This window comes from Aquarana catesbeiana, linkage group LG10 (assembly GCF_042186555.1).
Source record: "Aquarana catesbeiana isolate 2022-GZ linkage group LG10, ASM4218655v1, whole genome shotgun sequence".
In the NCBI taxonomy this organism is placed as follows: Eukaryota; Metazoa; Chordata; class Amphibia; order Anura; family Ranidae; genus Aquarana; species Aquarana catesbeiana.
This window is the reverse complement of record NC_133333.1, coordinates 29,681,300-29,742,875: the sequence shown is the minus strand read 5'-3', so window position 1 is coordinate 29,742,875 and position 61,576 is coordinate 29,681,300. Positions and strand designations below refer to the sequence as shown.

General features: G+C 40.5%; 2 protein-coding genes and 3 pseudogenes across 2 annotated transcripts; all 5 read right to left on the bottom strand.

Annotated features, from left to right (window-relative positions):
- Positions 1 to 2,047: 2,047 nt before the first annotated feature.
- LOC141109822 (chemerin-like receptor 1) lies at positions 2,048 to 12,023 on the bottom strand (annotated as a pseudogene).
- Positions 12,024 to 15,863: 3,840 nt separating this feature from the next.
- LOC141109974 (chemerin-like receptor 1) lies at positions 15,864 to 16,798 on the bottom strand (annotated as a pseudogene).
- A 2,646-nt stretch (positions 16,799 to 19,444) lies between these two features.
- On the bottom strand, positions 19,445 to 20,703 carry LOC141110516 (chemerin-like receptor 1). Its single transcript, XM_073601897.1, has one exon. It carries the CDS (start codon positions 20,441 to 20,443, stop codon positions 19,445 to 19,447), a length of 999 nt encoding a protein of 332 aa, XP_073457998.1. The 5' UTR covers positions 20,444 to 20,703.
- A 31,513-nt stretch (positions 20,704 to 52,216) lies between these two features.
- LOC141109973 (chemerin-like receptor 1) lies at positions 52,217 to 53,346 on the bottom strand. The gene has a single exon (XM_073601222.1). It carries the CDS (start codon positions 53,344 to 53,346, stop codon positions 52,351 to 52,353), a length of 996 nt encoding a protein of 331 aa, XP_073457323.1. The 3' UTR covers positions 52,217 to 52,350.
- Positions 53,347 to 58,485: 5,139 nt separating this feature from the next.
- The window catches only part of LOC141109821 (chemerin-like receptor 1), a 10,366-nt pseudogene continuing 7,275 nt past the window's right edge, over positions 58,486 to 61,576 (bottom strand).

The following is a 61,576-nucleotide window of genomic DNA, read 5'->3' as shown; positions in this document are numbered from 1 at the left end:
GGTTAGTGTAGTTCTCAGTGTAGTGGTCAGTATAGTGGTCAGTGTAGTGTAGTGGACAGTATAGTGGTCAGTGTAGTATAGTGGTCAGTATTGTATAGTGTAGTGGACAGTGTAGTTCTCAGTGTAGTGGTCAGTATAGTGGTTAGTGTAGTGGACAGTATAGTGGTCAGTGTAGTTCTTAGTGTAGTGGTCAGTACAGTGTAGTGGTCAGTGTAGTATTGTGGTCAGTATAGTGTAGTGGGCAGTGTAGTATAAGGGTCAGTACAGTGTAGTATAGTGGACAGTGTAGTATAGTGGACAGTGTAGTATAGTGGACAGTGTAGTATAGTGGTCAGTGTAGTATAGTGGACAGTGTAGTATAGTGGTCAGTGTAGTATTGTGGTCAGTGTAGTGTAGTAGACAGTATAGTGGTCAATGTAGTGTAGTGGTTAGTATAGTGGTCAGTGTAGTTCTCAGTGTAGTGGACAGTATAGTGGTCAGTGTAGTATAGTGGTCAGTATTGTATAGTGTAGTGGACAGTGTAGTTCTCAGTGTAGTGGACAGTATAGTGGTCAGTGTAGTATAGTGGTCAGTATTGTATAGTGTAGTGGACAGTGTAGTTCTCAGTGTAGTGGACAGCATAGTGTAGTGGTCAGTGTAGTGTAGTGGTCAGTGTAGTGTAGTGGTCAGTGTAGTTCTTAGTGTAGTGGACAGTATAGTATAGTGGTCAGTGTAGTGTGTAATGGTCAGTATAGGAATCAGGTAGGTCAGTACTATTGTATTTGAAGGGACTTGGGGAGTGATAAAAGTCCGCAGGTTAGGGGGGGGGCGCAAATTACTTGCCTTGCCCCGGGTGCTGACAACCCATGCTACGCCACTGAGAGAGAGAGAGAGAGAGAGATTATTTTTTTAATTCTTCTTAGCTCTTGATTCATGTTTATTACTCTACTTTTGGGATAGCCCTCTTCTCTGTTCATAAACTGGATGCAGACTTAGCCCTATGTCAGATGGTACTACTTTTTTAAAAGTTATTATATGTATGTTATCTCCCCCTACCCTTACTCCATCTTCCTTCCCTCCCCTTACCTTTTTTCTAACCCTTACTATTCCATCCGTATTCATCCGACCCTCCCTCTGGCTTTTCTCTTATGTTTGATTTTCAGGACGCTAATATAATGCCTCCCTTTGCTAGATCCTATCTCCTATTGGTGACCGTTGGCATTATATGTACAGAGCATTGTCTCTTCTACTGTTACTTGTACAAACAATTCTTGCAATAAAGGTCAGTAATAAAAAAAAAAAAAACACATAATAGACAAACTATAGGCAATGCTAGTGAACTATGGAAAGTGATTGCATAGCTGGTAATATAACTGCTCAACATATAAGAATAATCAACGTTCTTAATGTATACCACCCTTATAGAAAGCATATACTTTCAATACATAGTATATTTTAAACAATATTTTTAAGATATAAGATATTTATTCATATTAAATATCGAATTGATGAAAATTGCACATCTGAAATGATTTCCTAATGGGAGAATGAATATTAGTTTGTTATCACATACAGAATATAAGAATACAAGTGTGTAGAGACAACATCATAAACATCCCACCTTATATAATTATGAATAAAAAATTGTTAGCATGGATGGCACACAGTCTACAGATTCCAACAGAAACGTCAAATATTTTTCCAATGGATGTTTTAAAATTTCCAGCTCACTTGCTGACCCACCATTCACAGTTCATTTTAGTGCAGCAGGAGAAGACATGTTTATTTGATCACTTCTTACTAGATTACCCACCTAATGGAATGCTATAGAAAACATTCCCCTTGCTCAACAAATTTCTGAAATATTTTTCATGAAATCGTTACGATCCCTTCTGTATTCTTCTTATGATATTATTCTCCTTACCTGAATTGTTTCTGGTAGAAGTTTTCTGTGTGTTTATCTCCAGCACAGCTCAGCAATGTGTATGCACTCCGTATAAATATGTGAAGGGAAAATAGATGATAAGGAAACCAACAAATAAAGGAAATGATGATGACATCAATAACTTTAAAAGGTTTGGTAGATGTTGCTTTGTGATTTCTTTAAATACGCAGAAAGGTCAACAGAAGGTGATGATAGTAAAAATATAACAAACAGAACAATAAATCTAAATATTAATTGTGCATCGTACATTGACCAATCTTCCAAACAAACTACAAATTTTTCACCTATATCATATAAATAAATACCATATTAATAAATAATTCTTATTATCATGTATCCCTCATGTATTAACCAACCTGTATAACACATCACACATGTATCAATTTTATATATACGTGCATATTTGTAATCAGGGGCATATCTACCACAAGGCATTTTCCTTGCACAACATTTTTCAGGGGGGTCAACAATGCCCCAGGCAGAAGGGACACTCCAAGGACTGCAGAGAAGTAGTGGCGTGGCTATGGGGGTGCGGACTGCATCCAGATGACACCCGTCAGGCACCGCAGACTGACCATTTGGTGACAGGGGAGCGAATCGGAAGTGGGAGGCGGCGGTGGCTGAAGCTTCTGATCTCGGATGTAGCTCAATTGGCAGAGCAGGTCAGATTCCCGGGCTGTGATTCTGCCTCGGCAGCCTCACTAAACACAGCTGGTAAAAAGGAGCCAGTGGGCTGCGGAAAGGCAAGAATCCGGTGCCATTTTTTATTGGGGGGGGTCTCCTGGTGTAGTATGGGGGAATAGGGGAGCCCCCCTCTCTCTCACCCCCTCTCTCTCTCTCAACCCCCTCCCCTCTCTCTCACCCCATACTTGAAGGGGGTGGGAATGAAGGGGTGGGACAAATTTGGATGGGGGGCACCCGATTTTATTCTTGCCCAGGGCAGCACAAAACCAAAATACACCACTGTTTGTAATGTTAGATACATTGAGTAGAAGACTGGGAATGGGAAGACTATGGATATGTAACGATCAGTACTTATGACGGTGAGTTGTAGGACACTGGCAGACAGATTGAGATATAATACAAAAACGCTAAGCTTGCACATGAAGGTTCCAAATGGCCAGTTATAGCCAAGGGCCATGTAAGTGACAATTAAGGGTAGGAAAAGGCAGAAAATAAAATAAGCAAAAGCTAAATTTAAGAACCAGAGTTGACTGTCGGTTCCACCTGTGTGGTCTTCTGCTGTTGTAGCCCATCTGCTTCAAGGTTTGATGTGTTGTGCATTCAGAGATGGTATTTTGCATACCTTGGTTTTAATGAGTGGTTATTTGCGTTACGGTTGCATTTCTATCATCTCAAACCAGTCTGCCCATTCTCCTCTGACCTCTGACATCAACAAGGCATTTTCCTCCACACAACTGCCGCTCACTGGATATTTTCTCTCTTTTGGACCATTCTCTGTAAACCCGAGAGATGGTTGTGTGTGAAAATCCCAGTAGATCAGCAGTTTTTGAAATACTTAGACCAGCCCGTCTGGCACCAACAGCCATGCCACTTTCAAAGTCACTTAATTACCCTTTCTTCCCTATTTTGATGTTAGATTTGTACTTCAGCTACTTACCTCCATGCCTAAATGCATTGAGTTTCACACGATATTATAAATATAACATACATAATATATAATAATATAACATACATAATATACATATATAATACATATATATATTATAACATTTTCCATGATAGAAAATACATGGTAGGGAAACCAGCAAAAAAAGAAGGAAACAAAGACAGAACCAATGTCTTTAAAAGGTCTGGTAGATGTTGCTGTGCAATTTCTTTAAATATGCAAAAAGATGACAGTGTAAAAAAAGATAATGACGGTAAAAGGTATGACAAACAGAACAATAAACCTTATGACTTGTAAACTGTGCATAGACCAATTTTTCAAACAAATCACAGTTTTTTCATGAAACTCATATACGTGTGTATTTGTAAAGTAAGATATACTGAGTACAAGAGATACAATTCAAATCGCAAGAACGACTTTCACAGCCAGTCTCACATTGCGATGGTTCCGACACCAAACATGAAAGACTACAGAGATGCAGCAATCAATGCTGATGACGGTGAGTTGTAGGACACTGGCAGACATATTGAGATAGAAAGAGGGAGACTACCGCGCTATATTACATCAAAAAGGTACCTTATGCAAAATATTGATACTAAATTGTGATAAAAAATATATTAAAAAATAATAATATTATAGTGAAAAATAGGATATAGCAAAAGCAGCCACTCAAAGTGAGATACACACACTATACAACAATAAATATAAATGAGCAGCGCTGTGAATAAACGTATAATTGTGAAAATATACCAGTGTAAATGGGATAGATAAATAAACCCAATTTAAATGGATAACATAGTTCATAAAATCAAAAACATTCGGTGTTGAAGTAAACAGTCCTAACACATTAATTGGAGTCTAGATGGATATAGTGAAGAGACATAGGTACAGGCCCCAGTCTGAGGCAGGAATGCAGATAAAAAAGTGGATCCTTCACCGCACCACTGTGATATAAAAAAATGAAATGCGCGCTTACCAAACGGCAAGCATAAGAGGGCTTGCGACCTTAACCCGGTCAGGGCCTTTCATAGGATGAAGACAACGGCATGCCACTTCATATACCTTGGAATAATAACCCGCTGTCCACCAAGTAACCAGGCAATCACTCTAGCATAGGGATGATATACTCCTAGCTGGGGGTTGTTCTCATTAGAGATACCCCGGAGAGAGAGAGGAGAACAACATAGCGTAATCCTGGTTTAAATTTTATTAAAAGGAATTAAAATCACACTTACAATGTGGTAGATACACATGAACATGAGAAGCCGGCCGGCTAGAGGCGAACACCCGTCCTACAGACAGTAGATGCAGCACGTCAGCACGCCCGACGCACGTTTCGTCACACTCTGAAGTCGTCTGGGGCACGGGCCACGCACTGACGTGTCGCACCTAAATAACAAAACAAAACAGCCAAGCCTCGTAGTGAGACAAGACCGGAAATCACCTTGCGCTCCACTAGGTAAGGGCGGATGGTAAAAGGAGCCATATTAGATAAGGGATTCTTTGTGAAATCGTATATTTATGTTTCCAGTACAGAAATCACCAAAAATTATGCAATACAGTGCGGAAGAAGGCTTGAATATCAGAACTCCCACACATATATTGCCAGTGTGGAAGAATATGGGATCTAAAAGGAATATATATTGGAAAAATAAGAGCGTACATCTAGATTGTAACACAGCCTTAAGACTTTATTTTAAAAAGGGGCTAGTTACTCCAAAAGGGGCCCAATTAGGACGTGCATAAGGGCACACCATTACACTCTCACTATAGCAGGAAATTCCCATGAAGAAATTTAGCATGCATAAAACACACCCAAATATATTTAAGGTGACTGGATAAAATGATCATAAATCAAATAAATATTACGGAAGAGGAAGGTGATTTAGCTACCCCATAGATAAAATACACATGTATATAAATCATAAATACAGTATACATCATATACATAAACAAATGAGATGAAAATTAAAATACAGATACCAAAGAATACACCAAATATCAAATTTTCCTCTCACAGTAAGTTACTCACATGGAGTCAGATAAAGAAAGTTATTGCCAAAAAAGACATAAAAATAAAATATGTCTAAACGTGTACTAATGAGGCATGTACCCAACTTAAAAACCTACAATGAATAGGTATTGGCTGGTTAGTAAATAGGTAAATAGAAAGTCCTCTCAAGTATCACAGAACATTAGGCAAATAATCAAATAATAAAATTAATAAAATCAAAAAATTAAGAATTATCTATAAAGGCATTAGTGTCGGTATCCACATTGAGCCCATGCGGAACGTAACATTTGATTTTATGTATCCAGAGCATTTCAAGTTTTGAGATGCTCCTAACCAAAGAGCTTCCTCTCCAAAGGGGCCGATACCTGTCAATCCCCAGGAAAAGAGTTTTGGAGGGGTCCTTATTATGGGTGGTCAAGTAATGCTTTGAAACAGAATGCTTTGGGAAACCGTTTGTGATGTTGGTAATATGTTCATTTAAATGAATGGAAAGGGGTCGTCTGGTCCTGCCCACATACTGTAACCCGCACGGGCACTGCAGCAGGTAGACGACCCCCTCCGTTGAACAAGTGATAAAGGGTTTGATGTCGTGCTCCTCCTGAGTACTATAGGAGGTAAATTTCTGGGTTCGCCTAGGTGTCACAGAGTTATACCTACAGACACGACATCTACCGCATTTATAGTACCCCTTCAAATTATCAAAAAGGCCCTGAATACCCCTAACAGGGGGGTCAAGAACATTAGGGGCTAATCTATTCTTGAGGGACGATGCTCCTCTAAAGATCACTTGTGGTTTTTCTGGGACAACTGATCTCAAAACGGGATCATTACCCAATATGTTCCAATGTTTGTTAAGTAGGCTTTTGATGTTACTATGCTGTATTGAATAGGTCGTAATAAAGGGGAGAGTGACAGGATTCTCTCTAGGGAGTGTCCTCTCACTTAATAGCTGATTTCTATCAATACCTTTAACAATATCCAAGGTTTGGGTTAGGGACTCCATAGTATACCCTTTTTCCACAAAACGATCCATCAAGACACCAGCCTGTTGCAAGAACTGCGAATCATCAGTACAATTACGTTTGAGACGCATAAATTGACTCTTAGGCACAGACCGGAGCCATGATCCATGGTGGCAGCTGTCCAAAGGAATATAGGAGTTGCGGTCCGTTTTTTTAAAATGTGGTTATTTGCGTTACGGTTGCATTTCTATCATCTCAAACCAGTCTGCCCATTCTCCTCTGACCTCTGACATCAACAAGGCATTTTCCTCCACACAACTGCCGCTCACTGGATATTTTCTCTTTTTTGGACCATTCTCTGTAAACCCGAGAGATGGTTGTGTGTGAAAATCCCAGTAGATCAGCAGTTTTTGAAATACTTAGACCAGCCCGTCTGGCACCAACAGCCATGCCACTTTCAAAGTCACCTAATTACCCTTTCTTCCCTATTTTGATGTTAGATTTGTACTTCAGCTACTTACCTCCATGCCTAAATGCATTGAGTTTCACACGATATTATAAATATAATATATGTATACATATACATATATATATTATAACATTTTCCATGATAGAAAATACATGGTAGGGAAACCAGCAAAAAAAGAAGGAAACAATGACAGAACCAATGTCTTTAAAAGGTCTGGTAGATGTTGCTGTGCAATTTCTTTAAATATGCAAAAAGATGACAGTGTAAAAAAAGATAATGACGGTAAAAGGTATGACAAACAGAACAATAAACCTTATGACTTGTAAACTGTGCATAGACCAATTTTTCAAACAAATCACAGTTTTTTCATGAAACTCATATACGTGTGTATTTGTAAAGTAAGATATACTGAGTACAAGAGATACAATTCAAATCGCAAGAACGACTTTCACAGCCAGTCTCCCGGTGCGATGGTTCCGACACCAAACATGAAAGACTACAGAGATGCAACAATCAATGCTGATGACGGTGAGTTGTAGGACACTGGCAGACATATTGAGATATAATACAAGGCCAAGCTAGCACATGAAGTTTCTAAATAGCCAGTGATTATCAAGGGCAATGTAAGTGACAGAAAAAAAGTTGCTAAAAGGCTGAGGGAAAAATTGGCAAAGGCTAAACTTGGGAAATTAAACTGAGTTGACCATCTTCTTTACCCTGAAGACAACAAACCAGATGGCCAGGTAATTTCCAGTTATTCCTAGCAAACATATCTCAGATGAATATAATAAATGGTGCTGTGCTGTTATTTAAACTTTAGTGTAACCTCTATGCCACAGGTAATAAGCTATATAAATGTTGGAAATGGTACTGAAACTGTGCACAAGATGGTAGTAGAAACCAAACGGTCAAATACAAAACCTTCGAACTGCAAATGTGATAAATGGCATCCAAGGCAAAAAACAAATATCTTATGTAACAAAAAAAATAATATAAATATAGGTGATGAATCAATCAGTGCTCATAAAAACATACATCAACATAACATTGAATAAAGTGATAAATAAAAAAAGTCTCTAAAATAATCCTAGGATTGCGGGTGTGAAGAGCGAAATGTGGTGCTCCAATCTTAACCGTGCAAAATATTAAATAAATAGCAGATGTCTCTTCATTCCATGCAGTGACACATGTGTGTGAAGTGGCCTCTCACCTTACTGCTGTAAGGTAACAGCATGAAAAAAAAAACTGCTTCCAATATCCTCTATAGGTCCTTGCATGGATAACTAGTGGCTTCTAGTTAATCTTGGTTTCCTTTGAGGGTCCTCCTCCCATTAACCCAAGAATCGGTATTGAGTGGTGGATGGTAGCTCCTCTCTGTTGAACTTTCACACTCGCCCTTTCATGCCCGCAAGCCAATGAACAACACTGAAATGTCAAGTGTGAAAGTTCAACAGAGAGGAGCTACCATCCACCATTCAGTAGTGATTCTTGGGTTAATAGGAGGAGGACCCTCAAAGGAAACCGATATTATCTAGAAGCCACTAGTTATCTATGCAAGGACCTATAGAGAATATTGGAAGCATTAGCTTTTTCCCCTGCTGCTACCTTACATCAGTAAGGTGAGAGGCCACTTCACACAGAGGTGTCACTGCATGGAATGAAGAGACACCTGCTATTTATTTCATAGTTTGCACGGTTAAGCTATAAACGCCACCGGCCTTTTTCAAATTGTCAGATCCAGCTTTCACTGTATTACAACAGCCCACATGTTATCACTGCCAGTGGTCCTACAGTGTATCCCTTTTGCTCTTCGGGCTGTTTACAGGCCTCTCATATGTAAGTGTGTTATGCCTTTTGTTCAATAAATTACACTATACACTGATCCTACACCCTTGCCTTGCCTTGCCCAATTTGTGTTACGAAGCAATTGAACAGGTGTATCTAATAAAGTGGCTGGTGAGTGTATTTCCTCTCACTGCCTGTTAGTAATGGAAAATCTTCCAACCTGACACAGCAAAATTTTTAAAACATTGAGGAAGATTTTACCTATTCTTTCTATCCAAAGCAATTAAAAAAAAGTTTTTGCTATTGATACACTTTAACTGCTTCAGCCCCGGAAGATTTTACCCCCTTCCTGACCAGAGCACTTTTTGCGATTCGGCACTGCATCGCTTTAACTGACAATTGCGGGGTTGTGCAACGTTATACCCAAACAAAATTGACGTCCTTTTTTTCCCACAAATAGAGCTTTCTTTTGGTGGTATTTGATCATCTCTGCGGTTTTTATTTTTTGTGCTATAAACAAAAAAAGAGTGACAATTTTGAAAAAAACACAATATTTTGTACTTTTTGCTATAATAAATATCCCCATTTTTTTAAAAAAAAAAGCAAATTTTTTCTCAGTTTAGGCCGATATGTATTCTTCTACATATTTTTGGTAAATAAAATCGCAATAAGCTTATATTGATTGGTTTGCGCAAAAGTTATAGCGTCTACAAAATAGGGGATAGATTTATATCCTATCGCATCGGCTCCTGGGGCTAGCAGCGGGCGCGCGCACGCGTCGCTAGTGGCCGCCCTAGGAACCGACGTAACATAACGGAGATTAGCCTGCCTGTGCCATTCTGCCTCAATACAACTGCGGCGGCTGGTCGGCAAGCGGTTAATTAGGGCCTTAGAGTACTCAACCACATTTATTTTATACTGTGGATCAAGCATATATATTTGCAAATGTTGCCAAAATCATCCCTAATACTATGTCTTGAAACAACTCTATCACATTTGGCATTAGCAGGTAAAACTGCATCTCTTTGGATCTGTCAGGTTTGTGGAAGTTCTCTCAAAAACACATTTAATGGTGTTCAGAATGTTTGCTTGAAGTCTCTGCCAATGAAGAGAAGAAGGTAACACAGCTGTTCGAAAATCCAACGAGGATGACATACATTAGCCTACCTATCACAAGCCAGATATTATAATGCCATGTGTAGCTTCCGTATAAATCCATGATGGAAAATACATGGTAGGGAAACCAGCAAATAAAGAAGGAAACAATGACAGAACCAATGCCTTTGAAAGGTTTGGTAGATGTTGCTATGCAATTTCTTTAAATATACGCAAATAGATGACAGTGTTACAAAAGATAATGATGGTAAAAGGTATGACAAACAAAACTATAAACCTTATAACTTGTAAACTGTGAATGGACCAATTTTTCAAACAAATCACAGTTTTTTCATGAAACACATATATGAGTCTATTTGTAAAGTAAGATACATTGAGTAGAAGAGATACAATCCAAATTGCTAGAATGACTTTCACAGCCAGTCTCACGGTGTGATGGTTCCGACACCAAACATGGAAGACTACAGAGATGCAGCGATCAATGCTGATGGCGGTGAGTTGTAGGACACTGACAGACTGATTGAGATATAATGCAAGAAGGCCAAGCTAGCACATGAAGGTTCTAAATAGCCAGTGATTATCAAGGGCAAAGTAAGTGACAGAAAAAAAGGCTGCAAAAGGCTGAAGGTAAAATTGGCAAAAGTTAAACTTGGGAAATCAAACTTTGACTGTCTTCTTCATCGTGAAGACAACAAACCAGATGACCAGACCATTTCCAGTTCCCAGCAAACATATCCCAGATGAAACCACCATGGATAAAGTATTGAATATTTTAAACAAAGTGATATAAAAATCTCCTCAGTTATGATATCAAAAGTTTCCACAGTGGTGTTGGTCTCCATACTTTCAGACATGTCAGGGGTCAGATATGAAGTTTTGATGCTCTGTGAAATCACAACTAAAAAATGTAAAAATATTTATAGTAATATGTAACAAAGGAGCACTGTGGCTTCTGAAGACCTCTAAGGAAACACCCCGACCAAGAAAATTGGTGGGCAATTTTTACTGGAATGGGCTTTCCTGCACAATTTTTTTACAGCACTGAAAAAGATTTTATGTCAGATGAAAAAGGAAGCACAGCATTAAATCAACAAAATAAGGCATATATACAGCTTTATTTAATTTTTTTTTTTTTTAAAGGAACATAATTCCAACAAAACCTCTAAATAAGATGTAAAATCCCCAACACAAGAGTGCCAACAACTAAAACTCAATTTATAGAAAACACAATATACCCAAAATAAAAATCTATCAATGGTTGAATGTCATATCAGTTTGTAAAAACACATAATAAGTAAATAATAGGCAATTATAATGAATTATGGCAAGTGATTGCATAGCCGATCATGTAACAGCTCCACTTATAATAATAACCAATAAGGACAGACATTAGATTGTTACTATAGATACAGTATATAAGATTTCAAGTATGTAGAAACATTCCACCATATATAACTGGTGGATGGCTTAAGTAAGTTATTGTTAGTATCTTGAATTTAATTTGCTGCCAATCCTTCCACTAGCTTTCGCTCACCCAATGAATTAAGTTCAAGATACTAACACTAATTTACAAAGCCATCCACAACCTTCTGCTCTCTAGCTCCCTTGTCACCTCCTCCTACGCTCGCCTCCAGGACTTCTCCAAAGCCTCTCCCATCCTCTGGAACTCTCTACCCCAATCTGTCTGACTATCTCCTACTCTGTCCACTTTCAGATGATCCCTGAAAATGCTTCTCTTCAGAGAAGGCTATCTTGACCCCCACCTAGCAAGTGCACATTATTTTCTCTTGACCCTCTTAGATTGTAAGCTCTAATGAGCTGTATAAAATTGTATTGTAATTGTACTATCTACCCTTATGTTGTAAAGCGCTGCGTAAACTGTTGATGCTAAATAAATCCTGTATAATATTAATAGTATAATTCTAATTCATCCAATGTACCGCAATGTACAGAGCATGATAGTTGTTTGTCTCCATAAAAAAATTTCTACAGCTGTAGATCTATAGTAACCTACAACCTTATGTTGTAGGTTAAGCTTGTGTTTGTGTTGGTTTAATCTGACCTTCAGGTGTTAAAGATCCATTTGGAGAGTCATGGTTAGGGTGTTTGGGAAACCATACCATCGTTGTTTGTAAAGGAAGACTGTAGTAACCATGACTCTCCAAATAATAGGATTTTTTAAAACAGCTTGCCTGCAAAATCCTTTTCTTGGGATTACATCACGGGACACAGAGCTCTATTCATTACATCATGGGTTAGATAGCCACCTTCAGGTGTTGGACACTGGCAACCCTAATTGTAAGGAGAGTTCCTCCCCTATATAACCCCTCCCATATGGAGAGTACCTCAGTTTTGTAGAAAAGCAATAAGTATCCCAATGCATATATATATTCATAAATCCCGAAGAGGGACGGGGGGGCTCTGCCCCAAGAAAAGGATTTTACAGGTAAGCTGTTTTAAAAAATACTATTTTCTTGTTCATACATCACAGGACACAGAGCTCTATTCATTACATCATGGGACGTCCCAGAGCAATGCCCAAATTTAGGGGAGGGAGACACAGATCAGAAAAAAAGACCGCCTTTGGATGTGAGGACCTACACTGCTGCCTGCAGTATACTGCGCCCATAAGCGGTGTCCTCATGCCCTCTTACACCCACCTGATAAAATCTAGTGAATGTATGGATCAAAGACCAAGTTGCAGCCTTGCAGATCTGAGCCATGGAGGCCTAGTGATGCACTGCCCATGAAGCACTTACTGCTCTAGTCGAGTGCGCCTTAACATGAAAAGGAGGAATCTTCTTTTCCAAACCATAGGCCTGAACAATAACTTGTCGAATCCACCTAGCTATAGTGGACTTCGATGATACCTGGCCCTTTCTGAGACCGTCTGGCAGTACAAACAGAAAGTCAGTCTTCCGCATCTGAGCAGTCGCATCCAGACACATTTTGACTGCTCTAACAACATCTAGAGAGTGTAACAACATTTCCTCCGCAGACTGCTGATCTGGAAAAAAGGATGATAGGACCACATCTTGGTTTAGGTTGAACCCTGTGTTTAAGCCAAAGGGACCTATGCCTGTGTACCAGCAGGAGTGTAAGGTGGGATGCTTGTTGGACAGAATCCATAATAGCATCTATTGCAAACCATAAGGCCCTCAGAAGAGCTGCATAGTCTTGAACTTGCTCAACAGGAAGAAAATTAACTACCTGCTTCACCTGCTCCTTCAAATATTGGCACATACCAACTGCTGCAACCACAGGTTGGACCACAGCGCCAGCCACGGCAAAAGAGGATTTAGGTAATGATTCCAGCTTTTTGTCAGTTGGATCTTTAAACACCTGAACATTGTCCACAGGACAAGTTAGGCTTTTTTTCACACAAGAAATAGCCGCATCTATTGCTGGCACACTCCATTTCTTGGTGAATTTTTCCTCCATAGGGTAGAGCAGGAAGAATTTCCTAGGAGGAGAAAATGATTAATCCGGGTGAGCCCAACCATCATACAATAGTTTTTTCAATTTGCATCGTGACCAAACACCTTAGACACTGGCAAAAAAACTGAGGTACTCTCCATATCGGAGGGGTTATATAGGGGAGGAACTCTCCTTACAATTAGGGTTGCCAGTGTCCAACACCTGAAGGTGGCTATCTAACCCATGATGTAATGAATAGAGCTATGTGTCCCGTGATGTATGAGCAAGAAAGATCTTTAACACCTGAAGGTCAGATTAAACCAACACAAACATACGCTATGCTATAAACTTAATTGCGATATTTGTTACCAAAAATATGTAGAAGAATATATATTGGCCTAAACTGATGAAGAAATTTGTTTTTTAAAAAAACTTTTGGGGATATTTATTATAGCAAAAAGTAAAAAATATTGTTTTCGTTTCAAAATTGTCGCTCTTTTTTTTGTTTCTAGAGCAAAATATATGATGTTATCTGACAATAGCAGCATGATTGAGATTAAGGATGAGCTTCAAGTTCGAGTCGAACTCATGTTCGACTCGAACATCGGCTGTTCGCCAGTTCACCGAACAGCGAACAATTTGGGGTGTTCGCGGCAAATTCCAAAGCCGTGGAACACCCTTTTTATAGTCTATGGGAGATATCAAAAGTGCTAATTTTAAAGGCTTATATGCATGGTATTGTCATAAAAAGTGTTTGGGGACCTGGGTCTTGCCCCAGGGGACATGTATCAATGCAAAAAGAACCCGCCCCCTCTGACAACACGGGGAAAGCCACAGAGAAGTCCTGTGAATTCCCTGTGCGTTAGAGGAGGGCGGAGTCACTGGGTGGCCCCGGCTTCCGTTATATAAGAAGTGTCAGAAGAAGCGAAGTGTCACACAGCTGAAGACACCCATTGAGGCGGATTGTGCAGACGGAGCGGAGAAGAAGCCTGGAGGAAGATGCGGGAGGAGAAGAGCGGAGGAAAAAGAAGATGGAGGAAGAAGAAGAACACCAAAAGAACACCAGAAGAAAGAAGATGGAAGAAGAAGCCGAAAGAAGAAGAATTTATTAAGGACTTGTCAAAAACCGTGTCTTGTTTTTTTTAACCTTTTTGATACTTTTTTTGTGAAATGGTAGGGGTACAATCCCACTACCAATTCACATGGGGGGGATCCGGGGGTCCCCTTGTTAAAGGGGGCTTCCAGATTCCGATAACCCCCCCTGCCCGCAGACCCCCACAACCACCGGCCAAGGGTTGTGGGGATGAGGTCCTTCTCCCCACCAACATGGGGACAAGGTGCTTTGGGGGGCTACCTCAAAGCACCCTCCCAATGTTGAGGGCATGTGGTCTGGTACGGTTCAGGAGGGGGAGGGCGCTCTCTCGTCCCTCCCCCTTTTCCTGTGGCCTGCCAGGTTGCGCGCTCGGATAAGGGTCTGGTATGGATTTTGAGGGGGACCCCCACGCCTTTTTTTTTATTTTGGCGCGGGATTCCCCTTAATATCCATACCAGACCTGAAGGGCCTGGTATGGAATTTAGGGGGACCCCCACGCATTTTTTTTTTATTTTGGTTCGGGGTTTCCCTGTGGGGAAATCCCATGCAGTTTTTATCAATGAACTTTTATGTGTATTGTCGGACCGACAATTCATTAATAGCCGCGAGTAGTTTTAAATGACTTTTTTTCCTTTAAAATGTCATTTTGTTGTCAGATTGTTCTAAACACGGGAAACATGCGCATCTTTACAGGCAAACTATAGACAACCCCCAGGTACGAAATTTAAAGGAATATTACACTTTTATTGTTTCACTTTAAGCATTATTAAAATCACTGCTTCCGAAAAAAAGGCAGTTTTTAAAAATTCTTTTTGCATTGATACATGTCCCCTGGGGCAGGACCCAGGTACCCAAACACTTTTTATGACAATAATTTGCATATAAGCCTTTAAAATGAGCACTTTTGATTATTCATGTTCGTGTCCCATAGACTTTAACGGTGTTTGCGTGTTCGAACAAATTTTTTGCCTGTTCGCAAGTTTTGCTGCGAACCGAACCGGGGGGGTGTTCGGCTCATCCCTAATTGAGATAAGAGATCATCGTGTATCAGCCGAGATGAACCCAAGTGGTTGCAATCCCTTATACATAGCTCCCAATTGTCCCTGATTTCAAGGAACTGTCCCTGATTTGGAGGGACTGTCCCTAATAGGAACACACAATCTGTCACTCCTGTCAGAACAGAACAGGGAAGTGTGTGTTTACATACACTCGTCCCTGTTCTGTGTCTCCTGGTCACGATCACTAGTGGCCGGCGGTCATCGCGATCGTCAGCCATGAGCATTGGCACCCCCGCTGTGCAACGGGCGTACGCGCTCCTGCTATCCCCTGCGAGATCACGTACAGTGCAGGGGAGCCAACCCGAGGCAGTAAAACCACGGCGGCTGGTCCGGAAGCGGTTAACATGTCTTTAAACAACTCCATCACATTTAGCATGATCAGGTAAAAATTGGCGTCTCTTTGGATCTGTAAGGTTGGTGTCCTCGGTGAAAGCTCTCTCAAAAGCAGATTTAATGGCAATCCAGAATTTTTCCTTGAAGCCTTGGCCAATGAAGACATAGAGAAGAGGGTTCACACAGCTGTTGGAAAAAGCCAACAATTTTGATAAAAGTTGGCCTATATAAATCACAATCCAGAAATTATGATTCTATGTGTCACTTCCGTATGAATGCAAAAGGGAGAATACATGGCGAGGAAACCAGCAAACAAAGAAGGAAATGATGACAGCAGCAATAACTTTGAAAGGTTTGGTAGATGTTGCCCTGCGATTTCTTTGAATGCCCAAAAAGATGACAGTGTAACAGAAGATAATGATGGTAAAAGGTATAACAAACAGAACAATAAATCTTATCATGACTTGTGCACGTTGCATCAACCATTCTTTATATCAACCACAATGTTTTCATCACTGTCATCTGCATGTGTATTTATCAAGTAAGATATATTGAGTAGAATAGATACAATCCAAACAGCAAGAGCAACTTTCATGGCCAGTCTCACGGTGCGATGGTTCTGACAACAAACATTGAAGACTACGGAGATGCAGCGATCAGTGCTGATGACGGTGAGTTGTAGGACACTGGCACACATACTGAGATATGCTGCGAAAAGGCCAAGCTTGCAGATGAAGGTTCCAAATGGCCAGTGACTGCCAAGGGCCACATAAATAACAAGTAAGGGTAGGAGAAGGCAGAAGGTGCAATCAGCAAAAGCTAAACTGGAGAACCAAATAGAGTTGACTGTCAAATCCCAGATAAAAGAGTTGACTGTCAAACAAATCCCAGATAAAACCACCATGTATGAAACATGGAGTATATTAAACATAGTGGTATAGAAGTCCTCATTTGTGTAAGTTTGATCTGTGGTGTTGGTCTCCATACTTCCAGACATGTCAGGGGTCAGATATGAAGTTTTGATCCTCTGTAAAATCAAAACATGTTAATGTAATTTCAGCGATATGGATACAAAGAAACACTGTGACTTCTAAAGAAGCACCCTGATCAAGCAAACTGGGGGGGGGGGGGAACTTCATTGGAATGGGTTTTCTAAACAATTTTTGATGTAGCACCAATGGAAAAGGAAGCATGACACTAAATCTACAAAATAATAAATACATATACAGTATAAAAGACATCTTTATTGATTTGATTTTTGAAGAAGGATTTTATTGGAAAATAATCTCAAAGTAACCCCTAAATACAGTCTAAGATCCCCAGTACAATAGTGCCAACAACTCAATTTGTAACAAATACAATATACCCAACATCCAAAAAGGATCAATGGTGCAATGTCAAATAGGTGTGCAAAAACAAGATAAATAAATAATAGGCAATGGTAATGAATTATAGCAAGTGACTGCACAGCTGATTGAGTAACAGCACAGCATACAATAATAATCAATGTTCATAATGTATACTACTCTTATGAAAAGCTTTTACTTTCAGTACTGCCCCTCTGGGTGATGGGTAAGCTCTCATGCAATTATATACCTAGATCCTTATGTTTGGACTTATCAACTATATACACTATATTTATATATTTGTTCTGTATTTTGATTTTTGTTGTTTTCCCATAGATGATAATAAAATATTTACAAAAATGCGAGGGTTGTATTCACATTTGTGAGATACTGTATATATATATATATATATATATATATATATACAGTATCTCACAAAAGTGAGGACACCCCTCACATTTTTGTAAATATTTTATTATATCTTTTCATGTGACAACACTGAAGAAATGACACTTGTCTACAATGTAAAGTAGTGAGTGTACAGCTTGTATAACAGTGTAAATTTGCTGTCCCCTCAAAATAACTCAACACACAGCCATTAATGTCTAAACCGCTGGCAACAAAAGTGAGTACACCCCTAAGTGAAAATATCCAAATTAACTGTTAATATTTTGTGTGGCCACCATTATTTTCCAGCACTGCCTTAACCCTCTTGGGCATGGAGTTCACCAGAGCTTCACAGATTGCCACTGGAGACCTCTTCCACTCTTTCATGAGGACATCACAGAGCTGGTGGATGTTAGAGACCTTGCGCTCCTCCACCTTCCGTTTGAGGAAGCCCCACAGATGCTCAATAGGGTTTAGGTCTTGGCCTTGCTTGGCCAGTCCATCACCTTTACCCTTAGCTTCTTTAGCAAGGCAGTGGTCATTTTCGAGGTGTGTATAGGGTCGTTATCATGTTAGAATACTGCCCTGCGGCCCAGTCTCCAAAGTGAGGGGATCATGCTCTGCTTCAGTATGTCACAGTACATGTTGGCATTCATGGTTCCCTCAATAAACTGTAGCTCCCCAGTGCCGGCAGCACTCATGCAGCCCCAGACCATGACACCCCCACCACCATGCTTGACTAGGCAAGACACACTTGTCTTTGTACTCCTCACTTGTTTGGACCCACACATGCTTCACACCATCTGAACCAAATAAGTATATCTTGGTCTCATCAGACCAAAGGACATGGTTCCAGTAATTTATGTCCTTAGTCTGCTTGTCTTCAGCAAGCTGTTTGCAGGCTTTCTTGTGCATCATCCTTAAAAGAGGCTTCCTTCTGGGACTACAGCCATGCAGACCAATTTGATGCAGTGTGAGGCATATGGTCTGAGCACTGACAGGCTGACCCCCCACCCCTTCAACCTCTGCAGCAATGCTGGCAGCACTCATATGTCTATTTCCCAAAGACAACCTCTGGATATGATGCTGAGCACGTTTCAGGGTCTTGGCAATCTTCTTGTAGCCTAGGCCATCTTTATGTAGAGCAACAATTTTTTTTCAGATCCTCAGAGAGTTCTTTGCCATGAGGTACCATGTTGAACTTCCAGCGACCAGCATGAGAGAGTGAGAGCTATAATACCAAATTTAACACACATGTTCCCTATTCACACCTGAGACCTTGTAACTCGTCTGAGTCACATGACACCGGGGAGGGAAAATGGCTAATTGGGCCCAATTTGGACATTTTGACTTAGGGGTGTACTCACTTTTGTTGGCAGCGATTTAGACATTAATGGCTGTGTGTTGAGTTATTTTGAGAGCACAGCAAATTTACACTGTTATACAAGCTGTTCACTCACTACTTTACATTGTAGCAAAGTGTCATTTCTTCAGTGTTTATATATATTTTTTAAATTTATTTATTTATATTCAGTCATCACTGATCAACCGTTAAGATCATCAAATATCTACTGCTGTCTTTTTCAACCCTTTCTATGCAGAGGAACCCTTGAAATAACTTTCCAGTCTCGGGGAACCCCTGCTAAAAATTACTATATCTACAATTCATGATACATAAGTGTGATGGTCAGTGGGAAGAATGATCCTTACACTTGTGGTCATCGGGATGAAACGCCCCCTTACTTATAGCTAAAAAGATGAATGGTGTCGGTGGAAACTTATCTGAGAGGCAGAAAGTGCTCATTGCTCAAGAAACCCCCAGCAACCTTTGGAGGAACCCTTACTATAACTAATATAAGTTTTCAAAATGTTGGTAAATCATCCCCTAATAGGTCATGAAACAACAATTTTTAGCTTATTGCATGATCAGGTAAAGATCGGCCTCTCTTTGGATCTGTAAGGTTGGTGTCCTCGGTGAAAGCTCTCTCAAAAGCAGATTTAATGGCAATCCAGAATTTTTCCTTTAAGTCTTTGCCAATGAAGACATAGAGAAGAGGGTTAACACAGCTGTTGGAAAAAGCCAACAATGTTGATAAAAGTTGGCCTATATAAATCACAAGCCTGAAATTATGATTCCACGTGTCACTTCCGTATGAACGCAAGAGGGAGAATACATGGCCAGGAAGCCAGCAAATAAAGAAGGAAATGATGACGGCAGCAATAACTTTGAACGGTTTGGTAGATGTTAATCTGCGATTTCTTTGAATGCGCAAAAAGATGACAGTGTAACAGAAGATAATGATGGTAAAAGGTATAACAAACAGAACAATAAATCTTATTATGACTTGTGCACGTTGCATTGAATATTCTTTATAACAAGTCACAACATTTTCATCACTGTCATCTGCGTGTGTATTTATCAAGTAAGGTATATTGAGTAGAATAGATACAATCCAAACAGCAAGAGCAACTTTCATGGCCAGTCTCACGGTGCGATGGTTCTGACACCAAACAGGGAAGACTACGGAGATGCAGCGATCAATGCTGATGACGGTGAGTTGTAGGACACTGGCACACATATTGAGATATGCTGCAAAAAGGCCAAGCTTGCAGATGAAGGTTCCAAATGGCCAGTGACTGCCAAGGGCCACATAACTAACAAGTAAGGGTAGGAGAAGGCAGAAGGTAAAATCAGCAAAAGCTAAACTGGAGAACCAAACAGAGTTTACCGTCTTCTTCATCTTGAAGGCAACGAACCAGATGACCAGACTATTTCCAGCTATTCCCAGCAAACTTATCACAGATAAAACTACCATGTATGAAACACGGAGTATATTAGGCATAGTGGTATAGAAGTCTTCATTTGTGTTAGTTTCCTCTGTGGTGTTGGTCTCCATACTTCCAGTCATGTCAGGGGTCAGATATGATGTTTTGATACTCTGTAAAACCAAAATCAAAACATGTAATTGTGATTTCAATGCTACGTAACAAAGAAACACTGTGACCAAGCAAACTGGGGGAGAAACTTCATTGGAATGGGTTTTTCTAACTATTTCTACTTTTTTGCTGTAGCACCAAAAAGGCTTTATGAAAAATGAAGCACAACACTAAATCTACAAAATATTAAATACGTATATAAAAGACATCTTTCTTGATATTTTTTAAGAAGGATTTTTTTTTTTTTAAGATACTTTATTAGGTTTTCCAACAAACAAGTCTAGAGGCTTAGAACAATGGCAGACAATATCCAGAGGAGTATAACCCAGAAAATATTAATAGCACACGACATAATGCTAAATAAAAAATAGGAGCAAACATTGAGCTCAGAAAACATCAAGCACTTAAACAATTGGGAGTATATCAGAGAAGTAGGTAGCCTATAAACATCAGAGGGATATGGTGGAACTTAAGTCATTATAACCATAAAACAAGTAAGTCCTGTGTTGTAAAAGTATCAAGCTGGGTAAGCAGGCAAGAAGTGGACCCATGGCATCAGACTGGCTGGAGCAGGGTATGGGGCAGAATCACCCCGCTACTCAGCAGTCTAGGGCCTGAATTGGAAATGTCAGAGGCTGGCAAAACCTTAGAACCTTATGGAAGTGAGGAGAGTGGTGGCCGGAAGATAAAACCAGATCTAATTTTTTTTTGCGTAAAAGACTTGACATTTGCATTTTCACATCCACAATGGTTGGAAGAGCAGTGGATGTCCATCTCTTCAGGATGGCCCTCCTGGCAGCCATGAAACAAGTAGAGAACCAAGCTTTGTTACTAGTGACGACTGGTGAATTTTTAGGATGAGGCGCCAGAAGCCGCCCTTCCTTTTTGACCCCTCCCACTTCTCATAAGCCACACCCCATATAGAATCTACCCACTCCATCTCCTGTATTCCACTTGTTTCCACCCATAGTGTCAGGAGTATCAGGATATACAGCTCAGCATTACAGATCAGGGTATACAGCTCAGCATTACAGAGCAGGGTATATAGCTCAGCCTCAGGGTATGCAGGTATACATCATCTGTCCTGTATACAGTTAGCTATATACACCCACCTTCCTTCCTGTATATAGAGACCTTCCTCCATCATCACTGACTGCAGATATACGTCTTCTGTCCTGTATACTGCTATATATACAGTAACAGGACAGATGATGTATATCTGCAGTCAGTGATGATGGAGGAAGGTCTCTATATACAGGAAGGAAGAAGGTGGATGTATATAGCTGTATACACTACAGGACAGATGTACTCACAATTTGTGACTATTATGTAGTGTAACGTATTCAGTACATGGCATGGCAGAAATCCCCAAAATAATGTATTGCTAAGTAGCCAGTGAGACATAATGTGACACCATTGAGTGACAAACTCACTGACACTGTCTGACACTGTGATGCTCCAGTCATTGTATAATACACCCATCATCGTCATCCCCATATTATACACCCATCATCACTATCCTTATTCCCATATTATACACCCATCATCACTATCCTTATCCCCATATTATACACCCGTCATCATCATCATCATACTCCTCATCATTGTATAATACACCCATCATCATTAGACCCATATTATACACCCGTCATCACTATCCTCATCTCCATATAATACACCCTTCATGATCATCCTCATCATTGTATAATACTTCTCTCATCCTCATCATTGTATAATACTTCTGTCATCGCTATCCTCATCCTTGTATAATACACCCGTCATCATCATCATTGTATAATACTTCTGTCATCGCTATCCTCATCATTGTATAATACACCCATCATCATCATCATTGTATAATACACCCGTCATCATCATCCTCATCATTGTATAATACACCCATCATCATCATCCTCAACATTGTATAATACACTCGTCATCATCATCCTCATCATCATCCTCAACATTGTATAATACACCCATGATACTCATCATTGTAAAATACACCCATCATCATCATCCTCATCATTGTATAATACACCCATCATCATCATCTTCATCATTGTATAATACACCCGTCATCATTATCCTCATCATTGTATAATACACCCGTCATCGTCATCCTCATCATTGTATAATACACCCGTCATCATCATCCTCATCATTGTATAATACACTCGTCATCATCATCCTCATCATTGTATAATACACCTGTCATCATTATCCTCATCATTGTATAATACACCCATCATCATCCTCATCATTGTATAGTACACCCGTCATCATCATCCTCATCATTGTATAATACACCCATCATCATCATCCTCATCATTGTATAATACACCCGTCATCATCATCCTCATCATTGTATAATACACCCATCATCATCATCCTCATCATTGTATAATACACCCATCATCATTATCCTCATCATTGTATAATACACCCATCATCATCATCCTCAACATTGTATAATACACCCGTCATCATCATCCTCATCATCATCCTCAACATTGTATAATACACCCGTCATCATCCTCATCATTGTATAATACACCCGTCATCATTATCCTCATCATTGTATAATACACCCGTCATCATCATCCTCATCATTGTATAATACACCCGTCATCATCATCCTCATCATTGTATAATACACCCGTCATCATCATCCTCATCATTGTATAATACACCCGTCATCATCATCCTCATCATTGTATAATACACCCATCATCATCATCCTCATCATTGTATTATACACCCGTCATCATCATCCTCATCATTGTATAATACACCCATCATCATCATCCTCATCATTGTATAATAAACCCATCATCATTATCCTCATCATTGTATAATAAACCCGTCATCATCCTCATCATTGTATAATACACCCGTCATCATCATCCTCATCATTGTATAATAAACCCATCATCATTATCCTCATCATTGTATAATAAACCCGTCATCATCCTCATCATTGTATAATACACCGTTATCATCATACTCATCATTGTATAATACACCCGTCATCATCATCCTCATCATTGTATAATACACCCGTCATCATCATCCTCATCATTGTATAATACACCCGTCATCATCATCCTCATCATTGTATAATACACCCATCATCATCATCCTCATCATTGTATAATACACCCGTCATCATTATCCTCATCATTGTATAATACACCCGTCATCGTCATCCTCATCATTGTATAATACACCCATCATCCTTATCATTGTATTATACACCCATCATCATCATCCTCATCATTGTATAATACACCCATCATCATCATCCTCATCATTGTATAATAAACCCATCATCATTATCCTCATCATTGTATAATAAACCCATCATCATTATCCTCATCATTGTATAATAAACTTGTCATCATCCTCATCATTGTATAATTCACCCGTGATCCTCATCATTGTATAATACACCCGTTATCATCATCCTTATCATTGTATATTACACCTGTCATCATACTCATCATTGTATAATACACCCATAATCATCATCCTCATCATTGTATAATAAACCCGTCATCATCCTCATCATTGTATAATACATGCGTCATCCTCATCATTGTATAATACACCCATCATCATCATCCTCATCATTGTATAATACACCCGTCATCCTCATCATTGTATAATACACCCATCATCATCATCCTCATCATTGTATAATACACCCATAATCATCATCCTCATCATTGTATAATACACCCATCATTATCATCCTCATCATTGTATAATACACCCATAATCATCATCCTCATCATTGTATAATGATGATGGGTGTATTTTACAATGATGAGGATGATGATGACGGGTGTATTTTACAATGATGAGGATGATGATGATGGGTGTATTATACAATGCTGAGGATGGTGGGTGTATTATACAATGATGAGAATGATGAGGATGATCATCCTCATCATTCTATAATACACCCGTCATCGCTATCCTCATTATTGACAACACTCATCATCATCATCATCCTTATCCTTGTGATTTTGGCCTGGGCCCAGTCACTCACTGAGTAAGTGGTTGAAGAGAATTAGAGGAGAGCACTGCAGAGAAGCGCAGGGAAGGTAACCAACTCTGACTGAGCGGAGGGAGATTGGTGTGTGTGCAGAGCGGAGGGCCGGCTCACAGGCCACAGCCACATACAGAGCAGACATACACCAGCTAGCTAGAAGCCTGGAGGAGAGAGACAGACTGACACACACTGAGCCTGAGGCCCGCGATGGGGTTTACATACATTAGTAGCCGCTAAGCCGCCGCTCAGCTCAGGAGTCAGTCAGTGACAGTCAGGGCTTCTCTTCAGCTGCAGACGGTCTCCGTCTCAGTCCTCCACTCACTCCACGCACAGTGATTTAGGAAACCGGAAGTGACGCAGTGCCGCAAAAAGCACCGCCTACCGTCCTCCAGTCCCGGCCATTAAAATAAAAGAATAAAAAGAGGCACTGTCAAATCACTAGAGAGTGGGGGAGTGTTTGCAGGCGCATCGCTTGCGCCCCGAACATGCCCTAAACACGGGCAAATCGAATGTTGATGGGGACAAGGGCCTCATCCCCACAACCCTGGCCGGTGGTTGTGGGGGTCTGCGGGCGGGGGGCTTATCGGAATATGGAAGCCCCCTTTAACAAGGGGACCCCCAGATCCCGGCCCTCCCCCCTGTGTGAAATGGTAAGGGGGTACAAAAGTACTCCTACCATTTCACAAAAAAACTGTCAAAAATGTTAAAAATGACAAGAGACAGTTTTTGACAATTCCTTTATTTAAATGCTTCTTCTTTCTTCTTTCTCCTTTCTTCTTTCTTCTATCTTCCTTCGGTTTCTGCTTCCATCTTCTTCTTCTTCTGGTTCTTCCTCCGGTGTTCTCGTCCGGCATCTTCCTCCGGGGCGTTGGCATATTCTTCCCTTCATCTCCTCGGGCCGCTCTGCATCCATGATGGCATAAAGGGAGGCTCCCGCTCTGTGACGCTTCTCTCTTCATCTTCTTCTCTTCATCTTCTTGTCTTCATCTTCTTGTCTTCATCTTCTTTTCGGGCCGCTCCGCATCCATGATGGCATGGAGGGAGGCTCCCGCTGTGTGACGCTTCTCCTCTTCTGACGGTTCTTAAATAACGGGGGTGGGGCCACTCGTTGACCCCACCCCCCCTCTGATGCATGGGGAAATGATGGGACTTCCCTGTGGCATTCCCCGGGACGTCACAGGGGAGTCCCGTCAAGTCACCGTGCGTCAGAGGGGGGCGGGGTCACTGGGTGGTCCCACCCCCCATTATTTAAGAACCGTCAGAAGAGGAGCCATGCCATGGATGCGGAGCTGCCCGAAAAGAAGATAAAGACAAGAAGATGAAGACAAGAAGATGAAGATGAAGAGAGAAGCGTCACAAATCATGGATGCGGAGCAGGCCCCTAGAAGAAGGGAAGAAGACGCCGACGCCACAGAGGAAGATGCCAGACTAGAACACCGGAGGAAGAACCAGAAGAACCATAAGAACCAGAAGAAGATGGAGGAAGAAACTGAAGGATGATAGAAGAAAGAAGATAGAAGAAAGAAGAAGCATTTAAATAAAGGAATTGTCAAAAACTGTCTCTTGTCATTTTTAAAATTTTTGACACTTTTTTAGTGAAATGGTAGGGGTACTTTTGTACCCCCTTACCATTTCACACAGGGGGGAGGGCCAAGACCTGGGGGTCCCCTTGTTAAAGGGGGCTTCCAGATTCCGATAAGCCCCCCGCCCGCAGACCCCCACAACCACCGGCCAGGGTTGTGGGGATGAGGCCCTTGTCTCATCAACATGGGGACAAGGTGCTTTGGGGGGCTACCCCAAAGCACCCTCCCAATGTTGAGGGCATGTGGCCTGGTACGGTTCAGGAGGGGGGGTGCTCTCTCGTCCCCCCTCTTTTCCTGCGGCCTGCCAGGTTGCGTGCTCGGATAAGGGTCTGGTATGGATTTTTGGGGGGACCCCAAGCCGTTTTTTTTTTTATTTTGGCGCGGGGTTCACCTTAAAATCCATACCAGACCTGAAGGGTCTGGTATAGATTTTGAGTGGGACCCCATGCCATTTTTAAAAAAAAATTTGGCCAGGGTTCCCCTTAATATCCATACCAGACCTGAAGGGCCTGGTATGGAATTTAGGGGGACCCCTCACGTCATTTTTTTTTTAAATTTTGGTTCGGGGTTCCTCTGTGGGGAATTCCCATTATCAATGAACTTTTATGTGTATTGTCGGACCGGCAATTCATTAATAGCCGCGAGTAGTTTTAAATGACTTTTTTTCCTTTGAAATGTCATTTTGCTGTCAGACTTTTCTAAACACGGGAAACATGCGCCCCTTTACAGGCATACTATAGACACCCCCCAGGTACGAAATTTAAAGAGATATTACACTTTTATTGTTTGACTTTAAGCATTATTTAAATCACTGCTCCCGAAAAAACGGCCGTTTTTAAAACTTTTTTTTTGCATTGATCCATGTCCCCTGGGGCAGGACGCAGGTCCCCAAACACTTTTTATGACAATAACTTGCATATAAGCCTTTAAAATGAGCACTTTTGATTATTTATGTTCGTGTCCCATAGACTTTAACGGTGTTCGCGTGTTCAAACAAATTTTTTACCTGTTCGCATGTTCTGGTGTGAACCGAACAGGGGGGTGTTCGGCTCATCCCTAGTGTGTACGTACATGTGCAGATTATCACCACAAGGTGTGTGAAAATTAGTGGCATACACATGGATCACTCAGTATGTATTGCAGCTGATTTTCCTTTTGTTTGATAATTGCCTGCAGTCAATCAAGACAATTAATGGGTGGAGACTGTGATCTTTAGAGCTACTATTTATTTAAAAGTTTCATGTCTGTAATGTGGTTATGACTAAGGCCTTATAGGCTGAAAGACGTCAACTGTTTTTATCTGCGTTTGTGCACTATAGCTTTTCAATAAAAGGAAGATTATTTTAGAGCAACAACCGGAGTGCAGATCATCTTTCCTGCACTAAAGTGAAACCTGCCTGGGAGGAGTAAATCATTGAGGGCATGATCAGTGCTAACCTGTTGACTATTATCTTGGAGATGTCAGACAGTAGGAGCCTGGCTCTGTAGGGTCTTTGCCTTTCTTGGGAATCAATTTGATATGGGCTTGACAGGAGAGGTATTTGCCCCCATCGAGGATTGACTGGTAAAGGGAAGCAAAGGTTGGGGCAATGGTATCAGTGGACAACTTGTAAAATTCCAGCATGTACCCGTTGGGGCCAGGGGCTTTCCCATTAGTCAAAGACTATAGCAAAAAGACTTTGACTATTGGTCAAAGACGCAATAGGGGATGCAACATCTGTGTTAGTTATGGGGGCGTTACACTGGTTTAAAACTATAGGATCTACCTGAGGAAGAGAGACCTGATCCAGGAAAGCCTACGCCACCTCTGTGTCAATAGGGTCTTTACCATACAGGTTAGCATAGAATCATTGTAGAATAGAATTGAGATCTTTAGTGGATGACGTGGGCCTGCCATGGGAGTCTTTCAAGGAGGAAATGTAGGAAGGGGTGCAGAATCCCCTGCCCAGACGGACCAACAATTTCCCTGCTTTACTGACAAATTTGTGGTATTGAAGGTCCAGGAACGACTGGTGTATCTGTTTCTGCGCGTCAGCCCACAAATCAACTTAGGTTTCGGCTTAATGCCAAGCTTTTCTTTGCTCTGGGAAGTTATGCCGTGCCAGGTGAATTTGGGCAGTACATTTTTTCTGTAGCTGGCAAAAAAGCCAATGATTCTGCCACATAGCACAGCCTTCCCAGTCTTCCAGAAAAGATTGGGATTCATGCTATGCCCTGAATTAGTAGCTACTGTATACATTCTGCCCCAGCTCCCATTTATGACCTTTGAGAGGTCTTGGTTATTTAATAGGTAAAATTTGGAAACAGCAGGTGTTGACAGAGCTCTGAGATCAGGGCATGGTTGGAAATAGAAATCTCATGGATATGAGAATCAGTGGTGTGTTTTAATAAAATGGAGTTACAGAAGAAATAATCAATCCCGGACAAGTTATGGTGTGTATGGTGTCTTTCCCGTCAGGATTGGCTAACCTCCAGAGGTCTACTAAACTAGTTCTAAACTAGTGTTGGGTGAGCGATTCGGGCTGAGCATAAGTTTGCTCTGAACATTGGCTGTTCGCCCGTTAGGTGAACACTCAAATTGGCATGGCGTTCGACCATTTGTTCAGGTCGCAGAATGCCCCACAATGCACTGCACACTACACAATGCATTCTAAGCCCCGATTGGCTTGAAGCAATGAAGGCTTTGCCCAATCAGGGCACAGAACAGAACAGGCACAGAACACTGTCAGAGCCATGATTGGAGAAAGTCATAATGACTTTGGCCAATCATGGCTCATTGTTCATAGACCCACCCCATGCAATAAAAGGTGTGGGGCCATTTGCATTATGATATTGGAGTGGAGATAGATAGAACAGAGCTCTGTTCATTGCTACTAGAAAGTTAGTGTGCTATTGTGATTCTATTGTAAGTGTAGAGTGTCAGTGTAGTGTAAATAAAGTGATAGTGCAGCGTCAGTGTAATACTACTATGCAGTTTTACTGCAGTATATCAAAGTATTACTGTAGTATATTGAAGTGTGTCAGTGAAGTGTGTCATGCCAGTTTTACTGCAGTATATTGAAGTGCGTCAGTGTAGTTTTACTGCAGTATACTGAAGTGACATTTCTGTCATTGGCAGTCCTCAAGTTAAAGTGCACCAAACATTACTTTCCTTTGATTAAAGTGCATCCAATTACACCTTTCTCTGTATCTATTACATTTTGGTAATAAGCCCCCATCATGTCTGGGAAGCCAACAAGGAGAGGCAGAAGTTCCCATGCCACTGTGAGGGAGCCAGCAGAGTGTGTGTCTACAGACAAAGGTGGATGTGGTCCGTCCTCAGGCAGGGCATCATTTTCTCTTTTTGTGATATTGCCCATGTCTACAACGTGAAGTTACTGGTCCGGCTTGTAAATCAAAGTCCTTCTCACATCCTGAGGAGGCTATAAACAACATGCAAGAATACCTACACATCTCCATGGAATCCCACCCCACTCTTGTGTCCCCTCGCCCTCCTGATCCCAGGGATCAGTGCAGCCGTAGGTATTTGATTGTATCTGATTTTCATTGGAATGGAAAGTTATTTTAGCATTGTGCAACTATTTCTTCAGGGAGGGATATATTAAGTGCATGCAATTTAGCAAAGTTAATTTTTAGATTTGACAGGTATTGGAAGAGCTCAAAATCTTTAAAAGATTCAGAAGCGTGATATGGGGTTCCCTTAAAAAAAACTAAATATCGTCTGCAAAAGCCGCTAGTTTGTAAGTATGTTTAGCAATAGTCAGGCCTTTAATGTCTGAGTTTTCTCGTAAATGACGTAAAAATTTTTATAGAGTAAGCACAAATAGGATCGGTGAAAGTGGGCAGCCCTGTCTCGTGGCGTTATGGTTGGAGAAGGCATTTGACAGGTGGCCGTTGACACGCACTCTGGCAGTCGGTGTTCTATACAGGGACATAATGAAGTTAAACATTACGGAGGCCAAGGGATCAAAGGACAGCTCCCATATAGTCCCATGCCAGCCTGTCAAATGCCTTCTCCGCATCCAAGGATAGGAAGAAGCCAGCATGCTTCGAGGAAGTGAGCCAATGATGTAAATTCAGGGCTTTGATAGTATTGTCTCTTGCCTCTCGGCCTAGGATTAAGCCCACTTGATCCTTTCCAATTAGTGATGGAGGGAGCAGCATCAAAGTCCCCTTCAATTATTTAGGCAATCATGACAACCCATTTTAAATGTTAACCCATATGTTATAAAACAGGGGAAGGAAAGTGGGGGTATAGGTAGGCCAAGTGACAGCAGATCCATTTGTGAAATGGTCACGGTACCACGTGCCACTTGGGCAGGGTGGGATGCGATTACCCTCCATTCAGACCCGCCCTGTGTTTCCAACTGTATGAATGCAATTCTAAATGAACACATGGAGAGCAGTAGATGGGGCTAGTACAGTCTTGGTGCTCATCTTTGAGTCGTTTTTATTGTAAAGTTCCCTTTAAGAGTTCTAAGGGGTTGAAGAACGTTTATTGCCAGTCTGCATAGGGGAAAGTGTGATGGTATTCATATGTAGACACACAAAAGAGAACTGGCGTATGTGGGGCATGAGAGTGTCTCAGTCCCGATATGTATATATACAAAGAAGAAGGATGCCCAAGGGACTTTGTGAGACACAAACCAAAAGGTATAAAATATACACTATTTTTTTTGAACATTTAAACACTTTTGATACATACAATTAAAAATAATTCTGGTAGACATAGGGACATATGCATGGGTTTCCATAATTACATAAGTCAAGGTATAACTGACAGTCCAAGGTGTAAATGTATATATGATAAATTTCTCTATGCCTTTCAGGAGACAATGCTCGCTTTCCCTCTCCTTTTCCCTCCCCTTTCCCTCCCCCTTTTCCCTCCCCTTTCCCTCCCCCTTTTCCCTTCCCTTCCCTTTTTGCCCTGATTCTTTACAACCTTGTCTCTAATTTCAGAAGTTTATATATGTATCTCCTGAGGAAGCAAGCATTATCTCCTAAATTGTGTAGAGAAATGTATCATATATACATTTACACCTTGGAATGTCAGTTATACCTTGATTTATGTAATTATGGAAACCCATGCATATGTGTATGTACCTACAGTATCTTAGAAAACTGAGTACACCCCTCACATTTTTGTAAATATTTTAATGTCTAAACCTCTGTCAACAAAAGGTATACCCCCAAGTGAAAATGTCCAAATTGGGCCCAATTAGCTATTTTTCCTCCCCATGTCATGTAACAGTCTGGTTATGGTATACAATATATGCAGATGCAAAGACCCCAGAATATCTAACACCACATGGATATACCACATATTCTTGATTAAAGTAGTAAAACATTTTTTCTCATTTTGGATAGAGTAAGGGAGGGTTATAACCCCTGTCAGATTTTATTTCGCCATCGGTGTCCCATTGCAGAGATTTCCCTTCATTTCCTTTCCCATACCCAAACAGGAAGTGAGAGGAAATTTCTGTAAATTAAGGGAGTTCCTTGGGGACCCCTCAGATCATCAGAATCAGGGGCACCATTTGAAGATTTTTATTACTTTTCTGGGGACAACCCAAAATTCGGGATTTTTTTTAACATTCACTTTCAATGTTAATGGTAAACAGGACAAATAGAGAGGATGCATCTCCTTAACAAGGACACAGGCAGCAATAAAATCTGTCAGGTGTTCCAATCCATCTTCAAAAAAGTTTTGCCTTTAGTCATACTTTAAAGATTTGTCATTTTAAATGATGATGTTTTTAATATTGAAAATTTCAAAATATATGGCATTAAATATATGTTTGATTATTTAGAATAATAACACATTGACACCTAAAAAATCCCTCATACATATTTGTTTTTGGCTTAGTTAATTATTATTAATGTAATCTTTACTTAGTATTATTTCTAGACATTAGAGCAGTGGCTATAAACAAAAACCCAAATCCTACAATCATAGAACTTAACCATTTAAGAATATGTATGCTTCATTTATATGGATCTGTTACTTACTAGTCTTGCTAATGTTTGTCTGATCCTCTTTTCTCTTTGCTTCTGAAGAATCCTGTGTCTGCAGGGACATATATATATATATACGGCAATGCATAAAGTAGCCAATATAATTTCAGACAGAGTGATGACATTCAGTCTTGCTTAATAGCAAAACAGTACCCAGGAACAGATAACATCATCTATCAAAATGCCTAGGAAAAAAGGTACATATGCATTAAAGGGCCAGTCTATCAAATACTGATATTTAGTACTGAGTGAACACCAAAAAGTAGAATATTTACTGACTACATGTAACTCTCTGGGGTTTTGACAGCAAGAACTTTGCATCTGACTTTAAACTTCCACCCACCTGCGTAAACATTATACGGGGGTCTTGTTCTCTGTAGTAAATCTTTCTTTTGAAAAATAAGGGGAGAGATTTCTGCGCTAAATCGCTCAATCTAAAGCTGCTAACACTAAAACAAAGTCCAAGTAAATAAAATATACAAAAGTGTAGCGCTAAAAGGGACACCAAATAAGCGTATGAAAACAAATGGTGATAAAGAGGGCTGTAAACATAAATAGGTGAACAAAACAATAATGTGTGATAACTGTGTAGCAATAACTCACGGTGGAGCCGCTGGTTTAAGCGGGCCTGTCCTCTTTGCTCTACACCCTTCCTAAATTGTTCACTCCCCTTGACACAACTGTAGTGCAGTGTTAAAACAATATGAGCATTAACTTTAACCCACAATATACACTTACAATTAGGGTTACCTCTACCTGGGTGCTGGTAGCTCCACCTGTAGGAGAAATTACAACACTGCACACAAACTTCAATAATGACCAAAAATAACTTCTTTCTTTGAGTAAGTAATATATTTATGTAAAGAGTTATTTCAAAGATTATACTATCACGCCAACGTAGTGTGATAGTATAAGAAATGATTATGACAATCAATAACAATTACAGAAATGTATATGTATATACTGGTATGGATCTATACCTGGGAGCTCCCTCTGCTCTAGACTTAAAAGTCACTATACTAAAATGCAGGGCCCTGCAATGAAAAAGGCAGTCCAGACGTCTTCAGTCTTCGCTAGCTTTTTTAATTGTAATCTGCAATGGGTTCCTCCTGGGTATTGCGCACTGCAGTATAACACACTAAAGCAATTGTAATCCAACAGGGTAACTAGGTGTCTTTATATGAAAAAACAAACATCTAACATCTGCTCTTGAACACTGAAGTCTATTCGGATGCAATGCTCTCCAACTTAACTTGGTCCGTGGGACTATCAGTCCCAGCAACACTCTGTACAGTTCTACAGATGTGTGTGTAGTACTCAAATAAACTTCTGGGTGTCAACCCTCTCACCACACAGGATCCAAGCAGGTGGATGTCTCCAGTTCAGCAGTTCTCAGTTCCATATGGAGGCACCACCACGCCGTCACACTGTTCCGTTCACAAACTGTTCACTGTTCCGTTCACGAGTCCTCCGTTATCTCCCCACGGGTCTTCCGGAACAATCATGTCTCTTGTCCAGCTCACTACGATGCGATGGCGGGATACTACAGCTGCTCTACTCCTTCGCCAGATAGGCCGCAACCCTGTGGGACACACACACCCACAGAGTTCTGCTGACAGGCCACACGTCCCAGGAACAAGAGAGCTAAAATAGCCGCTGCTTACCCTTTTATATCCCCCCACAATGCAGTTCAGCTCTGACTTTGTCCAAGAGCATTGTGGGTAGGTCAGAGCTACAGTTCCAAAAACACTTCCGTGTCACTAAATCCTGAGACATAAACTTATTGTACTTTATCAATTGTCCACAAGATGGCACTAACAAGACTATTGTACCGAATAATACACATAGAGCTAGAACAACAACAGTTGTCAGCGCTACAACTGTAAAATATAAGTCCAGTCACTGGGTGAAGAAGTGTAAGTAAACTTCATAGGGCATATGTCCAATGAGAAGACTTTTGTTAATTCCTCAGTAACAAGTGATGGGATGGGGCAAACAAAGAAGTAGCTTTATGGCACATTTAGAACGGGATAGACATTCATCTGTTGGAAAATTGTAAATAAATACTTCTTACCAGACAAGGTGGACCCACCTGTCATACGACAGTGGGTCAGTCAGGATTGTATTGGCCAGGGGCCAGATGGTCATTGGGGGTACCAACTCTGATATGGATAAAACCTGTAGAGGAATCGCTCTGAATGCAGATATTCAATTGATCAACAGGAGTGAATCACGGTGTGGCACAACCAATTATCAGGAGCTCAAATGGATCCTCAAAACAGATGAATGTTGGATCTCAAATGTAGGCACCAGAAACCAGCAACAAAATGGTACAATATCGCATTGGAGCGATTCCTCTACCGGTTTTATCCATATCAGAGTTGGTACCCCGGATGACCATCTGGCCCCCAGCCAATACAAGCCTGACTGACCCACTGTCGTATGACAGGTGGGTCCACCTTGTCTGGTAAGAAGTATTTATCTACAATTTTCCAACAGATGAATGTCTATCCCGTTCTGAATGTGCCATACAGCTACTTCTTTGTTTGCACCATCTCATCACTTGTTACTGAGGATGGAATTAACAATAGTCTTCTCATTGAACATATGCCCTATGAAGTTTACTTACACTTTTTCACCCAGTGACTGGACTTTTATATGTTACAGTTATCACACATTATTATTTTGTTCACCTATTTGTGTTTACAACACTTTTAATCACCATTTGTTTTCATACACTTATTTGGTGTCCCTTTTAGCGCTACACTTTTGTATATTTTAAATCTTTCTTTAACTGTTAAAAAAAGGAGTTTGACAATTGTGGTAGAGAGTTTCACATCCTTGCGCCCAAATAGGGTTTTCATTGTCACTGTCAGGGTTGCAAGGATGTGGAACTTCCTCCCATAATTGGTGGTGATAGCGTTAAAAGACTCTTGGGCATGCATTTAGTGAACACAATATACAGGGATATGGGAAATGATTATCAAAATGAACACACATACACCAAGTACACAGGTTGAACTGGATGGACTAGTGTCCTAATTCAACCTTACCAACTATGTACCTATGACAATGAACTGAGTAATACTACTCCAGTCTCTGCTCCTTGGCTTATCCTTTCCCCTTCCTTAACCCAGACCTAAACTATTGTAAATAATAACCTCTGACAGGTTTAAAGTGGTAGTAAACTCAGTTTTTTACCTTGTTCTTACAGGTAAGCCTATACAGTGCCTTGAAGTGACACATAATTGTGCCACTTGGAAGGAATATGATAAATGGTTTTCATTTTTTTTTTTACTAATAAATATGTGAAAAGTATGGTGTGCATTTATATTCAGCCCCCCCTAAGTTAATACTTTGCCCAGCTGCAAGTCTTTTGGGGGATGTTTCTACCAGCTTTGTACATCTAGAGAGTGGAAGTTTTGCCCATTCTTTTTTGCAAAATAGCTCAAGCTCTGTCAGATTGGATGCAGAGCGTCTGTGAACATCAATTTTCAAGTTTTGCCACAGATTCTCAATTGGATTCCGGTCTGGACTTTGGCCTCCCATTCTAACACATGAATATGCTTTGATCTAAACCATTCCATTGTATCTCTGGCTGTATGTTTAGGGTCGTTATTCGGCTGGAAGGTGAACCTCCGCCCAAGTCTTTTGCAGACTCGAACAGGTTTTCAACTAAGATTGCCCAGTATTTGGCTCCATCTATCTTCCCATCATCTCTGACCAGCTTCCCTGTCCCTGCTGAAGAAAAGCTTCCTCATAACATGATGCTGCCACCACCATGTTTCACTGTGGGTATGGTGTGTTCAGGGTGATGTGTAGTGTTAGTTTTTCGCCACATATATCATTCTGCTTTTAGGCCAAAAAATTCAATTTTGGTCCCATCTGACCTGAACACCTTCTTCCACATGTTTGCTGTGTCCCCCACATGGCTTCTCGCAAACTGCAAATGGGACTTCTTATGCATTTCTATCAATAATGGCTTTCTTCTTGCCACTCTTCCATAAAGGCCAGATTTGTGGAGTGCACAACTAATAGATTCTCTCACCTGAGCTGTGGATCTCTGCAGCTCCTCCAGAGTTACCATGGCCCTCTTGGCTTCTTCACTGAATAATGCTCTCCTTGTCTGGCCTGTCAGCTTAGGTGGATGGCCATGTCTTGGTAGGTCTGCAGTTGTGCCATACTCTTTCCATTTTCGGATGATGGAATGAACAGTGCTCCGTGAGATGTTCAAAGCTTGGGATATTTTTTTACAACCTAACCCTGCTTTAAACTTCTCCACAACTTTATCCCTGACCTGTCTGGTGTGTTCCTTGGTCTTCATGATGCTCTTTGTTCACTAATGTTCTCTAATAAACCTCTGTGGGCTTCATAGAACAGCTGTATTTATACTGAGATTAAATTACACACAGGTGGACTCTATTTACTAATTCTTCTAAAGGGCAATGGGTTCCACAAGATTTTATTGCCCTTAAGCGCAAAATCACGTACCTGTACATGATTCCTGTGATTGACTCTGGGGCGCGTACATGCGTGCCGCCGGATCCCCACTCCTGCTGTGATTGGACACAGTGGGAGCCAATCAGTGGGTACAGTGGTCACAATGGCCGCCGGCCGCCCGATATCATTCACAGGAGAGGCAGAACGGTGGTCTGCCTATGTAAACAAGGCAGACCGCTAAGCAAAAACACAGATCTCTGTTTTCCTTTTGTCAAAGCACATCAGTTAGAAAGCACTCATAGGGAATACATTTAACCCTTTGATTTCCCCTGATGTTAACCCCTTCCCTCCCAGTGTCATTTATACAGTGACAATGCGTTTTGTTTAGCACTGATCACTGTAATGGTGTACCTGGTCCCCAAAAAGTGTCACTTAACCCAGGTTCACACTGAGCTGTGGGAATGAAGCCGTGCGAGTTAAGCGCGTTCAGTCCCGATTTCGGCTGTATTTTCACAGACATCTGTGTGGGTTTCTGCACAGATGTCAATGGAATACGCACCCTGAAACCTCAAAAAGTAGTACAGAAACTAATTTTTGAAATCGGTGCGGTGCCGAAAATGCAGCATCGCACCGATTAGGACGGTGCCATTGCTGGCAATTGCCGCTAATCTGACATGTCAAATAACATGCCAAAATGCACCAATGTGAACCAGGGTTTAGTGTCAGCTTTATACGCCGCAATGTTGCAGTCCCACTAAAAATCGCTGATCACCGCCATTACTAGTAAAAAATTTTTAAAAAATTTTAAAAGTCCCTAAATCTATCTCACAGTTTTTAGATGCTATAACTTTTGCGCAAACCAATCAATTTACGCTTATTGGGATTTATTTTTACCAAAAATATGTAGCAGAATATATTGAAGAAGACATTTGATTTTTAATTTTTTTTATTGGATATTGTCACGGAACGTCCCACACTCTGCTTGAGTGCTTCCGTCATATACCGCTTCCTAAGTTCTGGAACACGAGTCCAATGGATCTGGCTATAGGAACCCCAAGAACTAGACAACACCAGTCTTGGAGTACATCAGAACTGTTTTTATTTTGAGATCTCAGACCTTTATACAGCAGGGATGACTCAAAGCTAACCTAATTAACATGACCTAATTTACTACAAAATGTACCCAGACCAGATGACAGTCTTGTGGGCACCGAGCTTCACACATTAATACAATTAACAATACAAACAACAATCTCCCCCCTCCTCAGCCTAGACCATTCGTCTATTAGCCAGGGCTTGTGGCTAATGTGATCAGCTCTCTCAATTAACATAAACACATGTTGATAACACCAGCATCTCCTCACAGGATGTGTCCCAGCAGAATGAATCAGTCTTATCAGCAGGGGGCTGCTGGAGGAATCCCCCCTCCCTCTTCAGGGACACAAATATACAGTAAGGAGTCCCCATACAATATATACATGACTGAGTCCGATTAATACAGTTCAGACTGGATTTCTCATTCACCTCAAATGCTAGGGCCCATAATCGGTGGGCAACAGGCTTGCACACAGTCCTCTCCAACAGCCTCCGCTCTGGCCATGCCCGTGACAGATATGTTTTATAGCAGAAAGTAAAAAATATTGTTTGATTTTTTTAAATTGTCGGTCTTTTCTTGTTTACAGCGCAAAAAATAAAAACCAAAGAAAGCCCTATTTGTGGGAAAAAAGGGACATCATATTTTTTTGGGGTACAGCGACGCATGACCACGCAATTGTTAGTTAAAATAACGCAGTGCCGGATCGCAAAAAATGGCCTGGTCAGGAAGGGGGTAAAACCTTCCGGAGCTGAAGTGGTTAAAGAGCCCCATACTGTTAAAAAAAACAATATGATGAGAAAAGGGAATTTATGGAAGTTTACCATTGCTCATCACAATATGTATTTTATCCTACCCTCACATATTAGGTAAGCTTTTCCTTAGTTATCATAAAGGATTTAGTTTTGAAAAAGTTTGTTGCTACTTATGCTACTTACACACGGTCGGAATTTCCGACAACAAATGTTGGATGTGAGCTTGTTGTTGGAAATTCCGACCGTGTGTATGCTCCATCGGACATGTTTGAGAGCTGGTTCTCAAATTTTCCGACAACAAAATTTGTTGTCGGAAATTCCAAGTGTGTGTACACAAGTCCGACGCACAAAAGTCCACGCATGCTCGGAATCAAGTACGAGACAGAAGCACTCGGTCTTGTAAAACTAGCATTTGTAATGGAGATAGTACCTTCGTCACGCTGTAAATGTTTTAATCTTTCAATGCAGCGCATTCTCTTCTTCTTTATAATGCTAGAATAATGAAGGAGACTAACACAGGAGGAGACCCCAGACGGGTTGACTCCGAAGTTAGTCCACAGCTCCAGTCCTCTACTGCCTGTACCCACACAGTACCCCAAACAAATCATCCCAAACAGTGCATTACTCACCCAGCCATCCTCTGCCTCTCTCAGAGAACATATATGCCGCTGGGGAGAGGCCCGGACTGGCTCTTCTCCCTGGAATCCTTTCTGCCGCTGGAGAGAAGACAGGGGGACTGGGCTCACTCCATCCTGCTGTTGGGGATCTGGGCCGACTGCCCAGCATCCCTGGGGTATACAGGTGGGGACTGAAGCCCCATCAACCAACACCAGATCAAGCTGCAGTTGTGAGGTGATGACTGCATTCTCTCCTTGGACCTCCACAATTGCTGCAGGTGTGGGGCAGAGGTCTTGGACCCTCTGTCCGGTTGCCAGCACTTCTGCTGGGGGTTTGCCAGGTGGTTCCTCCTCTACAGAAACGTCTATTAAATCCCCAGTCTCTGGAATTGGTAAAAGTGTGGGACAGAGGTCTTGGACCCTCTGTTCAGTTACCAGATCTTCAGCTGGAGAAGTTTGTTTTAACTCCATAGATGCTGCTGGCAGAAAATCACATGTCCCTGTCAGTGTTGTGGGAGAAAGGCCGACTACCTCTTCTCTCAGGAAGGCCGAAGCCACTGTTGGTGCTGGGCAGAACACAGTGAACTTTGGCAATGATAGCAGCTCTTCTGCTGGAGGCTCATCAGGTTGTTCTTCCTCAGCAGAAAAGTCTATCAAATCCCATGTCTCTGCAACTGATGTCGGGGAATAGGGGTTCACCATCTCCTGTCCATGGAACCCAGAAGATGTTATCATTTCTGGACAGAGGTTAGCAGAGCTCTGCCCTGTTGTCAGCACTTCAGGTTTTGGGACGGCAATCTCCGGATTTTCCACTGCCGATTCTCTGGCATGCTGCTGAACTTGTTCTAGCAGTTTCCTGTATGCCCTTTCCAGATGCTGTTCCTTCCTTAGCAAATGGTCCAGATCAGGTTTGAGCTCTGAGACCCCTGCAAGACCGAGCATAGACTCTCTATAGTCTCTCATGTCCTCAAGGTCAGGTTCCCCTTCATCGCCAAACATAAAAAGATCTGTAAGGTTCTCCCACAGCAATCCAGGGCCGCCAAAGTCATATCCTCCGGAGAGCATTCTGTTGTCTCCCCTAAATATCCCTCCTCTGCGTGCCATTGCAGAGCCCGATATCGATTGCCCAGCTCTATCTCCTGCTGGACCAACCTGTCCAACTCAGTCACCCATTGCTCCTGGGGCTGCTCTCCCAGGAATGCCATCCGCAATGCCCGTTGGTCACTGGCCCGTTGCTCTTGGGTTGGAAAGCACTTGCCCTGTTTTATACCAGCGAGACGGAGGGCTGCAATCCAGAGCTCCACCCGAATCAGCTGCCTGAGCTCCAGGTATTCATCCTCAGACACAGTCCTGGTGTACGTTGAAAGGATGATCCGCAGCAGCCCCGGGAATTCTGATGCCAGGTCCATATCTCCGCTGGGGTGACTGAAGTCTGCTATGCTGATCTTGGATCCAGTTGGAGGTTTGGATGTCCCAGACTTCAGACTTCAGGAAGCTTTCCCGCTGCTTGCCACCAATGTCACGGAACGTCCCACACTCCGCTTGAGTGCTTCCGTCATATACCGCTTCCTAAGTTCTGGAACACGAGTCCAATGGATCTGGCTATAGGAACCCCAAGAACTAGACAACACCAGTCTTGGAGTACATCAGAACTGTTTTTATTTTGAGATCTCAGACCTTTATACAGCAGGGATGACTCAAAGCTAACCTAATTAACATGACCTAATTTACTACAAAATGTACCCAGACCAGATGACAGTCTTGTGGGCACCGAGCTTCACACATTAATACAATTAACAATACAAACAACAATCTCCCCCCTCCTCAGCCTAGACCATTCGTCTATTAGCCAGGGCTGGTGGCTAATGTGATCAGCTCTCTCAATTAACATAAACACATGTTGATAACACCAGCATCTCCTCACAGGATGTGTCCCAGCAGAATGAATCAGTCTTATCAGCAGGGGGCTGCTGGAGGAATCCCCCCTCCCTCTTCAGGGACACAAATATACAGTAAGGAGTCCCCATACAATATATACATGACTGAGTCCGATTAATACAGTTCAGACTGGATTTCTCATTCACCTCAAATGCTAGGGCCCATAATCGGTGGGCAACAGGCTTGCACACAGTCCTCTCCAACAGCCTCCGCTCTGGCCATGCCCGTGACAGATATGTTTTATAGCAGAAAGTAAAAAATATTGTTTGATTTTTTTAAATTGTCGGTCTTTTCTTGTTTACAGCGCAAAAAATAAAAACCAAAGAAAGCCCTATTTGTGGGAAAAAAGGGACATCATATTTTTTTGGGGTACAGCGACGCATGACCACGCAATTGTTAGTTAAAATAACGCAGTGCCGGATCGCAAAAAATGGCCTGGTCAGGAAGGGGGTAAAACCTTCCGGAGCTGAAGTGGTTAAAGAGCCCCATACTGTTAAAAAAAACAATATGATGAGAAAAGGGAATTTATGGAAGTTTACCATTGCTCATCACAATATGTATTTTATCCTACCCTCACATATTAGGTAAGCTTTTCCTTAGTTATCATAAAGGATTTAGTTTTGAAAAAGTTTGTTGCTACTTATGCTACTTACACACGGTCGGAATTTCCGACAACAAATGTTGGATGTGAGCTTGTTGTTGGAAATTCCGACCGTGTGTATGCTCCATCGGACATGTTTGAGAGCTGGTTCTCAAATTTTCCGACAACAAAATTTGTTGTCGGAAATTCCAAGTGTGTGTACACAAGTCCGACGCACAAAAGTCCACGCATGCTCGGAATCAGGTACGAGACAGAAGCACTCGGTCTTGTAAAACTAGCATTTGTAATGGAGATAGTACCTTCGTCACGCTGTAAATGTTTTAATCTTTCAATGCAGCGCATTCTCTTCTTCTTTATAATGCTAGAATAATGAAGTTGTTTGCTGTTGATATTCACACAGAGTTCTGACAAACTGATTTCTTTATTATTTCTCATGATCTCCTGAATAACGATTTTTTTTTTTTCGCCAGATCTCCAGAATAATGTTTATAATTTTTTTTTCTAGTGATCTACTTTTTTTTTATCAAGATCTGCTGATTTTTTTTTTCTAGTGATCTCCATAATATTTTTTGTCGTTTTGTGTGTCAAGTTACCACAACACCATTACTATATTGTATTTTTTAACCTCAAGGAGGTTGGTTGGTGTTGTACCTGCCTACTCACAAACAAACTGTCCTTTTTGAAGTAAAACACATAGCCAAGTATTTGTAAAAAAAAAAAAAAATTATTAGTGGTCATAACAAACTAAAGAGGAAGGCAATGCTGATAAACTGTTGAAATTGGCGACGCCTTTGTACCCCAGGGCACACATCAATTATTTGACAGGCAAAATTGGTAACCTGAGGAGTCCATTTAATAGGGAGCACAATTCGGTGCAGGACTCCAAGAGATCAGGAACAGCAGAAGATGACATATATGTCCCGAGGCTGTGGTTTTACAACAGCATGCATCTTTTTTCAGACCAGACTGAACCCAGGCCATCACTCTCTTGTCTTCCTTTCACGCTTCCTTCCAGGCTGTGGCTGTGTTGTTGGAGTTGTGGCAGGGGGTGGAGGAGGAGGATGGTCCAACTCACAAACATAACTTTTGTTTGTGAGTTCGCCCCTCACCACCTTATTTAGGGCCTGAAAGATGACCTCCTCACAAATGAGGCATTGTCCTTCCTCCATTTTCTGCATCTTACTGGCTGCCATACAGGCAAAGGCCTCTTGAACACTGGGGGTGGTTCTGAGGGCCGCAGTAGCCTGCGGAATCAAAGCAAGTGCTGACTCCTCCACGTCCCTCCCCTGCAGAACCTGCGATTCAGTCAGGCTACTGGGCACAGCCACCTCCTGGCTGCCACTTTCCCCCGCCACCTCCTGGCTGCCACTTTCCACTGCCTCTTCCTGGCAGAGGCTGTCAGGAAATACTGGCTGGGAACAGTGGTCCCTCACCTGCCTGTGCATGCCTGCGGGCGTCTGGGTGCATGCGTGTGCACGGGAGCACAGGTTCGCGCGGGCACGAGCATTTACCGGCGCCAGTTGGTCTATTTAAACACAGCTCTTCCCTCAGACAAGTGCTGCCTGATCTACATCATTCCTGTGCCTTCCCTGTTTGACCTAATCTGATCCAGTGTTTACTCGGCTTGACCTGTGACCTTCCCTGCCTTCTGCCTGCCTCTGACCTCTGGCTTGTCCATGACTCTGCATCTGCCTCATCCTCTGGTCCATCCGTGCCTGCCTGTTACCGACCCGGCCTGCCTTGTGACTCCATCCCTGTCTGCTGCATCTGCTCCTGTACCGACTTTCTAGTTTGACCCAACTTGCCTGACCTTCCTGTGCACCATCTCCAGTGCAACTTACCTGCTCCTGTGTGATTCCTGGTTCCAGCTGGTTCCTGTCTCTTGCTTACAAGATCTGCTGATCCAGTTACAGCTCCTTGAAGGCTTCCTGATTAGGGATGGGCTTTATGTTCGGGTCGGGAGCAGTGATTATAATAATGCTTAAGTTGAAACAATAAAAGTGTAATATTCCTTTAAATCTTGTACCTGGGGGGTGTCTATATTACGCCTGTAAAGGGGCACATGTTTCCTGTGTTTAGAACAGTCTTACAGCAAAATGACATTTCTAAAGGAAAAAAGTCATGTAAAACTACTATCGCTAGCGCCGGCTATAATGAATTGTTGGTCTGGCAATACATATAAAAGTTCATTGAAAAAAACGGCATGAAATTTCCCCACAGGGGAACCCAGAACCAAAAATTTTAAAAAATGCGTGGGTCCCCCTAAATTCCATACCAGGCCCTTCAGGTCTGGTATGGATATTAAGGGGAACCCCATGCCAAAAATTTAAAAAAATGGCATGGGGTCCTCCCAAAAATCCATACCAGACCCTTATCTGACCACGCAACCTGGCAGGCTGCAGGAAAAGAGAGGGGGCGAGAGAGCGCCCCCCTCCTGAACCGTACCAGGCCATAACACCTTGTCCCCATGTTGATGGGGACAAGGGCCTCATCCCCACAACCCTTGCCCGGTGGTTGTGGGGGTCTGTGGGCGGGGGGCTTATCGGAATCTGGAAGCCCCCTTTAACAAGGGGACCCCCAGATCCCGGCCCTCACCCTGTGTGAAATGGTAAGGGGGTACAAAAGTACCCCTAACATTTCACAAAAAAAGTGTCAAAAATGTTAAAATGACAAGACAGTTTTTGACAATTCCTTTATCAAAATGCTTCTTCTTTCTTCTATCTTCTTTCTTCTATCTTTTATCTTCCATCTTCCTTCGGTTTCTTCCTCCATCTTCTTCTTCTTCTGGTTCTTCTGGTTCTTCTGGTTCTTCCTCCAGTGTTCTCGTCCAGCATCTTCCTCCACGGTGCCGGCGTCTTCTTCCCTTCGTCTTCTCGGGCCACTCCGCATCCAGCATGATGGGAGGCTCCCGCTGTGTGACGCTTCTCCTCTTCTGACGGTTCTTAAATAACGTTCTTAAATCACCCGGTGACCCCGCCCCCTCCGATGAACGGAGACTTGACAGAACTTCCCTGTGGCATTCCCCGTGGCGTCAGAGGGGGCAGACAGGGAAGTCACCGTGTGTCAGAGGGGCAGGGTCACCGGGTGGAGGAAGAAGAAGATGGAGAAGAAGAAGATGGAGAAGAAGATGGAGGAAGAAGAAGAACACCGAAGGAAGACCAGAAGAAAGAAGATGGAAGAAGAATTGGAAAGAAGAAGAAATTAATAAAGGACTTGTTAAAAAAAGTCTCTTGTGTTTTTTAACCTTTTTTGACACTTTTTGTGAAATGGTAGGGGTACATTTGTACCCCATTACCAATTCACACGGGGGGGTGGGATCTGGGGGTCCCCTTGTTAAAGGGGGCTTCCATATTCCGATAAGCCCCCCCGCCCGCAGACCCCCTCAACCACCGGCCAAGGGTTGTGGGGATGAGGCCCTTGTCCCCATCAACATGGGGACAAGGTGTTTTGAGGGGCTACCCCAAAGCACCCTCCCAATGTTGAGGCCATGTGGCCTGGTACAGTTCAGGAGGGGGGCACTCTCTCGTCTCCCCCTCTTTTCCTGCGGCCTGCCAGGTTGCGTGCTCGGATAAGGGTCTGGTATGGATTTTTGGGGAGACCCCACGCCATTTTTTTTACATTTTGGCGCAGGGTTCCCCTTAAAATCCATAGCAGACCTAAAGGGTCTGGTATAGATTTTGAGGGGGACCCCATGACATTTTTTTTTTAATTTTGGCCAGGGTTCCCCTTAATATCCATACCAGACCTGAAGGGCCTGGTATGGAATTTAGGGGGACCCCCCACGTCATTTTTTTTTTTATTTTGGTTTGGGGTTCCCCTGTGGGGAATTCCCATGTCATTTTTATCAATGAACTTTTATGTGTATTGTCGGACCGGCAATTCATTAATAGCCACGAGTAGTTTTAAATTACTTTTTTTCCTTTGAAATTTCATTTTGCTGTCAGACTGTTCTAAACACGGGAAACATGCTCCCCTTTACAGGCATACTATAGACACCCCCCCAGGTATGAAATTTAAAGGAATATTACACTTTCATTGTTTCACTTTAAGCATTATCAAAATCACTGCTCCCGAAAAAATAGCAGTTTTTAAAACTTTTTTTTGCATTGATCCATGTCCCCTGGGGCAGGACCCTGGTCCCCAAACACTTTTTATGACAATAACTTGCATATAAGCCTTTAAAATTAGCACTTTTGATTATTCATGTTTGTGTCCCATAGACTTTAACGGTGTTTGCGTGTTCAAACAAATTTTTTGCCTGTTCGCATGTTCTGGTGCGAATCGAACAGGGGGGTGTTCGGCTCATCCCTACTTGCTAATAATGGAGCAGGGATTAGCAGTGTGTGTACCACAAACGGTCCGTCTCATCCAATGTAGCATACAGTAGAACCTTGGTTAACGAGTAACACAGTTAACTAGCATTTTGAAAGACAAACAACTTTTTTTTTAAATCCTGACTTGGTTTGCGAGTGTTGTCTGGCAAAACGAGCAGAATTCAACCTAATGGACTGTGCAGTACCGCACTTGGCCAGAGGTGCGGGGGCGCCGGTGACACTCGGAACAGTTCGGAGCCGTTTGGAAATACTCGGAATCACTCGGAAATACTCGAAAACACTCAAAAATACTCCGTTCCCGAGTGTTTCCCAGCCTTTCTGAGGGTTTCCGAATTCAGCCGAGCTGTCCCCGAGTATTTCCGAGGCTCTCCGGCGCCCCCCACCTCTGGCCACATGCGGTATTGCATGCAATAGAAGTCAATGCGGAACGAATTATCTTTGTTTCCATCGACTTCTATGGGGAAACTCGCTTTGATATGCATGTGGTTTGGATTACAAGCATTCTCCTGGAATGGATTATGCTCTTAATCCAAAGTTCCACTATACAAGAGAAAAAACCTGGTGCTCAAGGCACGGTGTGACCCCTCTGGATTTTAAAAGGCGGACCAGATGTTGATATAAAATGTATTTATTTATTGAAATCACACAGTAAGATTGCATTAGCAAGAAGTATACTAGTCAAAGGTAATTCTTCCTTGCTGACCATCAAAGTGATATTAAACTAATATTATTATTACTATACAGGATTTATATATAGCGGCAACAGTTTGCACAGCGCTTTACAACACAAGGGCAGACAGTACAGTTATAATACAATTCAATACAGAAGGAAAAACCACAGTCACTTCCAGCATGAAAAGGTCTTCTGAAGACTGTGTGGATGCTGCTTTCCTTTTATAAAAGCTAGGCTCTGAAGAAGGGGGTGCGAAACGCGTCAGCTGTACCCCATGTTGTGTTCCTGTGCATGTCCATACACTTTGTGTTTTTATGGCTCATTGACTTTGTGAGTACCCACTTTTATTAATTGGTAATGCACTAGGTGGGCGCTCCTTCCATTTTGATTTTTTCAATACAGAAGGAATCAGAGGGCCCATATAGAGTGAACTGGCTAAAAATATGCACTGTCGCATTTATCACTTTGATCACCCTAGGAAGGGGTTAACATCTAGGGTGATCAAAGTGATCAATGTGAGCCTTAGACCCCTTTCACACTGAGGTGTTTTTCAGGTCCTAAAGGGCTAAAAATAGCCCCTGTAAAGCGCCTGAAAAATGCCTGAAAAACGCCTCCCATGCAGTCCAAGTGTGAAAGGCCGAGTGCTTTCACACTTGCAGGATGTTAGAAAATGTCCTGCAAGCAGCATCTTTGGGGCAATGGAGGAGCGGTGTATACACCGCTCCTCTACCTCTCCGGACCAGTGAAATGAATGGGCACCGCTGCCAAAGCACCTGCAAAGCACTTCAGCAGCGGTGCTTTTCAGGCGCATTTAACCCCTTTTTTGGCCACTAGTGGGGGTTAAAAGCGCCCCGCTAGTGGGCGAAAAAAACGCTAAAACGACAGTAAAGCACCACTAAAACTCTCAGCGTTTTACCGCTATCCGCGGCGGTGCTCTGAGTGTGAAAGGGTTCTAACAGCGATTGGTGTGTTTACCACAGGGAAACAAAAAACAGCACATTTCCACTGACAGGACAGAGTTCTGTATTGTATACAATGACAGAGCTCTGTCCTGTCCTTCTCCTCACCGATCAGCAGGTGCTGGTGGTCAATCACTGGCCCGTACCCGCTGATCAGTTTTTGCTGTGAATAATCACAGCCCATCCGGCATGGCGGCGGCAGCGGCACTCGTGCACCCCCTACCCGGATGTGTTGGATTGCGTACTGTCGTGAATATTCAGTCAGAATAAGTTGTGCCTTTTTAAGGACAGGTTTCTCGCACAATAATTATCCTTGAGTAATTTTTAACGAAGATATTTTTAAGATACAAAATCAATCATTATGACACAGTCTATGCTTGTGAAACTTATTCACGGAGACCTGTGGTCATACGAAAAAGTTATTTATTGGTAAACAAACACAAATAATCACATGAAATTAAGATACCGATTGCGTTACATGAACGTCTTGAAAATCAATAAAAACACTTGCAAAAATGGGCGTACCGTCCCTTTGACCTAATACCACCATGATAACTTCTCGGTAGATTCAATAACCTTGTGAACTTGACACTTAAACAGAACATCTGTATTTCACACGTGCAACCGTTACTATACTGCAGATAAGTAAGTGGTTAAAATTGTGAAATAAATTAAACGTTTGTTTTGTCAATAAATGTGGCAACTATGCAAAAAGAAAAATATAATGAAAAATTTGAATCTTTAGAGAAAAATCTACCAGGCGGTTATTGATTCGGGAGAATGATTATCAGTTGAATAATATTCAATACATCAATATTTGAGAGAACATATCAATATTTGAGAGAACATACAAGATAAAATCAACATGATATAATTACCCATTCCAGGATGGCTACAGTTCCTATTGGCTGGTTACCAGAGTTAAAATGGCTGCCGTAGTTTCAAAATGGATACTCCTAAAGAGGATTTACTTCTTGTGACCTCCGAGTTCTAAGTATTAGGTGTTGAGGAATCTTCATGAATGTAAAGATATGTATTCATGCATGGTGCATGAGTGTCAGTCTGGGAGTGTATGTCTCCCAGTGTCCCCCCTTTAGGGTGGATCTCTGAGCTCTCCCCCTGAGCTCTCTCCTCCTTCCGTTCTTTTTTCTTCTCCCATCTTCCTTGCCTCTAAATACCATTTTAGATAATAAGACCATAAAAATTATAATGGCTTTGCCCAAAAGGAGGTGGCTCACTTCCCATTGGGTTAGGAGACGTAATGATTAACTTCCTCTGGAAATTTAGTGAGTTCAAATAATACCACCTTCAACCACCAGGTGTCACACATGTTTGAGTCCATCCTTTTAAATTAATACGTCCTATTTTCATAAGGTGTATAATGGTAAGGATAAGTATATACCTTTAAATATTCTGGTACTCGGTCTAATGTAAAATACACTCAGTATAAGTTTGATTAATCATCCTTACATACCTTGGTTATATAACTGTATCTCTATAAATGTATATCTGTAAAACTGGTCTATCTAGGAAATACACACATTGTTATATATTTCATCAATACTACATAAAAATGATTATCTATATGGATACCTGTATAACTTCTGGTATCTCCACTGAACATTTGTTTATCTTAAGTGTAGGCTACAATCTTATATGATTATAATCATGATTATATGTTTTTCCTAATACTAATTCGTTACTTAAAACACTTCTACTTATAAAATCACACTTTCATATACATTTTCTTCATAGCAAAGTTGTTGGGTCCGCAGACGCCAACATTATAATGTCTCTGTGACCTACAATGTCAGAGATAGTTTAAAATGACTTATTATAACCTTATTGATACCTTAAATTATTTTTGACTGGCACAATTTTCAACTTTCTCTAATGTGTTGAGAGGGACCTTGAACATTCTCACTGGGTGTCTAGAGATGACTTGTTTGTCTAAAACATCCTAAAAGTTCATACAATGGGTTCTGTTAGCCAAGGTGTTAGCTATTTAAACAGTTCTTCACTCGAACACAATAAGTGAGGTTATCTCTATGCGAGAAAAGTTTATATATCCTTGTGTCCTGTGGCAGCTTTTGTTTATTCACAATACCATGTAAATATCTCCTTGTTTTGTGACAAGAACAGTCTTTGTTCCAACAGCTTCCTTTACAATACATGCTTGTAAAAGTCTTCAATATTTAAAGAAGTAGTAAAACTTGGAAAACATGAGAGCGTCTAATTTGTCCTTAAAGGTCGACGAAAGGGCAACAGTTCATCTGCTTTTTGAGGCCTAAGCATCTCTCATGTTTCTGCCAGTAAATATAAAATATATTTCTTCATGAATTCACAACAGTACTAGGTAAGCGATTCAGCCCAGAAGAGCCGCTCTGCAGCTGTACTCATATGTGAGGCGATCGGCAAGAGGTTATACACATACAAATTAGACATGTGTAATTCGTTTCAAATTAGTTTTTTTAACGAATTTCGACAAATTCGTTAATTCGGAAATATCCAAATTTCGGAAAACCCATTTACCAAATTTTTCTTAATATTCATAAATTTGAATATTCGAAAATTCGTAAATTCGTAGATTCGAAAATTCGTAAATTTTTTAATTCGTAAATTTGTAAATTAGAAAATTCGGAAAATTCTAAATTCGAAAATCTGTAAACCTGAAAATTAGAAAATCTGAAATAATAACTAACTAATAATTAACTTAACTGTTACTAACTATTAAATTATAGCTATTGGAATTTTCTTTCAAATTTGTCTATTAGTGAACGTAACAAATATGAATTTATCCGAAATTACAAATTATCTGAAATAAAGAATGCCGTATCTAAACGAAATGAATGTAACAAATTAATAATAATAAATAACAATAATAATAATAAAAACTTTTTATTATTAATATTATTTATTATTAATTTGTTACGTTCCATTTGTTTAGATGTGGCGTTCCTTATGTCAGATAATTCGTAACTTCGGTTAAATCTGTATTCGTTACATTCACTACCAGCAATATTTGAAAAGAAATTCCAATACCTATAATTTAATAGTTATTATTAGTTAGTTAGTTAGTTATTTTTTCGATTTTTCGGATTTTCTTTCCTATTTTCAAATTTACAAATTCACGAATTCACTAATTTTCGAATTTACAAATTTATGAATTGCGATCATAATGAATGACCCGAAAAATGAAAAAAAAACAAAAAACGAATGAAACAAAAACAAACTAATTTTTCGGCTGTGCACATGCCTTATACAAATTGTTACAATCAAATCTGTTTTATTACACAAAACTAATTCAAAAGTGTATATCCAAATTTAAAACAGTGATAATGAACACTGAACTAATAATACACTTATCCATAAAAAGACTCCAAGTGCCATAAGAAAGCTCCACTTATCAATTATAAGCAAATAACGAGTTTCAACGTTTAATAGAAACTGCACAAAAAAAAAACATTTAAAACCATCAAATACATTTTTTCGGCATTCATATTACCACCAAAGCTTTGTATGTACATTAATAAGCAGGGAGAAAAACCTACTCTGTCCACTTATACTCATATACACTTATAAAGATGATATATTTATAGTAAATGTTAAAATGGTGTTTGTATACCCTCCTGGTATTCTTTGATTTTATATTCCTGCAATTGATAGTTGAGGATTGATGTATAAATATAAACGTAAGGATTTTAACATCATTCTCCAAAAATGTTTGCTTAGTGACCAAGATGAACCCAAATAGTCAGCCTAGTGTCACATAGTCTAATCTATGACATATCTTCTTAATTTTGAATAAAATATTTTAATTCGAAAAGTTTTTAAGTTCGAATAGTTTTTCAATTTCCAAAGAGAATAAAATAGAATAGAAAATAATGTAATAGCATAGAACAAAATATAATAGAGGAAAAAAATATAACAGAGAATAAAATAATAGAATATAATAGAGTAAAACAGAAAAAATTGAATAGAAAATAAAAAAAAGAATAGAATGGAATAGAATAGAAACAAATAGAATAGAATTAAAAAAAGAATAGAATAAAACAGAAAGAATATAACCATCTTCTGAAATTTAAATAGAATAGAATAGAAAAGATTATAATTCAAAAAACAATAGAATAGAATATAAATTTGAATTTGAATAGAATAGAAAAAAGGAGAATAGTATAGAAAAAGCAACAGAATAGAATAGAATAGAAAGAAAATAACTATCTTTCTATTTTAATCTATTATTTTCTATTCAAAATTCTAATTGATTCTATTTGGGAAATGGTTATATTCTTTCTATTTTATTCTATTCTATTGTTTTTTTAATTCTATTCTTTTCTATTCTATTAAAGTCTATTCTATTCTATTCTTTTTTTCTATTCTTTTATTTTCTATTTTGTTCTTTTTTACTCTATTGTATTCTATTCTTTTAATTTCTGTTCTATTCTTTTCTATTCTATTATGTTTGTTTCTATTATATTTTATTCTCTTTGGAAATTGGAAAACTATTCAAATTCGAGAACTTTTCGAATTGGAATTTGAAAACTATTTGATTTCGAAAACTATTCGAATTTGAAAACTATTCGAAATTGATTCTAAAACTATTTGAATCGATTCTAATTCGAATTCCATCTGAATTTCTTTTTTTTGTTATTTCCGATTCGTTTAAATTCGGTACTATTCAAATTCGGAACGAAACAAACTGCACATGTCTATCAGGCTCCTAGAGTATTCAACCACAATTTTTTTTATAAATAAAGCATACACATTTGCAAACATTGCCACATCATCCCTTAATATGTGTTGAAATAGCTCTATCACATTTGGCTTATGGCATGATCAGGTGAAAATCTGTGTCTATTTGGATCTGTCAGGTTGGTGTCCTCAGTTAATGCTCTCTCAAAACCAGATTTAATGGCGCTCCAGAATTTTTGTTTGAAGTTTTGGCCAATGAAGACATAGAGAAGAGGGTTCACACAGCTGTTTAAGAATGCCAGTGAGTGTGATATAAAATAGCCTATCAAAAACAAAAGTCTGAGATCATGAAGTGTTCCATATGAATTAATGATGGAAAATACATGGAAGGGAAACCAGCAAATAAAGAAGGAAATGATGACGGCTGCAATCACTTTGTAAGGTTTGGTAGATGTTACTCTGCGATTTCTTTGAATACGCAAAAAGATGACAGTGTAACAGAAGATAATGATAGTAAAAGGAATAACAAACATAAAGATAAAGCTTATTATAACTTGTTTAACGTACATTGACCAATCTAAATTACAATCCACAATGGTATCGCTGACATCATGTGTATCTGAATATATGAAGTAAGGTACATTGAGTAGAAGAGATACAATCCAAAGTGCAAGAACGACTTTCACAGCCAGTCTCACGGTGCAATGGTTCCGACACCAAACAGGGAAGACCACAGAGATGCAGCGATCAATGCTGATGATGGTGAGTTGTAGGACACTGGCAGACAGATTGATAATTAATGCAAAATCGTTAAGCTTGCACATGAAGGTTCCAAATGGCCAGTGATAGTCAAGTGCAAAGTAAATGATAGTTAAGGGTAGGAGAAGGCTGAAGGTAAAATCTGCAAAAGCTAAACTTAGGAACCAAACAGAGTTGACCGTCTTTTTCATTTTAAAGGCAACAAACCAGATGACCAGACCATTTCCAGTTATTCCCAGCAAACATATTCCTGATAAACCCATCATGTATAAAACATGGAGTATTTTAGACAAAGTCATATCAAATTCTTGATCTGTGTGAGTTGCCTCGGTGGTGTTGGTCTCCATACTTCCAGACATGTCAGGGCTCAGATATCAAGTTTTATGCTCTGCAAAATGAACACGATTTAAGAAATATGTAACAAAGGTACACTGAGACTTGTGAAGAAACATTCTAACCAACTGGGGGGAGGGGAATTTCTCTTGAAATGTGTTTTTATGGACATTTTTTATGTCAGATAAGAAAGAAAGCACAGCACAAAGTCAACAAAATAATAAAGGCATATATACATCTTTACTTATTTATTATTAAGGGGGATTTTAAAGGTAAATAATCTCACCTTTACCCCTAAATACACTCTAGAATCCCCAATACAAGAGTGCCAACTCAATCTATAGAAAATACAGTACACCCAACATAAAAAGGTATCAATGGTGTAATGTCAAATCATTTTGTAAAAACACGTAACCTACAGCTGAACATTTTAGTATCTGTCTACAGATTCCTATAGAAACAAGAAACTTTAAATATATTTCCCAATGGATGTATCCAAGAGACTTGCAGCACCACCATACAATATTCATTTTCGTGCAGCAAATTAAGTCTATCTGATCACTACTTACTAGGTATTACTTACCCACCTAATGGAATGTTCTAGAAGACATTTCATTTGCTCAACAGATTTCCACAATCTTTTAAAGAACCATTACAATGCCTTCTGTATTCTTTTTATGATATTATTGTCCTTACCTGAAGTTGGGTTGTTTCTGGTAGAAGTTTTCTGTGTGTTTCTCTCCAGCACAGCTCAGTAATGTGTATGCACTCCGTATATTGGGACTCTTTTTGGGTCTAAGACTTGATTATGACGTCATCTGATAATAAAGTGATTGGGATGAGAGTTTTAAGTTGTATGTCTGAAAGAAAACCAAACTTCTGTTTGATAAGATAAGATTTAGATATGGCTTCTGCATAATAAAGAATTTTTCCAGTTACTCATATGACTTTATTTTTAGTGTTGTAGAGCCCCGTGCTGTGTAAAGAAACAAAATTATGGATAAAGGGAATTAAGTGAAGATTAGCATTGCTCATCACCCCCCGACATGGATTTTGTCTTTGGCACACATTGCATACTGAAGGTTTTTACCTTTGGAAACTACTTTAAGGTTTTCAAATGTTATGGTTGGTAAAGTCCTTTTAAAGTGCATTGAATGGTGTTTATATAACTTCCTGGAATTCAGTTTGCATTTATTTTTCTGCACCTGATACCAAAGGTTACAGTACTTGATAATGAAATATCATATTTAGGGCCAGGGGCATGAAAACTAATTTAGGCAATTTTGAATTTTTTTGGGGGAAATCTTTCCATGGTGGACTGGAGTGAATCCGAATATTCAATGTAGAGTATCTATAGTCATTGCGTTTCACTTTTTGTGCTGAAATGTCAAATTGTCAAATTGTTATTGCTGTCTGTGCCCCCTCTGGAGATATTCATCCTCTCTGTTTGTCCTGGGGATCGTTGTAACTGGGACAGAAAGTGATTAGAAATCCACAATGGTTGTTTTTGGAACCGGTGAAATGAAAACTTCCATTGGGGACTCTTTTTGTAGTGAAAACTGTCTTAGAGGGGATTTGCTCTCCCTTCCTGTTAGTGAAGGGAAATTTTCCAAATTGACACACAGTAAAAATGTAAAAAATGAAAGTCGATCCCAAAATAAATGATAAAAATTTAAACATTTGCCTATCAATACACTTTACTGTTGCCAGTGGTATACCTCATACATCTGTCACCCAGGGCTGATCTTTTTTTTTTTTTACATCCCCCATACCTAGAAAAATTATCTAAAGAAACAAAGTGTCAATTTGTGGGTGTGGTCATATTGCACTGTTAATGGGTGGGTGGGGTTTAAAAGGGCGTAGTTAAATAAAAAAAACCCTACTCAGCACACATATGCCACAGTCTTTTTACCCACAAAATATGGTTTAATTATGGAGCCACAAGCAAGAATGAAACAGACATGTATAAACCTCAGCACACTCGTTTTAATAAATGTAAACTCTTCCATACAATATTTTCAACACAACTTATAGAAGAACTTCAGGAGTAATGTAGTAGTTAGGAGTATGAAATGTAGAACACAGTGGGGTTTATTTACTAAAACTGGAGAGTGCAAAATCTGATGCAGTTGTGCATGGTGGTAGCCAATTAGCTTCTAACCTCAGCTTGTTCAATCAAGCATTGACAAAAAAACTGGAAGCTGATTGGTTACTATGCAGAGCTGCACAAGATTTTTCACTCTCCAGTCTTAGTAAATCAACCCCTGTTAGGAGATTTTTCCAAAACTGGAAAAAAATGAATCTGGAGCGGCTGTGCATGCCAACCAATCAGCATTTATCCTCAGCTTGTTCAGTTAAAGTGATTGTAAATCTTTTTTTATTTTTTAAACAACAAACATGTTATAGTTACCTGTTCTGTGCAAGGGATTGGCACAGAGTGGCCCCGATCCTCCTTTTATGGGGTCCCCTGGCGGCACTCCTGGCTCCTCCACCTCATCGGGTGCCCCCCCCCATGGAGACCTGCTTTCCCTGGGGGCACCCGTGCCCCCGGCTCCCGTGTCACTGGATTTGATTATCAATCTATCCAGTGAGGACCCGAGACAGCGGCTGGAGCTGCTGGGCTCGTCCCCATCGCTGGAACGATCGGGCTCAGGATAGAAAAAGGGGGGTCTGGGGGGCTGCTGCAGCACAAACGGCTTTAACCCTTAATGCATAGGATGCATTAAGGTGAGAACCGTGAGGGTTTACAACTCATTTATGCTTTGAAAATGAAAGCTAGAAGCTAACTGGTTGCCATGCATAGCTGCTCCAGATTCAGAGTTTTCTTCAGATTTGAAAGATTTGAATCAAGAAGTATGGTACTTTTGAGGTGTCATTAACCACATGCTCTCTGGAAGATTTACCCCCCTTCATAACCAGGTCATTTTTTGCTTTTCAGCACTGCGTTAACTGATAATTGTGCAGTCATGTACGCAAATTAAATTTGTATCATAGACCTTTCTATTAGTGGAATTTAATCACCTCTGGTACTGAAAATTTTGAACAAAAAAATATTTTTTACTTTCTGCTATAAAGCATCCAAAAAAAATTGAAAAAAAAAAAAATGTCTTCATACATTTAGGCCAATATGTATTCTGTTGCATATCTTTGGTAAAAAAACAAGCATATATTGATTGGTTTGCTTGAACATTATAGTGTCAACAAACTATGGTATATATTAATATATATAAACTACTGGATTATTCTTTTTTTATACTAGTAATGGCGGCGATCATCGACTTATAGCAGGACTGTGATAGTATCGTAGCCAGTCTGAAACGAACTGACACTATGGGGTTTATTTACTAAAGCTAGAGAGGGCAAAATTAGTCACAATTCTGCAAAGAAACCAATCAGCTTCCAGGTTTTATTGCTAAAGCTTATCTAAACAAGTTGAGGTTAAAAGCTGATTGGTTTCTCTGCAGAATTGTGACTAATTTTGCCCTCTTTAGCTTTATTAAATAAACCCTTAACTGACACTTTGTGGGAACCAGTGACACCAATACAGTGATGAGTGCTAAAAATATACACTGTCACTGTACTAATGACACTGGCTAGGAAGGGACTTACATCTAGGGTGATCAAAGGTGTTACATGTGTGCCTAACAGCGCTTGGTATGTTTAGTGTAAGGTGCTTTTACAAAGTCATGTGCTGGTTTTTATTCCCTGCTTAGCAGGGAAACAAAAACTAGCACATGCCCGCTGACAATACAGAGCTCTGTATTGTTTACAATGATCTGTCCTTCTCCTCGCTGATCAGCAGGTGCCGGTCAATCATTGGCTGGCACCCTCTGATCAGTTTGTGGCTTTGTTTATCCACAGCACACATGGCGCGGCGGCAGCGCTCGTAACCCCCTACCCGGAAATGTTGTATTGTGTACTAGGTACGTGATCCAGTGCAGGAGAGCCACTCTGCAGCTGAAATCATATGTGAGGCGATCGGCAAAAGGTTATACACATACAAATGGTTACAAACAAAACTGATTTATTTCACAAAAATAACACAAGAGTATATATCCAAATTTAAAACAGTGATAATGGACACTGAACTGTAATACACTTATCCATAAAAAGACTCCAGTTGCCATAAGAAAGCTCCACTTATCCATTATAAGCAAATAACGAGTTTCAATGTTTAATAAAAATACTGCACAAAAAAAAACATCATTAAAAACCATCAAATACATTTTTTCAGCATCAATATTACCACCAAAGCTTTGTATGTACATTAATAAGAGGGGAGGAAAACCTACCCTGTCCACTTATAGTTATATGTACCTCTAAAGATGATATATTTATAGCAAATGTTAAAATGGTGTTTGTATACCCTTCTGGAATTCTTTGATTTTATTTTTCTGCAATTGATAGTTGAGGCTTGATGTATAAATATAAACTTAAAGTATAAAGTTCACCTTTAAAGAAAAATCTGTAAGGTGAACTTACACAGGACCCCCTCCTCACCCCCCCCCCCCCCCCAGTTCCACTGACCTGGAGCCCGGCGATATCCCGCTATGAGCCCTGGTATAACCACGTCACCGGACCAGGGCTTAGAAATCCCCTCGGCTTAATCTCCAAAATGTGCCCCGTCAGGAGGTATGTTTAGGAGCATTTTAACTGGTCGGCGCCATCACATGGGCTGCGCCGACCAATTAGAACCCGGGTAGTCTTTTCAGCGGGGGAGAAGAGGAGAGAAAGCCGAGGGGATTTTTAAGCCCTGGTTCGGTGACGTGGCTATACCAGGGCTCATAGCGGGATATCGCCTCACCCCAGGTCAGCGGGACTGGGGCGGTGAGGAGGGGGTCCTGGGTAAGTTCACCTTACAGGTTTTTCTGTAAAGGTGAACTTTATACTTTAAGTTTATAGTTATACATCAAGTCTCAACTATCAATTGCAGAAAAATAAAATCAAAGAATTCCAGGAGGGTATACAAACACCATTTTAACATTTGCTATACCTTACAGATTTTTCTGTAAACTTACCCTTTAAGGATTTTAACATCACTTTCCAAAAATGTTTGCCTAGTGGCCAAGATGAACCCAAATAGTCCACAATTATTATTATAAATAAAGCATATACATTTGCAAACATTGCCAAATCATCCCCTAATATGTCTTGAAATAACTCTATCACATTTGGCTTATTACATGATCAGGTGAAAATCTGTGTCTATTTGGATCTGTCAGGTTGGTGTCCTCGGTGAAAGCTCTCTCAAAACCAGATTTAATGGCACTCCAGAATTTTTGTTTGAAGTTTTGGCCAATGAAGACATAGAGAAGAGGGTTCACACAGCTGTTTGAGTATGCCAATAAACGTGATATAAAATAGCCTATCAAAACCACAAGCCTAAGATCATTATGCCAGGAGTTTCTTCCATATGAATTCATGATGGAAAATACATGGTAAGGAAACCAGCAAATAAAGAAGGAAATGATGACGGCAGCAATAACTTTGTAAGGTTTTGTAGATGTTACTCTGCGATTTCTTTCTGAATACGCAAACAGATCACAGTGTAACAGAAGATAATGATGGTAAAAGGTATACCAAACAGAATGATAAATTTTATTATAACTTGTGTATTGAGCATTGACCAATCTACATAACAAATCACATTGTTATCATTGACTCCATATTCATGTGCATATACGAAGTAAGATACATTGAGTAGAAGAGATACAATCCAAAGTGCAAGAATGACTTTCAAAGCCAGTCTCACGGTGTGATGGTTCCGACACCAAACAAGGAAGACCACAGAGATGCAGCGATCAATGCTGATTTGTGAGTTGTAGGACACTGGCAGACATATTCAGATATAACGCAAAACGGCTAAGCTTGCACATGAAGGTTCCAAATGGCCAGTGATAGTCAAGGGCAACATAAGTGATGTTTAAGGGGAGGAAAAGGCTGAAGGTAAAATCAGCAAAAGCTAAACCAAACAGAGTTGACCGTCTTCTTCATTCTGAAGACAACAAACCAGATAACCAGACCATTTCCAGTTATTCTCAGCAAACATATCCCAGATTAAATCTCCATGTATGAAACATTGAGTATTTTAATCAAAGTCATTTCAAAGTCTTCATCTGTGTAAGTTTCCTCGGTGGTGTTGGTCTCCATACTTCCAGACACGTCAGGGCTCAGATATCAAGTTTGATGCTCTGAAAAATTAAAACGATTTAAGCAATATGTAACAGAGGTACACTGAGACTTGTGAAGAAATATTCTAAACAACTGGTGGGGAAATTTCAGTTGAAATGTGTTTTTATAGACATTTTTTATGTCAGATAAGAAAGAAAACACAGCACAAAGTCAACAAAATAATAAAGGCATTTACAGTATACATCTTTACTTATTTATTATCAAGGGGGGGGGTTAAAGGTAAATAATCTCACCATAACCCCTAAATACACTCTAGAATCCCCAATACAAGAGAGACAACTCAATCTATAGAATATATAGTAAACCCAACATAAAAACGTATCAATGGTGTAATGTCAAATAATTTTGTAAAAACACATAATTACTACACCTGTAGACCTACAGTAACCTACAGCTGAACATGTTAGTATCTGTCTACAGATTCCTAGAGAAACAATTCCTAGAGAAACAGCCTCACCATACAATATTCATTTTCGTGCAGCAAATGAAGTCTATCTGATCACTACTTACTAGGTATTACTTACCCACCTAATGGAATGTTATAGAAAACATTCCATTTGCTCAACAGATTTCCACAATCTTTTAAAGAACCATTACAATGCCTTCTGTATTATTTTTATGATATTATTGTCCTTACCTGAAGTTGTGTTTCTGGTAGAAGTTTTCTGTGTTTATCTCCAGGACAGCTCAGTAATGTGTATGCCCTCCGTATATTGGGACTCTTTTGGGACTAAGACTTGAATTTGACTTTATGTGATAATAAAGTGATTGTGATGAGAAGTTTAAGTTGTGTGTCTGAAAGAAAACCAAACTTCTGTATAGTAAGATAAGATTTAGATATGGCTTCTGCATAATAAAGAATTTTTCCAGTTACTCATATGACTTTATCTTTAGTGTTGTAGAGCCCCGAAACAAAATGATGGGTAAAGGGAATAAAGTGAAGTTTAGCATTGCTCATCACCCCCCGACATGGAATATGTCTTTGGCACACATAATAGCTAAGCTTTTCCTCGGTCATCAAAGAGGATAGGGTGCGAAAAAAATAATTGTTACTTACAGTGGGGTCACTAGAACACTAAATGACAGCTGAGCTTCTCATACATATATCTTCCATAAATTGGTCTAGCTGTACTGCTTTTGTAGCAGAAAAACTCTAGGGGCACAAAGAATTGAGAGTCTCAACCTGAATCTTAGGCAAACAGCTAAACACACAATTTTGAATCTGTATATAGGAATAATTTTGCCAGACAAAAGATTTTTAATTCTGATCACCTTGTCTTGTGATCCAGGTACCACTACCAGACATAGCAAGGTTTTGCATACCCTATATCATCTCTACAGATTAAAGTGAAGCATAGCAATGGGGCCTGGCCTAGGACTCACCCAACCTGTGATTGGAGAAACACACAGGTGAGCTTACTTCAATGCTCCTGTAGGCAGGCTTATAGTGTTAAGGCCTGTACACATGATCGGATTTTCCGAAACAAATGTTGGATGTGAGCTTGTTGGCGGAAAGTCTGACCGTGTGTATGCTCCATCGAACATTTGTTGTTGGACTTTCCACCAACAAATGTTGGTTAGCATGTTCTCAAATTTTCCACCAACAAATTTTTGTTGTCGGACTTTCCGATTGTGTGTACGCAAGTCCGTTGCACAAAAGCCCACGCATGCTCGGAATCAAGTACAAGCAGGAAGCACTCGGTCTTCTAAAACTAGCGTTTGTAATAGAGACATCACAAACGTCTTGTACGTCACTACAGTACCTGACCACGAGATTGTGTTTCCAGCGCGATACCATCGCGCTGGTTCTCGGCGACAGGGTACTGTGCATGTAGCGCTGGCTCACTCATCGGGAAAGGAAAATTTTGTTTTCCTTCCCCGATGAGTGACAGGCAGTGCTGACAGCTGTCTGGTATGAATCCTGAGGCGGGAACACCGCGCCAAATTTTAAATGAAAAAAACGGCGTGGGTTCCCCCCAGGGGCATACCAGGCCCTTAGGTCTGGCATGGATTGTAAGGGGTACCCCCTACGCCGAAAAATTGGCGTGGGGGTCCCCCCCAAAT

Coding starts and splice junctions, on each gene's coding strand:
- LOC141110516 (XM_073601897.1), bottom strand. CDS start 20,443: ATGACTGGAAGTATGGAGACCAACACCACAGAGGAAACTAACACAAAT.
- LOC141109973 (XM_073601222.1), bottom strand. CDS start 53,346: ATGTCTGGAAGTATGGAGACCAACACCACCGAGGCAACTCACACAGAT.